The following is a 72089-nucleotide window of genomic DNA, read 5'->3' as shown; positions in this document are numbered from 1 at the left end:
TTGGGGGAGAAGGTGCAACTTTTCACTCCTACAGTATATAGGACCTAACAATCAAGGGACCAGTAGATTCAAATGTGAAAAACATCCAATTTCATCCGCACCTTGTGTTAAAACACAAGGAAAGGTAAGTCGACATAAGCTAGCTAACTGTCCTTTGCTTGCTAGCTGTCATTAGCTTGCTAGCTGTCATTAGCTTGCTAGCTGTCATTAGCTTGCTAACATTAAGTACTTCAGCAGCCTTTAAATGCTGGCCACTTCCTGCAACTGTAGTCTAGCTAGATATCGCTGCATAATGTGAACCGGTGCCCACACTGCTGCTTGCTAGTTAGCTAACTGAAGCGTTGCAGATGGGTTGTGATCTGTCTAACCTTTTGGACAGTCCTACCAAAGACTCACGTTTTTGCCACACCACACTTGTGATGAATGTCCACTGTGTGTGTCATCTGTACAACTTCCTTGTTTTACAGTGCAGCCAAACACTTCATTTGGTTCTATTTAGTTTTATCTAACATTTTGGATTTGAAATATGACAGATTAGAAATCTTACAGTACACATATTATTATGTTTTTTACACCTGTGTTCACTGTCAAAAATAGATTTTTGTAAGATTTGGGTACATCAGTCAATCCAGACAATCCAGTACATCACTCAATCCAGAAATTGGGAAATGGAGGCACTTTTGTACATGACCTCTTCCAAAGTGATCTTGCCTGCATTCCAGCCGTTTTAGATGGTGAACCAGTGCTACAGTATTTATAGTTGTATTACAGGGCTCAGCTGTAACAGAGACTGAATTTGGTCTCATTTGATTTCTCTGTACAAAGTTACATAACAAATGAAACATGTGCTTAGACTAGAAACCACAGCATTTTTGGCCATTTATTTTCACAGTTATAATATCAATTATGAAACACATTTGGTGTTTGCACCAAAGCTAGCAAAGGATTCCTGTGAATAACTGAATGGGAAGAACCTGTCATGGATATGAGATTCTAGTTTACACTGTTTCTGTGTTACAGTGCTGAACAGACAGTAGACAGGGGGACCAAGCCTCCTCTATGGCTCCAGCACACCACAAATAGCCTGCTATGATCTGGTCTCAGGAAGGTCTCTCCGTCTGACCTCAAAACTAAACGTTTCTCCCGCTGTTTTCACACTCTGGTTAGTTCTTCTGGCAGTTGCTAAAAGCCAACATGGGAGAAAATAAAATTGACATTTTCACAGCTGAAAGCTTTGGTAAATCCAACACCATTCTGTTGTTAAAAGTCTGGGAAAAACATATTCCTACTACTGAAGACCTTGGCAAAACAAGTCCATTCAGCTACTGAAAGCCTTGGTAAAAACCAGTCCATTCTGCAACTGAAAACCTTAGTAAAACCAGTCCATTCTGCTACTGAAAACCTTAGTAAAACCAGTCCCTTCTGCTACTGAAAACCTTAGTAAAACCAGTCCATTCTGTTACTGAAAACCTTAGTAAAACCAGTCCATTCTGCAACTGAAAACCTTAGTAAAACCAGTCCATTCTGCTACTGAAAACCTTAGTAAAACCAGTCCCTTCTGCTACTGAAAACCTTAGTAAAACCAGTCCATTCTGTTACTGAAAGCCTTGGTAAAACCAGTCTATTCTGCTGCTAAAAGCCTTGGTGAAACCAATGACCTTTCTACTTCTCAAAGCCTAGTTAAGTACAATTGTTTTACTAGCACATATGGACATATGATGGACATACAAGACATGCCCCCATCCAGTTACACCCACACACACACACACACACACATACGCAGACAGGTTGTTGGTAATGTACTGTAGCACATATAAAGGACACGCCACACAATCCCCCTCCTCTCCCCATTTACACACACTCAAACACACGCATGCACGCCCACACACACACATACACACATAAACACTCATAGACCACTCATAGACACACACTACTGGAGGTTGATAATGTCCTGCGGCAGACATAAAGGACAGATCGAGGGGAGATTATTTTCAGGGAAAAAGGCAATAGGCATTTACTGCTCCATCTGCATCCCAACTAACAGCCTATTGCCTTTATAGTGCACTTCTTTAGACTAGGGCCTGACAGGTAATAGGGTGCACTTCTTTAGACTATGGCCTGACAGGTAATAGGGTGCACTTCTTTAGACTAGGCCCTGACAGGTAATAGGGTGCACTTCTTTAGACTAGGGCCTGACAGGTAATAGGGTGCACTTCATTAGACTAGGGCCTGACAGGTAATAGGGTGCACTTCTTTAGACTAGGGCCTGACAGGTAATACGGTGCACTTCATTAGACTAGGGCCTGACAGGTAATAGGGTGCACTTCTTTAGACTAGGGCCTGACAGGTAATAGGGTGCACTTCTTTAGACTAGGGCCTGACAGGTAATAGGGTGCACTTCTTTAGACTAGGGCCTGACAGGTAATAGGGTGCACTTCTTTAGACTAGGGCCTGACAGGTAATATGGTGCACTTCATTAGACTAGGGCCTGACAGGTAATAGGGTGCACTTCTTTAGACTAGGGCCTGACAGGTAATAGGGTGCACACTCCTGTGATTGGTTCCTTCAGACAGAGGTGTGTGTAACAGTTTAGTGTGTAATCCTGTGATTGGTTCCTTCAGACAGAGGTGTGTGTAACAGTTTAGTGTGTAATCATGTGATTGGTTCCTTCAGACAGAGGTGTGTGTAACAGTTTAGTGTGTAATCCTGTGATTGGTTCCTTCAGACAGAGGTGTGTGTAACAGCTGAGAGTGTAATCATGTGATTGGTTCCTTCAGATAGAGGCGTGTGTAACAGCTTAGTGTGTAATCCTGTGATTGGTTCCTTCAGACAGAGGTGTGTGTAACAGCTAAGAGTGTAATCCTCTGATTGGTTCCTTCAGCTAGAGGTGTGTGTAACAGCTTAATGTGTAATCCTCTGATTGGTTCCTTCAGCTAGAGGTGTGTGTAACAGCTTAATGTGTAATCCTGTGATTGGTTCCTTCAGACAGAGGTGTGTGTAACAGTTTAGTGTGTAATCCTGTGATTGGTTCCTTCAGACAGAGGTGTGAACTCTCAAGAGGCACTCTCTCTTTTTTCCTCCTGAGTTCTTTTTGTCTGTTTTCCTCTCCCTCTAATGCCTTTCCATTCATCCACCCCTGCCATCCCAGGAGGTCTGTACTTCTGCTGATGTCCCGAATAATCCACTCTTCCCTAAGTAGTGTATGCATGGAGCATTGGTTAAAAGTAGGGCGCTATATAGGGGGTAGGGAGTGGTTTGGGCTGGTGGCACAGCCTCACAGGGAGTCTGTGTCTGATGATGAAGAGGAGGTAAAGGGCTCTTGAGGAAGTCAGACGTGTACAGAAACACACCGGGAGTCTGGGATCTGAAAAATAGCAAATTGGTTGGCTTGATTCTCTCCAGGGCCCCAATAAGATGACCCAATGTTTGGCATAGATGTTATATTTTATTGGTATCCCTGCCTGGGCCATCGCTCTCGCTTAACAGACAACCAACCCAGCCAGTTTACTTTACCATCATGTTTTATTATTCAAATATGTATGCCTTGTCATTCGGTCAACAGGGGGAGATGGAGTATGGCAAGCAGGGGGAGATGGGGTAATATTATGGTCAGCGGGGGGAGATGGGGTAATATTATGGTCAACGGGGGGAGATGGAGTAATAGTATGGTCAACAGGGGGAGATGGGGTAATAGAATGGTCAACTGGGGGAGATGGGGTAATATTATGGTCAACTGGGGGAGACGGGGTAATATTATGGTCAACAGGGGGAGATGGGGTAATAGAATGGTCAACTGGGGGAGATGGGGTAATATTATGGTCAACAGGGGGAGATGGGGTAATAGTATGGTCAACAGGGGGAGATGGGGTAATATTATGGTCAACGGGGGGAGATGGGGTAATAGTATGGTCAACGGGGGGAGATGGGGTAATATTATGGTCAACGGGGGGAGATGGGGTAATATTATGGTCAACGGGGGAGATGGGGTAATAGTATGGTCAACAGGGGGAGATGGGGTAATATTATGGTCAACGGGGGGAGATGGGGTAATATTATGGTCAACGGGGGATCCGGCCACTTGTCTCCGTCAGATGGAAAATCATTGCATACACACACACAGTCACACACACACACACACACACAGTCACACACACAGACAGAGAAACAACCAACACCCACAGTACCCGTTCACATTTAAAATACTTGAATTGATTCAACAATAAAAGGATGCACTCAAATAGACCTGAAACAACGTAAAGCTCTGCTATATGACGCTGGTGCAGCGACACTCAAGGAATCAAATGGCTGCTTTCTTTGCAAACACACACACCCAACAGCCACTCTCACTCTCTTCAAACTCCTACCTCCCTCTACCCCCCCCCCCCCCGCCTCCCTCCCTCTCCACTGTGTAAATCTGTCAGTGGTTGGTCGGTGGGTTAAGCCAGATGTCTGTGTCGGCCTGAGTCACCGGGTGTCAACAGGATGACGGGTGGCCTAATAAACACGGCCGTGTCCTGACTCACTGATGGTAATAGCTGTGTCTGGCTATGCATGTGTGACTTCCTGTTTCACCATCTTAAGAAGGACAGAGGCCTGACCACCGCAGTACCACAAGGAAAACCATGCATTTAGTCAGTCCTCACAAGACTCTTCATCAGACTTGGGATCAGGTTTAGGGTTAGGGATAGAATTAGGGTTAGGTTAGAGGGGGGTGTGAGTTAGGAGAAGAAATGGGCGAGTGAGGAAGTGGGGGTGACGGAGGGGTGTGCTAGGAGTGGAAATGGGGGGATGAGGAAGAGGAAGAGGAGGTGCGGGTCGAGACAGTGTGAGTTAGGAGAGGAAATGAGGGGATGAGGAAGAGGAGGTGCGGGTCAAGACTGTGAGTTAGGAGAGGATATGAGGGGATGAGGAAGTGGAGGTTGGGTTCGACACAGTGTGAGTTAGGAGAGGAAATGAGGGGATGAGGAAGAGGAGGTGCGGGTCAAGACTGTGAGTTAGGAGAGGAAATGAGGGGATGAGGAAGAGGAGGTGCGGGTCAAGACTGTGAGTTAGGAGAGGAAATGAGGGGATGAGGAAGAGGAGGTGCGGGTCGAGACAGTGTGAGTTAGGAGAGGAAATGAGGGGATGAGGAAGAGGAGGTGCGGGTCGAGACAGTGCGAGTTAGGAGAGGAAATGAGGCGATGAGGAAGAGGAGGTGCGGGTCAAGACTGTGAGTTAGGAGAGGAAATGAGGGGATGAGGAAGAGGAGGTGCGGGTCGAGACAGTGTGAGTTAGGAGAGGAAATGAGGGGATGAGGAAGAGGAGGTGCGGGTCGACACAGTGTGAGTTAGAAGAGGAAATGAGGGGATGAGGAAGAGGAGATGCGGGTCGACAGTGTGAGTTAGGAGAGGAAATGAGGGGATGAGGTTAGTAATGACAGGGTGTTGAAGGTGAGGAGGTTGATTGGTTAGGAGGGGTGATGGTATATGACAGACTAGGAGAGCTGCAGCTCCATCAGCATGAATGGAAGACTAATTATAACAGCCTTCCCGTGTGTGTGTGCGTGTGTGTGTGTGTGTGTGTACGTGTGTGTGTGTGTACGTGTGTGTGTGTGTACGTGTGTGTGTGTGCGTACCTGTAGTTTATTTCACAGCCCTGTTTTGTGTCTCAATACATTCCTGTACAGATTTATTTAAATATGCATGTGCTTAATGTGTTTGCCTAATACATACAGTGGGGAGAACAAGTATTTGATACACTACCGATTTTGCAGGTTTTCCTACTTACAAAGCATGTAGAGGTCTGTATTTTTTATCATAGTTTTTTTCTTTTTTAATTACAAATACAAAACATAAAATAACACAGACACACAATCTTTTAACACAGACACACAATTACTTTTTCCAAAGACCTACTACTGAACAATGACTTCAAACCTGCCTTCTGATAAAGTGATTATTCCAGACCCAGGGCTATTATCTTCAGGTTCAAAGTCCAATTGATTCATAACACTTTCGTTAATCCTGTATTCAGATGTAGAGAATAATGTTTTTTTTATTAACAAATAAGATATTGACACATGTTATGTGACCAGTTATAGTGGGGAGTATTTGATACACTGCCAGGTTTGCAGGTTTTCCTACTTAAAAAGCATGTAGAGGTCTGTATTTTTTATCATAGTTTTTTTCTTTTTTAATTACAAATACAAAACATAAAATAACACAGACACACAATCTTTTAACACAGACACACAATTACTTTTTCCAAAGACCTACTACTGAACAATGACTTCAAACCTGCCTTCTGATAAAGTGATTATTCCAGACCCAGGGCTATTATCTTCAGGTTCAAAGTCCAATTGATTCATAACACTTTCGTTAATCCTGTATTCAGATGTAGAGAATAATGTTTTTTTTATTAACAAATAAGATATTGACACATGTTATGTGACCAGTTATAGTGGGGAGTATTTGATACACTGCCAGGTTTGCAGGTTTTCCTACTTAAAAAGCATGTAGAGGTCTGTATTTTTTATCATAGTTTTTTTCTTTTTTAATTACAAATACAAAACATAAAATAACACAGACACACAATCTTTTAACACAGACACACAATTACTTTTTCCAAAGACCTACTACTGAACAATGACTTCAAACCTGCCTTCTGATAAAGTGATTATTCCAGACCCAGGGCTATTATCTTCAGGTTCAAAGTCCAATTGATTCATAACACTTTCGTTAATCCTGTATTCAGATGTAGAGAATAATGTTTTTTTTATTAACAAATAAGATATTGACACATGTTATGTGACCAGTTATAGTGGGGAGTATTTGATACACTGCCAGGTTTGCAGGTTTTCCTACTTAAAAAGCATGTAGAAGTCTGTATTTTTTATCATAGGTACACTTCAACTGAGAGAGACGGAATTTACAACAAAAATCCAGAAAATCAGATTGTATGATTTTTTTATTATTAATTTGCATTTTATTGCATGACATAAGTATTTGATCACATACCAACCAGTAAGAATTCCAGTTCCAACAGACCTGTTAGATTTTCTTTAAGAAGCCCTCCTGTTCTCCACTCATTACCTGAATTAACTGCCCCTCCATGAACTGCCACCTTAACGTGGTGGAGGGGTTTGAGTACCCGAGTGACCCCAGGAGCTATGTTGTCTGGGGCTATATGCCCCTGGTAGGGTCTCCCAAGGCAAACAGGTCCTAGGCGACGGGTCAGACGGTTCAAAATCCTTTAATGACGGAAAATATTTTGAGTACCGTGACGTCGCCCGGTGACGTCGTCCTGGAGTCAGGCCCGGGGTTGGGGCTCGTATGCGAGCGCCTGGTGGCTGGGCCTTTCCCCACAGGGTCCGGCCGGGCTCAGCCCGAAGGAGCGACGTGGGGCCGCCTTCCCGTGGGATCACCACCTGCAGGAGGGACCATAAGGGGTCGGTGCTTAGAGGATCGGGCGGCAGTCGAGGGCGGGGGCCTCGACAACCCGATCCCTGGACACTGAAACTAGTTCTAGGGACGTGGAACGTCACCTCGCTGGCGGGGAAGGAGCCTGAGATCGTGCGTGAGGTTGAAAGGTTCCGACTAGAGATAGTCGGGATCACCTCCACGCATGGCTTGGGCTCTGGAACCACACTCCTTGAGAGAGGATGGACTCTTCACCACTCTGGAGTTGCCCATGGTGAGAGGTGGCGGGCTGGTGTGGGTTTGCTTATAGCTCCCCAGCTCTGCCGCCATGTGTTGGAGTTTACCCCGGTGAACGAGAGGGTTGTTTCCCTGCGCCTACGGGTCGGGGATAGGTCTCTCACTGTTGTTTGTGCCTATGGGCCGAACGGCAGTGCAGAGTACCCGACCTTCTTGGAATCTCTGGGAGGGGTGCTGGAAAGTGCTCCGACTGGGGACTCCATCGTTCTACTGGGGGACTTCAACGCCCACGTGGGCAACGACAGTGACACCTGGGGGGGCGTGATTGGGAGGAACGCCCCCCCGATCTGAACCCGAGCGGTGTTCAGTTATTGGACTTCTATGCTAGTCACAGTTTGTCCATAACAAACACCATGTTCAACCATAAGGGTGTCCATCAGTGCACATGGCACCAGGACACCCTAGGCCGCAGGTCGATGATCGACTTTGCTGTCGTTTCATCTGACCTGCGGCCGTATGTCTTGGACACTCGGGTGAAGAGAGGGGCGGAGCTGTCAACTGATCACCACCTGGTGGTGAGTTGGATCCGATGGCGGGGGAGGAAGCTGGACAGACTCAGCAAACCCAAGCGTACTGTAAGGGTCTGCTGGGAACGTCTGGCCGAGTCTCCTGTCAGAGAGATCTTTAACACCCACCTCCGGCAGAGCTTCCACTGGAACCCAAGGGAGGCTGGAGATATTGAGTCCGAGTGGACTATGTTCTCCACCGCCATTGTCGAAGCGGGCGCTCGGAGCTGTGGCCGTAAGGTCTCTGGTGCCTGTCGAGGCGGCAATCCCCGAACCTGGTGGTGGACACCGGAAGTAAGGGATGCCGTCAAGCTGAAGAAGGAGTCCTATCAGGCCTGGTTGGCTTGTGGGACTCCTGAGGCAGCTGACGGGTACCGACAGGCCAAGCGGGCTGCAGCCCGGGTGGTTGTGGAGGCAAAAACTCGGGCCTGGGAGGAGTTCGGTGAGGCCATGGAGAAGGACTTTCGGCTGGCCTCGAAGAGATTCTGGCAAACCGCCCGGCGCCTCAGGAGAGGGAAACAGTGCCCTACCAATGCTGCACAGTAGAGGTGGGCAGCTGTTGACCTCAACTAGGGATGTCGTCGGGCGGTGGAAGTACTTCAAGGATCTCCTCAATCCCGCCGTCACGTCTTCCATTGAGGAAGCAGAGGATGAGGGCTCAGAGGTGGACTCGTCCATCACCCGGGCTGAAGTCACAGAGGTGGTCAAGAAACTCCTCGGTGGCAAGGCACCGGGGGTGGATGAGATCCGCCCTGAGTACCTCAAGTCTCTGGATGTTGTGGGGCTGTCTTTGTTGACACGCCTGTGCAACATCGCGTGGCGGTCGTGGACAGTGCTTCTGGGATGGCAGACCGGGGTGGTGGTCCCTCTTTTTAAGAAGGGGGACCGGAGGGTGTGTTCCAACTACAGGGGGATCACACTTCTCAGCCTCCCCGGGAAAATCTATGCCAGGGTACTGGAGAGGAGAATACGGCCGATAGTAGAACCTCGAATTCAGGGGGAAAAGTGTGGTTTTCGTCCGGGCCGTGGAACACTGGACCAGCTCTATACACTCTACGGGGTGCTCGAGGGTTCATGGGAGTTTGCCCAACCAATCCACATGTGTTTTGTGGATTTGGAGAAGGATTTGGATTTGGAGGGTGCTTCGGGAATATGTGGTTCTGGGTCCTTTGCTAAGGGCTGTCAGGTCCCTGTACAACCGAAGCAGGAGCTTGGTCCGCATTGCCGGTAGTAAGTCAGACTTGTTCCCAGTGCATGTTGGACTCCGGCAGGGCTGCCCTTTGTCAGGGCTCTGTTCGTAATTTTTATGGACAGAATTTCTAGGCGCAGCCAGGGGCCGGAGGGTGTCAGGTTTGGGGACCACACGATTTCGTCTCTGCTCTTTGTGGATGATGTTGTCGTGTTGGCCCCTTCAAACCAGGACCTTCAGCATGCACTGGGATGGTTTGCAACCGAGTGTGAAGCGGTGGGGATGAAAATCAGTACCTCCAAATCCGAGGCCATGGTCCTCAGTCGGAAAAGGGTGGCTTGCCCACGTCAGGTTGGTGGAGAGTGCCTACCTCAAGTGGAGGAGTGTAAGTATCTAGGGGTCCTGTTCACGAGTGAGGGAAGGATGGAAGAGGAGATTGACAGACGGATCGGTGCAGCTTCTGCAGTAATGTGGTCGATGTATCAGTCTGTTGTGGTGAAGAAAGAGCTGAGCCGCAAGGCGAAGCTCTCGATTTACCGGTCAATCTACGTTCCTACTCTTACCCATGGTCATGAGCTTTGGGTCATGACCGAAAGGACAAGATCCCGGATACAGGCGGCCAAAATGAGCTTTCTCAGCAGGGTGGCTGGGAGATCCCTTAGAGATAGGGTGAAAAGCTCGGTCACCCGGGAGGAGCTCAGAGTAGAGCCGATGCTCCTCCACATCGAGAGGGGTCAGCTGAGGTGGCTTGGGCATCTGTTTCGGATGCCTCCTGAACGCCTTCCCGGAAAGGTGTTCTGGGCCCGTCCCACCAGGAGGAGACCCCGGGGCAGACCTAGGACACGCTGGAGGGACTATGTCTCCCGGCTGGCCTGGGAACACCTCGGTGTCCCCCCGGAAGAGCTGGAGGAAGTGTCTAGGGTGAGGGAAGTCTGGGCATCTCTGCTTAGACTGCTGCCCCCGCGACCCGGCCCCGGATAAGCGGAAGAAGATGGATGGATGGATGTTTGAACTTGTTACCTGTATAAAAGACACCTGTCCACACACTCAATCAAACAGACTCCAACCTCTCCACAATGGCCAAGACCAGAGAGCTGTGTAAGGACATCAGGGATAAAATTGTAGACCTGCACAAGGCTGGGATGGGCTACAGGACAATAGGCAAGCAGCTTGGTGAGAAGGCAACAACTGTTGGTGCAATTATTAGGGAATGGAAGAAGTTCAAGATGACGGTCAATCTCCATGCAATTACAGAGATTTTATTTTTCAATTTGATATTTTTTATGTTGATCAAAAACAGTTAATTATGTGATTTCCTGTTGAAACAAAATTAAATGTTGAAAGGTCCATAGGGGATGAAACCTTCCGACAGCTACTGTAGTTAGGTTAGAAAGGTATTCCTGAAGTGTCCAGCCACACAGCCATGCCTTTTCCATTCCGGTAACAGGAATATTTTTCCAAGTTATGAGAATATAGGTTTCCTCTGTCCTCTGTAATTAGATGTTGCAGCTTGTTTAATGCAGATATAAAGTTAACTTGTCTGATCTCTCTTTCTAGCCCTGTGGCTTTGCCACAATGAAACTGTTTGCTGTTTGTCGCAACGCCTGAGGTCGAAAGTTACCTTTATGAAAACAGTGCCGGTCTTTCATTTAGACCACCCAAACCAGCCAAAGTGCTCCATTAACACTGTGTTGTAAAAGTAATGCGATGACATCCCTAGTATCTCATTGGTTCAGCCCACCCCTAGGAGTTGATATGCACTTCCAGCTCTGGTAATTGGAATTGCATTATATCAGAGCATCTCTGCAGTTCTCCAGGCCCCTATGGAAGAATGAATAGAAAGAATGAATAAACATTGAGGTGTGCAAAGCTATTCGATGCATACCCAAGGAGATTAGAAGCTGTTATTGCTGCCAAAGGCAGTTCTACAAAGTACTTAATAAAGGGTATTAATACTTATGTAAGTAACCTGTAGAAGATCTTTTTTGTTTATTTTAGTTTTGTTTAATAAATTCACCCACATTTCTCATTATGGAATATTGGGTGTAGCTTGATGCCAATTTTTTTTATCACTTATAAATTAAGTGTGTAACACAGCCAAAGGTGGAGAGTCACAAGATAAGCGGGTCCTAAATGTTAATGCAAAACAACACAGCACATCTTACAACAGTGTTTTTTTCTTTGGAAATAGATTTCTCTATGGAGGACGTTAAGTGTAAGATATGAGCTATAATGCATAGCTGAAGTTTCCAGTCTCCTATTTGTTTAAACGTTACATTCTGTTTATTCATAGTGTTTGGGTGTGTGTGTGTGTGTGTGTGAGGGGAGGGAATGTGTGTGTGTGTGTGTGTGTGTGTGTGTGTGTGTGTGTGAGGGGAGGGAATGTGTGTGTGTGTTCATTGGGTGTCAGACACTGTCAGTAATTGCTTGGTCTGACAATGTAATGGGTTTTGAAAGGCAAATTGTTCTGTCATTATCATTTCACTAGAAGTTTGTAGACAAAGAACAGATGAAGAACCCACTGAAATTGTGCTTTGTAAATCATCTAATGCCAGTGTAAATAATCTTATGACAGTGCTTCCCAACCTTTTTCGGTTAATGTTCCACCAACTGAATTTCACTCTACCCGGACATCTCCCTCACGGGCATTTCACCAGTTAGCCCATGCTGTCATGAGTCTTCTAAAGTAGCCCTGTCGATAGACCATGTACCACAAGGGGACCTAGTCCCCCAGGTTGGGAAACACTGATCTACGACAAAACAACGGTAGAAGGCCAAGCCATTCTGAATGATTAACTGACTATGCTTTTGAATGAATACAAGCTAACAAAAAGTGTTAAAAAATGTGTTTATTGTAGTAGTTTGTTTCCTAAGTTAACAAAGACTATTTTTCCATATAATTTTCCAAGGGGAAATATTTGATTTTTGATATGTGCTTTTAAACATCCTCCACAATTTGATTGTTCCTGCAAAACCCTAATTATTGAATTAAGACACAGCGTGCATTGTCGTATGTTTACATTTCTTCACTTTCTGTATTTTCAAACACATAATGGGCAATTTTTGCAAACACAGATCAGGTCTAGTCAAGGACAAAATGAAGGTCTCCGCAGAATGGACAAACCAAGAACCAAAGAGTTGTCATGTCTACAATATAAACATCCACTGTCAGACAATGAGCTCTTTATTCGCCTTCAAACCCTATAGTTGCATAGGGAGTCAAATAATAAAGAAATCTGTAGAATATAAACACACAGCCCTAGGATGTCATTTATCTTTGGAACAGCCTTTAACTATCTAGATATCTTCCAAATGCTGTTATGTTACAGCCTGAAATTAAAATGGATAAATTGAGATTTTGGGTCAATACTCATTTTTAGAACGATTTACATTTTAATGAATAATAAAAAACTGAAATGTCACGACTCAGTAAGTATACAGTCCCACTGGGCTGACAAGGGTAGATGAATACATTTAGAAACATATATGGACATTAAATATCCCTTAGAACATGGTCATGTCAATAAGCAGGCTTAGAATAGTGCATCAACGCACCCTAATATTATGAAGATAACTCCTAAATCAATTGATGAGTAGGAAGGAAGATATTCAAAGGGATTTAACTACGAGGCAAACAGTAATTCAGAAATACATTGAAATACATTTCAATAAATGTTGGTTTAGATAAACAAGTTAACTTGATCTCTAACTAAGTTTGCTAGTACACTGGCCAATGTTGGCTCATGCCATGTCTTCCCCATGTGAAGTGGAAAATTCACTTTAAATTCAGTTGTTTTCCAAATTCTAGCATTATAGTGAAGATCTCAAAACTCTGAAATAACACTTATGGAATCATGTAGCAACCAAAAAGTTGTTTAACAAATCTAAATACATTTATATTTTACATTATACTTCTATAGACCCCCTATGCCTTGATGACAGATCGCACACTCTTGGCATTCTCTCAACCACCTTCACAAGTTTTGCTGTATTTTCTGTACACCAAAATCTGAATGTTTTTCAAGGTTACAATAAAAACATATTATTGCTTAAATGGGAATTGATTTGCAAAGTACTGAAGGTGAACAGTGAATGTAGACCAGTGTCTCCCCTATATAAACATGTCTTTGAAATAAAGTCTAAAGAGAGAAGCATAAAGTAGTGTACAATATAAAAACCATAGACTGAAGTTTAGGTATTCCTGCAATTCAAGTTGAAATGAAAACCTTCAGTCAACAGACATGACTGGAACAGTGATCCCTGGCCATCCGTCTTAACACTTTGTATACTGCAATCCCACATATTTCCATTCTGGCTCATAATAGGAACACCGGTTGAACCCAGCAGTGAACCCTAACCTCATAATGACCTTTGGCACGCCATCATTGACCGCCTCACAAACCAAAGTGAGTCTAGATGTTGTGTCACCAGTACAGTTGTCTTGGGTGTGTGTGTTGGGTTTTGATATCTGCTTGTTCCTGTAGCCTTGGGTAAAGTGTTGACATTTGTGGATACGAACAAACACAACTGCTGGAACAATCACACAATGTCCCACAGTTGTAAGAAATCAATGTCGTCATTTACTAACAAGCTGCCGCCAGCAGATCAATGGAAATGACAGAAGGAAGAAAGCAAACGCTGCACTTTTGACAGTAAAAATGTAATGGCGATGGCCTCAACAGATAAATGGCACTTAGAAGTTGTGTGGAAGGAAGACCCATTGGAGCACAGTGTCCCTAACGCAATCCAGCCCACATGAAGGGCTGTGCTTTGGAAAAGACCCCATTACTCTTCACTACATTGTGTTGCGAATAGAGCACAGTATTAAACAGTTTTTACAGTTTTTACAGTTTTTGATGTTTCTTTACAAATCACTGTTTTGGAAGCAAATAAACATTAGCTACAAACCACAAGTCATAGAATGATTGCTTAGCCAGCAAGCTGGGCTTTTGCTGTGTGTGTGTGTGTGTGTGTGTATGTGTGAGCGCACACACACGCTCACTCATAAATCATTGCTTTGTAGTAGCAAGCAGCAAAGGGGGTTTCAGTGTGTCTGGGCCACTATGTGGAGTCCAACCACACTGTAATTAACAGTTAATTGTTTAAGTTGGACCAATTGGGAGGTTGTTAAACTCTGGATCAACAGACAGGCAGTTGGAAACGATCCAAAGGACCACTGTCTCATTCAGGGACATGGTGAACACATCACAGCCAGAGAGAGAACAAGACTGGACATAGGGAAGCGTGAATGTGTGTAAAAAAAAGTGTCCAGCTGAGCTTACCTTAGGCTATACTGCTACTGCTTACTGGCAGGCAGGTTTCCATGTTTTGGAATTGTAATGAGTGGTTGGTTGTCACACTGTCGCAAAGTTTGGCTAGCTGCTAGCCTGGACAATGTGGATTAGCTCCCAGTCACACGGCCAGCAGCTGATCTCACAGCAGAGAAGCAAGATGAGTCAACATTTTCAGGTTTAATATAAGCTATGACATTCTCACAAACAAATGGGCAATAAAGAGGTGTTAACTTTGTTTATACTCGCCAGAGGGACAGGTTGAGTGTTAGTAGCTTACTGAACAATTCAGACTTTATCTTGTTTCTATGCGATACAGAATTTAAGATCGCTAATTATATTTTTGTGTAGGCGACTTCATTTATGTAAGTGTTTTAAATTGAGCCTATCTGGAGTCATGAAACAAGAGGCTGCTAGAAGAATGGCGAAAGCAAAGATTTACCATGTCTGCCAATGTTGCCCTTGGCAGGTAGCCTAGAATTTAATGCATTTGACCTGTACCTGAATGGTAGCTAGGTTGAATACTTCAGCTGTGTCCTTCCTGAATCTATTTTTCTCTCTCTGTGCAAGGAAGTTAACCCTAATTTCTCCCAGGTCATTGCTGTAAACGTGAAGGTCACATACAAAAGATACTGCGTAGTATAGGGCAGAAGTTTCAAGAAACAGTTTTAGGTTTATTCACAGAGTGCAGTCACCTTTGAGTCATGTTGTTAACAAAATAAACATCTCAACCTAACATCAGCTTACTCGCTAGCTACTCTGTTTGGCTGTTGAACTGTATAACAATTTCACTACCATAATCACCATTGAAACCACTCACACAACTAGTGGCAGACTGAGATCAGAGATCTCCCAGATATCCAATCCGAAGGATCTTGAGAGGGCTTTTATTGGAGCACTAAAACTGGAAAATTAGATATATTCAGACTTATCACACTAGTTGTTGAGGACACGTCCGTTAAACTAGGTCTTTGTGTCCACATTAACAGGGCACCAGTGGGCATATTTGGGTCAGTCAGGCTGATCCCATGACTTCATGTTAACCAGAGTAGCCGTCCCAATCTTGCACTGATAACGAACAATGATATTCTGAAAACTTTCTCGCACTGCCACACTCACTAGCTCCAAACAAAGGTAACGTTACTAATTATATCAGTAACCATGGGTTACCAAGCTAGCTTGCTGGTTTTCCATTTAGCAGTGTTACATATCGCAGTGTTACAAACTGTACAGTTACATTACACAGTCACATTATCAGAGTGTTACATACAGTAAAATTATACTGCATCTAAAGTCAATTTTGCAGCATCAAAACGATAATAATCAGGTTAAATATAAGTGGTGGTATCGTGTTCAAGCCTTAGCATTGCACTTTAAATGAAGTTTTCATTAGCTCCCACTGAGGAAGTATTGAGTATAATTCCAGCCCCAAAAGGAACATACAAAACAGTATTTTGACATAATGTCCAATCGATTAATAAAAGAGATTACAGGTTCAATGTTCAAAACCAAAGCCCAGCCTGATACCTTCAGAGACACGTTGAGGGCAAAAAAAATGGCAACATGGCTCAAGGTTCAAGGGAACCCTGTTTATTTCATGAATCGGTTCAAGGCCTAGTCCTGTATCATCAATTGTCTCAGTAGAGCAATAGTCATAGTCTGTTTACCATCTTCTGCAAGGATGTTATCATTGTACTCTGGGAGATAGTGTGATTCAATGCCTTTTGTAATGTATTTTGCTGTGTTCACTAGACATATAAGACAAAGATTTACAAGGCCACGCCGGGAAAGCAATAGGGAGACATCGGCTTTGCTTCTGTGCAGCGGTTGTCTGCTGATTCAACCTGAAACTTGTAAACCAGCCTAATTAAATCATCTACTATAGTATGCATGTGACTAATATATCTTTTAACTTTAACTAAATATATAACAAATATATGTGGAGCCCATAAAAAAAGGCTTAAAAACAGGACACACTGATTTGGGGTTCTTCTCCATTTCAATAAATGTAGTTGCTTTGAAAGTGTTCACAACTAATTGGCTTCAAATGTTCATACAAAAATAATACACAAAAAGATGGTCATTCAAAAACAATAGGGCAAAAAACAACACAGCAGTGGGCCCTATCTCACACTCTGCATTTCTCTAACAATAGAACCACTAAAATCTCTGTTTCTTATTAAAACAAATACAATGACATCTGTAAATTACGGTTGTAGAACGGAAAGGAAGGAAGGAATTAGACTTATCATAATTGTTACCGCAAAAGTACCGCAATGTCATTTTGATATTAACAAACAGTTAACCCTTTCATTGCTAACGCCTGAAAAATTCAACATTGTAACTGTATTGGGTTTTATACAGCAATGTATACATCTAGAGGTATTACTTTCCTTAACGGAAATTCCAGTTACCACTAGATCCTAGTTCACCATATGACTGCTTAAGTGTCCTTCCTGAACATCCTTGTGTCCTTCCTGAACATCCTTGTGTCCTTCCTGAACAGCCCTGTGTCCTTCCTGAACATCCTTGTGTCCTTCCTGAACATCCTTGTGTCCTTCCTGAACAGCCCTGTGTCCTTCCTGAACATCCTTGTGTCCTTCCTGAACATCCTTGTGTCCTTCCTGAACATCCTTGTGTCCTTCCTGAGCAGTCCGGTGTCCTTCCTTAACATCCTTGTGTCCTTCCTGAACAGCCCTATGTCCTTCCTGAACATCTTTGTGTCCTTCCTAAACAGCCCTGTGTCCTTCCTGAACAGCCTTGTGTCCTTCGTGAACATCCTTGTGTCCTTCCTAAACATCCTTGTGTCCTTCCTGAACAGCCTTGTGTCCCCACAAGGATTGAAAAGAAAATGTGTATGTGTGTGGTGTGTGTGTGTGTCATTGTATTTGAGTGATTGTGTGATCGTGTACGTGTGTGTGTGTGTGTGTGTGATGAGCTTATCGATGAGCAAAGACGCAGTGAAGAGTGTTGAGTAACTTGCACGCGGAGCTGGGGAGGCAGAGAGGCAGCGGAGCAGAGGGCAGGGAAAGGAGGTGTTTAAATATGAATGACCACCTCAATGTGCCCGGGGCAGCATTCTGGGAGCGCGACTGGGGTCTTCTGGTGTGTTACTGGAGCCCAGCACTGTAGAAATCATCCCATCCTTCTTTTAACCTTGTCAAACCTTCTGTCTGTCTCCCTACAACCACCCTGCCTCCTTCTCTTCCTGCCTCCTTCTCTGCATCCTTGCCTCTTTCCCTTCCTGTCTCCTTCTCTGCCTCCTTCTCTCCATCCCAGCCTCCTTCCCATCCTGCCTCCTTCTCTCCATTCCTGCCTCTCTTCCTCCCTTCCTGTCTGCCTGCCTTCCAGTCTCCTTGGTAGCTGAAACCCTTGGATCCTTCCACCAGCAGGTAATTGTGTATATTTGTGTGTGTGTGTGTGTGTGTGTGTGTATATTTGTGTGTGTGTGTGTGTGTGCGTGTGTGTGTGTGAGATAGAGAATGCCTGTGTGTGCACGTCTAAAGCCCTTGGATCCAATCATGTCTCTGTGGTCGGGAGCCCTTGACAGTCCTGACAGCCGCAGACTGATCTGTAATGTAACTAGCTACTCTGCCATACTGAACATGCCCCTGTTCGCCCCTGCTGGCCACAAGATGGATGGAGAGATTTAGGAACAGGGTGAGAAAGGGGAGGTGGGTGAGAAAGGGGAGGTGGGTGAAAAGGGGGAGGTGGGTGAAAAAGGGGAGGTGGGTGAAAAAGGGGAGGTGGGTGAGAAAGGGGAGGTGGGTGAGAAAGGGGGAGGTGGGTGAGAAAGGGGAGGTGGGTGAGAAAGGGGAGGTGGGTGAAAAAGGGGAGGTGGGTAAGAAAGGGGAGGTGGGTGGGGGATAGGGTGGTGGGAGAAAATGAAAGGGGAAATAATGATTAAGATTGAAACAGAGACAGAAAGAAATCCCAAAAGGAGAGGGAGAGGGTGAGGCAGAGGGAAGTAAAAATATATTGCGAGAGAAAGAGAGACAGAGAGAGAGAGAGAGAGAGAGAGAGAGAGGCAATAGAGAGACAGAGTGAGAGATAAAAAGAGAAAGTTGGCTTTGGCAATGTCAGCAAATGTTTCCCATGCCAATAAATTTGAATTTAATTGAGAGAGAGGGAGGGAGAAAGGGAGAAAGGGAGAGGGAGGGAGCAATAAGGAGGGTGGGGAGGCTCACAGTAAGGTGTTTGTTTTCATTGTCAGTCATTCATTTAACTGCAGCAACTAAACCTATATGTTTTTGAAGGACTGTGTTTACACTGGCTGTATTGAATTTCTGATGAACTTTGGACTGAATACAACTGTTCTAGGTGTCTTTCAGAATGCCATTTGGCTTTCTTGGTACATCGTTAATATTGGGGTTATAGTCAGACTGAAGGAAATGCAAAGTATGTAATTCCTTCTTTAATATCACTGACCTTATTTGCGCTAACTAGACATGTATCCCAAAACAATCTCAAACAATTCACATTTCCTGTTGATGCAGGATAGCGTTCCTGCTGTGCGAAACTCTAATTAAATGATGAATTAGCCATTTGACAACTTCCTCACCCTAAAAATCACAGCCAATTATTAACTTTCAGGGTTTGAAACCATCTAACATAAAAAAGTGAAATAGAAAAATAGTAAAAGGGAAATTACAGTAATCTGATCCGGAGGTCACATAGACAAGGTCCATAATCCCACCAATGCGGTTGAGGTTTTACAGTAATTCATCCTACCAAATTGTTCTAGTGTTACAGTAAATCATTGCACTGAAGGTTTAGAGTATTACAGTCAATCATCCCACTGAAGCTTTCAGGAGTTACAGTAAATCATCCCATCAAAGTGTTCAGGTGTTACAGTGAACAATACCGCCAAAATGTTCAGGTGTTACAGTCATTTACCCCACTGAAGCTTTCAGGCGTTACAGTCAAGCATCCCGACTCTGACATTCCATGTACCAACCTTCTGCTTGCCAAGCTGCTCAACAGTTCAGCAAGTGCACTAATGCACCCCCATACCATCACGGATGCTGGCTTTTGAACAGGGCGCTGATAAGATTCCGGATGGTCCCTCTCCTCTTACGCCTAGAGGATGCAGTGTCCATGAATCCCAAAAGTAATTTTGATTTGTCAGACCACATGACAGTTTTCCACTTCACCTCAATCCATCGTAAATGAGCTGGGGCCCAGAGAAGGCGGCTTTGTTTCTGGATCTTGTTTATATATGTATGTATGGTTTCTTCTTTCTTCTTTGGAGTTTTAACTTGCATTTGTGGATGCAGTGATGTACTGTGTTCACAGACTATGGTATCCGGAAGTGTTCCTGAGTCCATGCAGTGATTTCCATTACAGAATTGTGTCTGTTTTTAATGCAGTGTCGTCTGATGGCCTGAAGATCACAGCCATCTAATATTGGTTTTCGGCCTTGTCAGTTATGTACAGAGATTTCTCCAGATTCTCTGAATCTTTTAATGGTATTATGTACCAAAGATGGTGAGATCCCCAAACATTTTGAGAAACGTTATTCGTAAACTGTTGCACTATTTGCTGTGCAGTCTTTCACAGAGTGGTGAACCACTCCCCATCCTCACTTCTGAAAGACTCATCCTCTCTGGGATGCTCTTTTTATACCCAATCATGTTACTGACCTGTAGCCAATTAATCTAATTAGTTGTGCGATATTCCACCTGGTTCATTACTCAACCTTTCCAGTCTTTGGTTGCCCCTGTCCCAGCTTTCCTGAAACGTGTTGCTGGCATCAAATTCAAAGTGCGTGCATATTTTTCAAGAAATCATAATACTTCCCAATTTGAACATTTGATATGTTGTCTTTGTACTATTTTCTAATGAATATAGGTTTTAAATGATTTGCACATCCCTGCATTCTGTTTTTCTTTACATTTTTCTTAAAATCTTTCTTTACAGTGTCCCAACTTTTCTGGAAACGAGATTGTATTAAATATTATAGCGCTCTGCGCTTGGATTCACTTCCTTTGTCCATGTATTCATGATAATAAAGAAATGTATGTCTTCCTCCCTGGTTATAACAAAATGTATGTCTTCCTCCCTGGTTATAACAAAATGTATGTCTTCCTCCCTGGTTATAATGAAATGTATGTCTACCTCCCTGGTTATAACAAAATGTATGTCTTCCTCCCTGGTTATAACAAAATGTATGTCTTCCTCCCTGGTTATAACAAAATGTATGTCTTCCTCCCTGGTTATAATGAAATGTATGTCTACCTCCCTGGTTATAACAACATGCATATCTGCCTCCCTGTTTACAACAACATATATCTGCCCCCTAGATATATGAACATGTACAGTATCTCACAAAAGTGAGTACCCCCCTCACATTTGTAAATATTTGATTATATCATTTCATGTGACAACACTGAAGAAATGACACTTTGCTACAATGTAAAGTAGTGAGTGTACAGCTTGTATAACAGTGTAAATTTGCTGTCCCCTCAAAATAACACAACATGCATCCATTAATGTGTAAACCGCTGGCAACAAAAGTGAGTACACCTCTAAGTGAAAATGTCCAAATTGGGCCCAATTAGCCATTTTCCCTCCCCGGTGTCATGTGACTTCTTAGTGTAACAAGGTCTCAGGTGTGAATGGAGAGCAGATGTGTTAGATTTGGTGTCATCGCTGTCATACTCCCTCATACTGGCCACTGGAAGTTCAACATGGCACCTCATCGCAAAGAACTCTGAAAAAAAGAGGTGTTGCTCTACATAAAGATGGCCTAGACTATAAGAAGTGAAATAGTAAAATAGTAAAAGGGAAATCTGCCTCCCTGGTTATAACAAAATGTATGTCTACCTCCCTGGCTGAAACAACATGTATCTTCCTCCCAGGTTATTAAAACATGTATGTCTTCCTCCCTGGTTATAACAAAATGCATATCTTCCTCCCTGGTTATAACGAAAATGTATATTTACCCTTCCTGGTTATAACAACATGTGTCTGCCTCCCTGGTAATAACAACATGTGTCTGCCTCCCTGGTAATAACAACATGTATCTACCTCCCTGGTTATAACAACATGTGTCTGTCTACCTGGTTATAACAACATGTTTCTGCCTCCCTGGTAATAACAACATGTATCTAGCTCCTTGGTTATAAAAACATGTATTTCGACCTCCCTGGTTATAACAACATGTATCTACCTCCCTGCTCATAACAACAAGCATATCCACCTCCCTGGTTATAACAACATGTATCTGCTTCCCTGCTCATAACAACAAGCATATCCACCTCCCTGGTAATAACAACATGTATCTACCTACCTGGTAATAACAACATGTATCTACCTCCCTGCTCATAACAACAAGCATATCCACCTCCCTGGTAATAACAACATGTATCTACCTACCTGGTAATAACAACATGTATCTACCTCCCTGCTCATAACAACAAGCATATCCACCTCCCGGGTTATAACAAAATGTATCTGCTTCCCTGGTTATAACAATGTACATCTACCTCCTTGGCTATAACAACATGTATATACCTCCCTATTTTTAACACCATATACCTGCTACCTCCCTGGTTATAACAACATGTATGTCCACCTCCCTGTTTATACAACATGCATCAGCCGACCTGTTTATAACAACCTCCTTGGTTATAATTATATTTAAGTCTACCTCACTAGTTATAACGAAATGTATGTCTACCTTCCTGGTTATAACAACATATAGGTCTACCTCCCTGGTTATAACAACATGTATCTTCCCCTGGCTATTACAACATGTATCTTCCCCCCTGGTTATGAAATCATGAATATACCTCCCTGGTTATAACAACATTTAAATCTACCTCCTTGATTATAAAAACATACATATCTACCTTCCTGGTTATAACAAAAATGTACGTCTACCTCCCTGGTTATAATAACATATAGGTCTACCTCCCTGGTTATAACAACATGTATCTGCCTCTTTGGTTATAACAACATGTATCTGCATCTCTGGTTATAACAACATTTACGTCTAATCCCCTGGTTATACCATTACAACAACAGCATGTATCTTCTCCAGGTTATAACAACATGTATCTTCCCCCCGGTAATAAGATCATGAATATACCTCCCTGGTTATAACAACATTTAAATCTACCTCCTTGATTATAAAAACATATATATTTACGTTCCTGGTTATAACGAAATGTTTGTCTACCTCCCTGGTTATAACAACATGCATTTCTACTTCCCTGATTTGTTTGGTTATCTTTGGAAGTTATAGGCACACCAGGAAGAAGAGAAGTAAGGAGAAGTCAATGGCATTGATGCCTGGAGAGATGGAGGGGAGGAGGGAGGTAGGGAGGGGAGGAGGACATCGGGTGATGGAGGGCCCTGATTGGATTGCTGCCCGTGCCTGTGTCTGGTTGCAGATGAGGGCAACATACCGCTTAATCAGAAGCTTTACCACTGACTAAAGGAAATGCGTTCATTAACAGTGTTTGATTTGAGTATTGCAATTGTCCCTTATATTTCTAATCACCTGAAATGGAATACAATGTGCCACTGTGCCGTAACACAATCAGAAGGTGTTGCGGTTGTATTTTAGTCACAAAACAGAAATTCTGTGTTACTTAACATCTATTTTAGTCTATTAAATTGCAACATGTTCAGTCCATCATTCAGAACACTTGTAGGACAGGCGGAGACAAGACGGAGCGTTAACGTGCACATTCTGGAAGGCTGTCGCATCGAGTTCTCAATAGATTTGTCCATGTCCATGTTCGCAGTGGTATTATGTTGCAGCGGGAATTAGGAATGGTTGGGTGACACCTTCCTCGCTTAAGCAGAGACCTTTACTGACATCCAGTGGCAAACAGACGATCTTAAGAAATAAAACAACGTGAATAATAAAAAAGTGGAAATATCATTTTTGATAGGAACACACTTGGACCCAAGAGCTGTAAAGCAACTACAAATCTAAATGACTATAGCTAGCTAACGATCATTATAAACACGAATCACACATGCATAGGTCCAGCGTTTTTTTTTTTTTTTTTAAAGTAGGCCTGTAGATATTAATTTAAGACAATTCTTGATCGTTTCAATTTTATTGGCATGAAATGCTGCGACAAACGATACCTAATAACGTTGACCCTCCGTTATCTTCGCAAATCTAATGTTGGTGTCTGGCGCCGCTTGCTGGACTGAAACACTGGAGATGGTCTGCAAAGGGTTTATAGGGACAAGACGTACAAACATGGACACAAGGCACCCTACGGTATAGTCCTTGCGTAATATAACAGATATCAGCAGTAGTGATACAGCGGGACTTAGATCTACCACACAATCAAAAATGGAAGAGGGCGTGACTTTCTTGAATTGTGTGAGGAGAGGTAACTTGTTATTGAAGTTGTGTGACTGTTTCATGTGTTCTTTATGTTGCTTTAAACATTTTTTTAAACGAGGTGGTGAGGCTCATTGTGAGCAAATGATCCAGTCAGAGCAGGTATTTAAAACTGTTGTAGACCATGCTATAATACCAGGCTCACTTTATATTAATAAAAATGACAATTATGACGAATACAATAATTATTAGTACTGTGCTGTCAAACGTTACAATGTCATAACACCGTAATTGCCGTGGTGATTTTAACTGGTTTACTTGATGATGATGTAGAAGATGAAGATGATGAGGAGCGGAAAATGAGGAGCGCATGATGATGTTGGTGCAGGTTTTTAGTACCTAGGCTACTTAATCAACAGTTTAGTTAATATAAGCTATTAACGTGGGCCAGCTGTAGCCTATACACTAGAATTACTTATGGTGGCACAGTGAAATTACTTTCATGACAAATGCCAGCTATGTTGAGGAAGTACCTTTTCTTTCCTTTCGTGAATCGCGTCCCCTGCCTGTTTAGACAGACCCGTCCGGGTCCACGCATGCGCTGTGCAGCCTCCGTTCGCTTCGTTAAGGGTGTCGATCCTAGCTCGCGCTGGAACACGGGAACAGCGAATAGATACAGTATTCTTACATATAAAAAATAAACATAAAAGGAAACGGATGTGCCTCCGAAAACGGAACGGATACCGTCCTCCTGATCATTTTAATGCAAAAATTGTAAGTATTATTAAATAATACCCATATCAAGAAAAATGGTTTAGTTTGCCAGCCAATGGTGTCTTTTCCCGTTTTGAAAAAGGTCCGTGATTCCCAGGCTACTGCTGAAGAGAACAGGGTTGTCTTGAAGAAACAGCCCCTGTTCGTTTTCCCCCAAAACCTGTAAAACAACATTTAGTATTTTGATAATGTTTTGACAACACATTCATATCATTCTACTGAGAATCATGCTTTCATGGAAATAGACTGACGATTTTTCTTTCGATACATTAACCACTGTGCTTCTCATTCGAAACTGACTGAGGAAGAGGGGACTACTGCTACTGCCGCTTATTTTTGGGGGGTTGTTTCACTGCTCAATGTCTATTAGTGAAATAGTCTGCTGTGCTGTGTAGCCGTGTTAGTAGGCTACAATAGAGATGTCAGTGGTTCCATTTTGGTCGGCGATTATGTAGGCTATAGGAGAGCTCTGTCGGTATATGATACGATGTATTTGTCTGGATTGTGACTAGCGCGAACATGTTCACTATTAGCTTGCTAACTGTAATATTGAATGTCGATCATTTGATCGCCCAAGTTAAGAGTTCTGAGTAGTTAAATTGTGGTTTTGTAGCATCATTATTCCTCCTCTAAATAAGGTATGTCAAGGATACGTAAGACTGGGTTTGGGGTTTCCTACACCAAATCGTGATGCGGTCTTTACCTTACGCTTATTGCCTAATAAGTTATTATATGTTATATAGATCATCTGAATGGTAATTTAACGAATTGTGTGCGTTTTGAACGAATATCCTCGTACGCTATGTGCTGAAAACGTGATTGTGGGAGGGAAAAATCGTTTGTGTTTTCTCAAGTCCAACATCTAGGAAGTGTAAAAGAAAAATCATTAGCCTATTATTAACTCGTGGTCGTGGCAAGTTTGTACTGTCAAACATGCCATCGATAGGCCTGTACAAATCCTCATTCTTGTTGCTGATAACTGCCTATGTCGTTATGCTCCTCCTGTTTTGTCATTCAGCGTTTGAACCATTCTCAGGATATGTTGTGTCGCTGCCTGCCTACTCCTTTTACCCCATTCTCGTTGTGTAGTAAAGCGCGTTCGTGACTCATGCGCGAGGCGTTTAGGTGAATGAATTTCATGTGCGCGGCACTGGTTGGCGCGTCCTCGTAGCGCGGAGGAAGGTGAGGGGGCGTGGCCATTGGTGTCGCGTGGCGGCTGAGCGCTTTTGAGAATAATTCGCGCGTGCCATCCTCTTGGGCACGAGCTTCACAATGTGAGGGGTGCGCGAAGCAAACTTTGCCGACTGCGGTTGGGTGACAGGGTTACAGTCTCACAGATTACACCCAACGAAGGGAATCAATGAAAACGTCTCATGTCATTTCTCAAAATAGTTATTTCTCTATTTCATTTCTGTCTCTCAATTTCAATTGGAAGGGCTTTAATGTAATCGGAAACATGTTTACACTGCCAATATTCCCGGAAAAAAGGCATGTTGATAAATAACAGTGAAAACTATAATGTTAACTATAAAAGTAAATACTAGCTAAACATTAAACAAAGGGCATTTTCACTGATATTAAAAGCTATGTAGAGTATGGTAAACATATGCAAAGAGCTATTATTAAGACTGACAAGGGAAAACAAATAAATAGATTAACACTGGTCATATTCACAATGTCTGTGCTTCACTGGTTGCCCTTTTTCCATGGCAACGGTCACAAATCTTGCTGCTGTGATTGCGCATTGTGGTATTTCGCCCAGCTGATACTGGAGTTTGTTGATTTCAAATTCGTTGCGTGTCTGTATGATCTGAGGGAAATATATGTCTCTACTCCTATCTGTAGTATCACCCTCGCACTCTTACTTTCTCCTACATTTGAGGAACAAGCAACATGGCTGTAGACCTGGTACAGATTATTCACACTGCTGAAACGAAAGACACCGGGGATACCATGCAGGCTTCACACTTGCAGCAGGATGTGTGTGTGTGTGCAGATGTTTTCATGAAACACTTGAGAGAGTGGTCTGGTTTGAAATAGCACACTACTCCCCTTGTAGTGCACTCCTGTCAACAGGGACCATAGGGCGACATGCAGGGAGTGGAGTTGAATGGACCACTTGCAAAATGGAAACCCCCTCAGCAGCACAGAGTAATGAATGGCTAGACTTGAGGCTCTGCAGGATAAGTCAGGTGCATAGTTTCTACAGCGCTGCCGCCCCAACCCCCAGGACCCACACAAAGAGAATGGAAGGAGGGAAGATACATACCAAGGGCAGATAAAATAGGATATAACCAATTCGCTCTGCTCTACCCTTGACTGTCAGCCTCGGGACAGGGGGAGGAGTCCATTGGAGGAGGAGTTGTCTAGCCTGGAGTACACAGTGAATTGTGTTGAAATGCCAAATGATTCCCTTAGTGTGCACAAGTGCCCCAAAGCTGAGGTGGTAAATAGGGATTGAGAATGAGAATGTACATGAGAATTAACTGTAATTTGGGTTAATGTCTCGTAAAACATCAGGAGGGATTTGTACATATTAATTGCATGCTCGTTGTCCCGATGTTGTCCCGATGTTGATGGGTTTTTGGATCCCCTACCCATGGTCTTTAAGTCAGGCTCAGGCTTATGTTAGTTTGCATAATCATCTCCATAGTGTTTGAATTTACACAGGCGTGTTGGAGGTGTGTCACACAGGACTGGGGCCGTCAGTCTCCGGAAAATCAAATGATATGCACATGAAACTTGCTCTTTCATAAATGTCGCACACGCAACCTCAGAAGGTGGCATCTCGCGCGTTCGATGTCTGCAAGTTTACACAGAAATATAAATTTCTCAATTTAGCGTAATATAATCAAGCCCTTACTTAACTTTCACTTGTATTCAAGAAGTTGCACTTTTTCCTAGTAGAACTGACTTGGTCTTAAGTCAGCTAAACATTCGACGTGTGTGCCGTGGCTATCACCACCTAGCAATGTTAAGATGAATGTGACAACTGTAAGTCCCTCTGGATAAGAGCGTCTGCTGAATGACTTAAATGATAAATGTAATTATCATTTAATCTGTACATACAGTGTGGCCCCAGGGGGGAAACCAGACATCCTCTAGAGAAAGGATGTGACTAATTCATGGTCTTCTGCATGTGTAGCTCGCCTTGTTTCTCCGTGGTGAAGCCACATCCTCTGTCTCAGTCATAATGTAGAGATTATATGGTTCTAGATTGTCTCAGTTTTACAGTAGATATGGTTTATGTGTCTCTCCGTCTTACCGTAGAATACGCAGGGTTTCCAGTGAGCTCAGTCTTACTGTAGAATACACAGTGTTTCCAGTGAGCTCTGTGTTACTGTAGAATTCACAGTGTTTCCAGTGAGCTCTGTGTTACTGTAGAATACACAGGGTTTCCAGTGAGCTCTGTGTTACTGTAGAATACACAGGGTTTCCAGTGAGCTCTGTTACTGTAGAATACACAGGGTTTCCAGTGAGCTCTGTGTTACTGTAGAATACACAGGGTTTCCAGTGAGCTCTGTTACTGTAGAATACACAGGCTTCCAGTGAGCTCTGTTACTGTAGACTGGATATGGCTTTCAGTGCGCCTCAGCTGATTGGGCCATGGCACTGTTCACACCAAAAGTCTGCGGACATCTTGCCCTGTCATATCCATTTTAGAAATGGAAGTAGCAACTTGAGGCCATTAAAACAAAGCAGTGCACTCGCCTCCCAATTCAATACACTTCACACACAAAGCCTGTGGGATTAGAAGCGTTTTTTCGGAGATGTGCGTGAGTGTGACATTGCTCGTCGACTTGGCCATCAGAACTGGCCGTTGGTGTGACCAGAGTGGCCCTTGGACGTGCCGTGGTCTAGCAGCTTCAGCTGGCGATGGCTGTGGGGTTAGCTTCTGGCTCTGAAGCTCCGATGCAAGGAAGCATCCAGCATCCACGTTACCGTCGGCGAGCAGTGAACATTGTAGATTGTTACGTGACGTCCGGAGGCCAGAACAAACATCTCATTCTGCATTCTGAGCATGTCCTCCCCGCAGTTAGAAACAACTCTGCATTTTTGGTTTCTTTAACTAAAAAAAAGGAGCTTAGGTAAACATTTTTGACTATGCCACACATTTCTGTGTAGACTCACACACACACCATCAAACACTCATCTATTTGCTGTGTAATCTATTTGCTGTATATTTTCTCTGTTGTGGTGGTTCCTCCTGGCTGGCCTCGGTTATTTGTTGGTTTGGTTACCTGTAGTGTGAAAACACTAAACACTTTACGCAGAGCTGTGGGGCAGTTATTGCACGTGGACTGCAGCCCAGACAGATCGGTCTCTTGTGGATTTCCGTCCATAGCAGCTTAGTGGGTTTGTTCTGGTTGTGGCTTTGTGTTGGTGTGATGTAGAGTGGGTTTCAGTGGTCTGTCCTTTACAGGGCGTTTGTATGCTGTCTGTGGTTTTTGGGTTTAAATGCTATAGATCTATGTAAGTTATTTATTCAGGGCCTTCATCAACCCCCAACTCCCCCTCGAGGGGATCTATGATTGGTTGCTCTTTACTTTGGCCCAACTAAAAGCATTGATTGAAAGGGCTGTAACAGTGATCAAAGGTTGGTCTGACAAATGCAAAATGTTTATAGTGTAGTTAAAGCGCATTCATGTCATGCTATGCAAGAGGTCCTATTTAGGTATCTTAATAGATGAATCCTGACTATGACATTCACAGTGCCATGATTATTGAAAATAGAATCGACTTGACAAAGCGTAATGTGCATAGACCATCCATGATGAGCATGACAAACCCAATTGTGTTCTGGAGTCATGAAAGTTATGAAAGTTACGAAACCTGCCACGCCGAGGACGATGGACAGAATCACACAATCCAGACATTAAAATGGAATTCGACAATACTAGCCCAACTCGGTGGATAACAAACTAAATGTAGTGAGTTTACCCTACAGTTATGAAGTGAGTATATATTAATATCGAACACATACATACATATTAGAGTAAACCGGGTGCACTATTGAAACCTGATGTCCACAGTATGTGTGGATACTATTGGATTCATGGTCCAGGTCTCTGCATCACTGTACTTCTACTCATCTGTTCATAAGGATTGGCAGATGCAAGATAATACAGAGATGTAACTGATGCACTTTATCTTACAGTACTTTTCTTCCTCTCTCCCTCTTTCTACATGTGTGTGTGTGTGTCTGCGTGTGTGTGTGTGTGCGTGTGTGTGTCTGCGTGTGTGTGTGTGTGTGTGCGCATGTGTCCGTGAAGGAGAGGTCCGCGGCCAAAGGGGGGATGACATGCATGTGCCCAGGCTGTTAACATCGTTGAGGACTATAAGACTAATAGGCTGCCAAGAGCTGTCAAGTCATGATGGACATACTGGTAACAAAACCTGTCTGTCTCTCTGTCTGTCTCTGTCTGTCTCTGATGGAAACACTGGTAACAAAACCTGTCTGTCTCTCTGTGTGTCTCTGTATCTGTCTGTCTCTGATGGATACACTGGTAACAAAACCTGTCTGTCTCTCTGTCTGTATCTGTCTGTCTAACTCTGTATCTGTCTGTCTCGGAGGGACATACTGGTAACAAAACCTGTCTGTCTCTCTGTCTCTGATGGACATAATGGTAATAAAACCTGACACCTGTCTGTCTGTCTCTGATGGACACCCTGGTAACAAAACCTGACACCTGTCTGTCTGTCTGTCTGTCTCTGTATCTGTCTCTGTCTGTCACTCTCTGTCTCTCTCTCTCTCTTTGAGACTTACAGTCTTTGTCCCTCTTTCTTTGCATGTCTCTCTCTCCTGCTTACAGTCTCTGACGTTATCGTGTGGTTCCGTGAATGTTGTTCTGTGTCACTGTGCTTGACTAACCAAACTAACACAACAAGCAGACTTGAATTTCTGGATGGTGTAACTGCAGCCCACACGCATGGATGTGTGTATTTGGTTTTCACTTCAGTTGGTATGACTAATGATCGCCCTGTGTGTTATAGCCTAGTCCTACAGGGTCTCAGCCCTGTTTGGTTATGCAGTTGTGTGTTTAATGACATTAGGGGGCGAGGACATCTGTGTGAGTGTGTGAGCGTGTGTGTGTGTGTGCGAGCGCTCGTGCAGCGTGACAGACATGTTCGAAGTGGGTTGTGAAGTGGGGGTCTTCGACACCTCAAAAAGCAACAGTCTTGAACTGTGAAGTGTTGTTGTTGACATGACGGTTCTGCTACGGTTAACCCCGGTAAAACCTCTCCAAGCAAGGGCACCAGGCTGTGGTTCTAGACCGGTGTGTTGCCCACCCTGTGGCACAACACTGGTTGCTTTACACTGCCTAAAGGCCCGGTTCTATACGTTAGGTGGAGCTACAATGCTTACAGACACAGGAAATCATCTGTATGCATGGAGCACCATGTCACAGTTTTTAGTCCCGGATTTAGTTTATCATCAAATGAAAATACAGTATTAGTTTGTTGACTTGAAACCAAAATGCTTTCTCTTTAAGATAGAACAACATTAGTTCCATCTTAAAGCCAAGCAAGTTTGCACACGTTTATTGAGATCTCTGTGTCAATCAGAATACATTCGGCAGAAAGGCAGCTTGTCCAAAATGGTCCCAATATCACTGAGTATGGTCATATTTACTAGAGTGTTATGAGAATGGGGAATTCTCATAGAAAGTCTGTTCTTAGGAATGTTATTGTTGTTAACATCTTTAGAGAACATTTCAGTCATCTCATTTTCCCCACTTGTGTTGAAGAAATGGAAATTCACATTTTCTTAATTGCATTTGTGTAATGTTATTGAGATTTTAGTAATATGTGTGGCAAAAAAAATACTTCAGTGAATGTATTTTTAGGCATATGTTTACATTGTGTATTACATTTGAGAAGTGTTAGTGTTACAGCAGAGTTTCTATTAACATGGAACATAAAGGTGGAGGTCACAGTTGAAATGTGTCTTTAGTTGCTCTGAGATGTCTAATTTGTGCTGTATGGTATCGTAAAAACACCGTATACCCATCTAGTAGCCCTGAGAGCCTCAGTCACCAGCTTTCTTTCTATCCCCGTGTCTCAGCAGTTCTATGATGCAAGTCACTGTGAACAACAGTGTGGCATCTGGAGAAAGTTAGAGCAGAGAGACAAAGGAGAGAAAGAGAGATTGGAAGATCTGCAAACAGGAAACAGGGCTAGGGTCACAGAGGATGCATCTGAAATGTCATTGTGTTGATTATTTAGGGAATACAGCCTGCCGTTACGATAGACAAAAGTATCTTGAACAACACAATGTCAACTTGATGCCATTGGTGTGAGTTTGACCGTGATATGAATCTTCTTGTTCTCCCAGTGGAGGAAAGACACACAGACTGAGTCATGTATTTATAGATAAACCTCTACATTAAGGTGTGTCTTTCCTCTAATGTCTCACTCACTCTTTATCTCTCTCTATTACTCACTTCCTATCTCTTTCTTTCTTTCTCTCTTTATCTTTCTCTTTCTCTATTTAATTACTCTGTCTCTCTATAGCCCTCTATCTCACTCTTTCTTTTTGTTTAAATGTCCATCTTAATCCGTAATACCTTAATCTTGTCTGTGCATGTTTGTAGGCGTGTGTAGGACTGCATGCTTCCAAGTGTGTATCTGTGTGTGTGTGTGAGAGAGAGAGAGAGACCTAACCCTCTTGTCAGTTTGCCCAGTTTCCTCTGAGGTGCTGGGTGAGGCTGGTTAGGTGAGGTAAGGTGAGGTTGAGGTTAATGTCACTGTGACTGAGTTCTTGAGGTGGATGAGTGATAACAGTCTCTCTGTCTTTCCTCAGTTACACACGCGCACACGCACGCGAACACACACACACCCTGCAGTACAGGAAGCAGGAGGGTTTGTTGTGACAGACACACACACACACACACACACACAGATGTCAGTAGACATTTGCGTTCTAGTGATGTTAGGTTATATGGTCCTCTCCTGTAGTCTCCCATCCCCTCCCCTCTCCTCTCTCAGGGCAGTGTCTCCTGTAGTCTCCCCTCTCCTCTCTCAGGGCAGTGTCTCCTGTAGTCTCCCCTCCCCTCTCCTCTCTCAGGGCAGTGTCTCCTGTAGTCTCCCATCCCCTCCCCTCTCCTCTCTCAGGGCAGTGTCTCCTGTAGTCTCCCCTCCCCTCTCCTCTCTCAGGGCAGTGTCTCCTGTAGTCTCCCCTCCCCTCTCCTCTCTCAGGGCAGTGTCTCCTGTAGTCTCCCCTCCCCTCTCCTCTCTCAGGGCAGTGTCTCCTGTAGTCTCCCCTCCCCTCTCCTCTCTCAGGGCAGTGTCTCCCGTAGTCTCCCCTCCCCTCTCCTCTCTCAGGGCAGTGTCTCCTGTAGTCTCCCCTCCCCTCTCCTCTCTCAGGACAGTGTTATGAGTGTAAGCGGGCTGCACTATTTCAGTCCCAAGATTACATTTCTATTATTTCCACATGTCTGTCACTATATTTAGCTTGTGCTGTCACTGTTCCTCTGTCAGCAGATGTGTAACAGTGCTGGATATTTAATGTTACCGTGCAGTATTACCGCAGACATGTAACGTTAGCATAAAGTAGGTAGCATCGCTATAGAGGTTAAACTGACATATAGTTGGTAGTGTAGCTGGCCTTTGTGGTCCAGTTGTATACATACAAATATAAGAAGAATCTGAAAGGAGACATTCCTTCAGGAACACATGGCGTTCCCTTTATTTCTCACTTCCTTAAACTGTCCCTCCTACGGAAATCCCCCAGGGACATTTCAAACCACCCTCGTTAGAATATACAGTATATAAAACCACCAGAGTGGGCTGTAACAACAACCCCATACATGTACTCAACATACAGTATAGGCTACTTTTCTTTGCTACAGTAGCATTTCGACAAAGGTTTGACGTTGAACGCTTCGTTTTCGAAATTATTGTTTCCGTATTTGACCATCTTAATGCCCAAAGTAATTTTCTGACAGTCAGAAATACATTTGAATTGCTTCATAATAAATAAAGCATTACATTTGTTGTCACTGATCTGCTCGAGATGTCTGACACGAGCCGGGCTCTGCGTGTGCGTGCGTCGGTGTATAGAACCGTCAAGTACCAGTCTTGTGGTTTTTATTGCGAAGCAGAGGCTGATTCGGTGAATGTGTACATCGGTTTTTCTGGGTATTTATATTAGTATCATTAAATCTATACATTGATATTTGTTAGGTTAGTAGGCTAAGTATGAACGAAAGAGTCGCTTGCAGAATATTTAGCACTTATAAGTATATTAATTGAAAGTAGCATTTATATGGCATGATCTGCGTTTATGGCAGTGCTTGTTATTGCGCTGCGCGGTTTGAATTAAATCGCCGAGATTAGGCTGGCACCTTGAGAAGTGTGAAAAATTTACACACTAATATTATTACATATCTGAATTATAGCTGTAATTTTCTGCTTTGTTATGGGAACATTTTACAAATTGCTCATTTAACTCAAACCCAAATAATGCTGATGTACCATATATGCCCTCACGACAGTAAATCTCTCGGGATTAGTGACAGCTACGTTACTTCAATGTAAAAGAAATTATAATGTCTATATCTTGACATGGATAAAATGTGCTCCAGTAATTTGCAAATGCAGTTAGGTCCGGAAATAATTAGACACTGACACAAGTTTAGTTATTTTGGCTGTTTACCAAAATATATTCAAGGTACAGTTAAATAATGAATGTGGGCTTAAAGTGCAGTCTCTCAGCTTTAATTACAGGGTATTCACATCCAAATTGGAGGAAGGGTTTAGGAATGACAGCCCTTTAATAGGTAGCCCCCTCTTTTTCAAGGGACCAAAAGTAATTGGACAATTGACTCAAAAGCTGTTTCATGGACAGGTGTGGGCTATTCCTTCATTATTTCTTCATCAATTAAGCAGGTAAAAGGTCTAGAGTTGATTCCTGATGTGGCATTCACATTTGGAAGCTGTTGCTGTGAACCCACAATATGCGGTCAAATGAGCTCTCAATGCAAGTGAAACAGGCCATCATTAGGCTGCAAAAGAAAATCCATCAGAGAGATAGCAGGAACATTAGGAGTGGCCAAATCAACAGTTTGGTATATTCAGAGATAAACCGAACAGACTGGTGAATGCCACACAAAAAGGCCTGAACGTCCACGGAAGCCAACAGTGGTGGATGATCATAGGATCCTTTCCATGGTACAGAAAAACCACTTCACAACATCCAGCCAAGTGAAGAACACTCTCCAGGAGGTAGACATATCATTATCCAAGTCTACCATGAAGAGATGAATTCACAGGCGTAAATACAGAGGGTTCAACACAAGGTGCAAACCATTCATAAGCCTCAAGAATAGAAAGGCCAGATTAGATTTAGCCAAAAAACATCTAAAAAATACAGCCCAGTTCTGAAGAAGCATTCTTTGGACAGATTAAACTAAGATCAACCTGTACCAGAACGATGGGAAGAAAAAAGTATGGAGGAGGCTTGGAACAGCTCATGACCCAAAGCCTACCACATCTGTAAAACACAGTGGAGGCAGGCTAATGGCATGGGCATGCATGGATTCCAATGGCACTGGGTCACTAGTGTTTATTGATGATGTGACAGAAAACAGAAGCAGCCAAATTAATTCTGAAGTGTATAGGGATATATTGTCAGCTCAGATTCAGCCAAATTCAGTTGTTTGGACGGCGCTTCACTTATACAGATGGACAATGACCAAAAACATACTGTGGAAGCAACCCAGGAGTTTTTTAAGGCAAAGAAGTGGATTATTCTGCAATGGCTGAGTTAATCACCTGATCTCAACCTGATCAAGCATGAATTTCACTTGCTGAAGACAAAACCTAAGGCAGAAAGACCCACGAACAAACAACAACTGAAGACAGCTGCAGTAAAGAACTAGAAAAGCATCACAAAGGAGGAAACCCAGTGTTTGGTGATGTCCATGCATTCCAGACTTCAAGCAGTCATTGCCTGCAAAGAATTCTCGAAAAAGTATAAAAAATGAACATTTTATTTATGATTTTGTGAATTTTCCAATTACATTTGAGCCCCTGAAATAAGGGGACTGTGTATGAAAATGGTTGCAATTCCTAAACATTTCATACAATATTTTTCTTCAACTCCTTGAATTAAGGCTGAAAGTTAGCACTTCAATTGCATCTTGCTTGTTTCATTTCAGTTCCATTGTGGTGGCGTACAAAGATGAAATTAGGAAAATAGTGACAGTGTCCAAATATTTCCAGACTTAACTGTATGTATTTCATGAGGATTTACATTTGTATTTCATGAGGATTTACATGACATTTTTTTTGATTAGACAAATCAACACAAAGCAAGGTAACACTGCGTAATACAGCAAACATTACATATACATTTACACATACCCAAAACATACACATGTAACCCTTTCCCCTCCACACCCTTACAAATGTATTTTATGAGGATTTACACGTCTTTCAAGAGGATTTACTATGTATTTTATGAGGAATTTCATATGTATTTCATGAGGAGTTACACGTCTTTCAAGAGGATTTACTATGTATTTTATGAGGAATTTCATATGTATTTCATGAGGATTTACACGTCTTTCAAGAGGGTTTACTATGTATTTTATGAGGAATTTCATATGTATTTCATGAGGATTTCACTCTTATTAGAAAAATACAGTGCCCTCCATTAGTATTGGCTCCTCCATAAGTGATGTTATTTTTCTGCTTTAGGCTCTACGCTTGAATAGTTTGGATTGGAAAAATCAAACAACTACTATGAGGATGTCTAGATTTGCAGCTTTTATTTGAGGGTATTTGTGTACATCTTGGCTTGGTTTAGTATTTGGTTGCATATAGTTTACATTTAATAACTGCCTGAAGTCTGCAATACATTGTTTCCACCAGCTGGCTATTGTCTCTGCCAGTCCTTGGAAATACTTTGTTTAGGTGGCACGACTGTATGGTCACAAATGACATTTTCTGCCAATCTGTCCTGCCTTTTGGAACAGTGGCTGATTGAGTAGCGTCTCGGCCCGGCTCGTGGGCAGCAACAAAAATGGGAAACCACACTTCAGGAAAAGCAATTACAAAGGATATTTATTAAATAACTCAGGAAAAACACAGACTGCCACCATAAATCAAAACAAGAAGTGTCCGTGTGGAAAGAAACCTCCCAGAAGACTGGCAAACCAGAGCTTTCCCCCTCTTGGCCCAGGTGTGCTCAATCACCCCTGATGACCCTCCCATGTCCACCCACTGGCACTCTGATTGGCAGAGCATGGGAGGGTCATCAAAGGTTCAAGGGTCGTCACGTGGTATCACAATCCAGTAAGCCACTGCAAGTGGCACCAACGCTGTAACTTCGTCCACCTGAGACTGGAATTTGATGGTGTCTGGGAATTTGAATGAATTAGCTAAAATAACAGATGAGCCCTTAAACTCAAGAGGGAGAGCTGGGGGTCGTTTCCTGAAGTCCACCACCATCTCCCCTGTAGCATGGTTGTATAAAAGTCTCTTGCCACAGATTAATGTGTTTACGACTCAAAAGGTATGCTGCTGGCTTGCTGCCTGACTGACTATGTGACTTGCTGATTGGTTGACTGGCTGTCTGACTTGCTGTTTGGTTGGCTGGCTGGTTTACTGATTGTCTGATTGACTGATTGAATGGCTGGCCAATTAATTGATCAGCTGACTGATTGGCTGGCTGACTGTGTGGCTGTCTGGCTCCCTGACTAGCTTGCTGTCTTCTAACTTGCTTGCTGGATGGGTGTATGTCTGGTTTAATTACTGTTTGTCTGACTTTCTGTCTGACTAACTTTCTACCTGGCTTTCTGTCTGACTTTCTACCTGGCTTTCTGCTTAATATTCTACCTGGCTGTCTGCCTGACTTTTCATCTGGCTGTCTGGCTGACTTTCTAACTGTCTGATTGATTTTCCAACTGGAGGGCTAAGTAGTTGTCTGACTAGATTGGTGATTGATTGGCTGACTGACCGACTTTCTACTGGTTTACTTCCAGACAGGTTAACATGGTGATTGGCTGGCTGTCTGACAGGCTGGCTAACTGGCTGATTGACTAGCTGATTGGCTAACTGGCTGATTGACTAGCTGATTGGCTGGCTGTCTAACTGGCTCGCTGACAGGCTGGTTAACTGGCTGATTGACTCGCTGATTGGCTGGCTGTCTAACTGGCTCGCTGACAGACTGATTAACTGGCTGATTGACTAGCTGATTGCCTGGCTGTCTAACTGGCTGGCTGACATGCAGACTGAGTCATCAGGTCTCACACAGAACCTCATGTCACAACATTTTCAAGAGTGGTTTCAACACTTCCTTTTCATTTAGCTTGCATGCCCTCTCTCTACTCTCTACACGCCCTCCCTATCTCTCGTCTCTCTCTTACCCCCCCCCCCCCCCCCACACACACACACACACACACTCCTGTTAGTCTCTACCTCCTTTGGTGTGTCTTCTCTCCTCCCTCTATTTTTCTCCTAACATTTGGGCTGTCGTGTCGTTGCGACTTCTCTGCTATCCTTTTTGGACTGTCATTTTAATGGTTGATGGAGGGATCTGGGAAAAATAACAAGAAGAAGAGGGAAATATTATTTCAGGGACTGAAAGGAGCATTAATTGATCCTCTTTGACTCGGCTTGTCCATGGTGAGCATCATCTTACAGACTTTGCTGTCACACACATTTATTCTGTGCAGTGTATACGCCTCGGTCACCAGCTAGTCTGTTTGGACTAGGATTCCCTTAAAAGGGCAACAGGAGACAACATGAAGTTAGAGCAAAACGTTCCTCTGTGAAGCATTCTCTTAGAAAACATAAATCTCATGGCATGATGCTCTGTTTTGGCGGATTCATGGTGTCGAGAGAAAGAGAGGGAGATATGTGTTGAGGTGATTTGTCCTTAGTGGCTCTAATTTTGAAATTGGTCTGTGGAGATTCCTCCGCTGCTGTACGTTGAAACAGCATTTTCTTTCCTTTTCTTTTTTTATAGATATTTTCTGCATACAAAACGTGAGAGGCAGGGCAGAGACATCTTGCTGGTCATTAGTTGATGGCAACCACCACTTCTGTGGTCCTCGTAGGTGAACAGAAGAAAAACAAATGGTGGGCGTGTGCACGTGTGCCGTCTTCTTGTGTTGTGGCTGTTGGGGAAACTTTGGTTTGTAGCAGTGACTAATGCCATGCGTGCCAGAGAGGAGGTCGGTGTTTAGAAATGGAGGCAGAAGCCCACACTTTTTAAGCATGTGGCTAGCCCACACTTTCACCCCTCAAAGTCCTCTGGAGCTCTGTACTGGAGCTAGAAACAGTATTGACCCCATCATGGGGAGAGAGAAGTCGGAGGGAGGGGTGTGGATGTTGGGTTGGTCTCCCTTTGGGGGGCTAGTGGGGGGAGGGGCTTTCGCTTAGTGTGCTGAGACAGGGTTCTGTACACTAGGCTCCATCGAGGAACTCAAGCCGCCACACTGCTGAAGCATTGTCACTTTCCAAATGTGTTTCTAGTGTTGTATGTGCATGCTATCTGACGTTAGCGTTGGAAGGATGTGATGACAGTTTTGTAACAATTTATATGGTATGTGTTGCAAGCATTGTGAGGATGTGTATAGTATATGATGTTAGCATTGTGAGGATGTGTATAGTATATGATGTTAGCATTGTGAGGATGTGTATAGTATATGATATTAGCATTGTGATGATGTGTATAGTATATTATTTTATCATTGTAAGGATGTGTATAGTATATGATGTTAGCATTGTGAGGATGTGTATAGTATATTATTTTATCATTGTTAGGATGCGTATAGTATATGATGTTAGCATTGTTAGGATGTGTATAGTATGTGACGTTAGCATTGTAAGGATGTGTATGGCATGTGATCTTAACATTGTAGGGATGTGCATGCTATCTGACATTAGCATTGTAGGGATGTGTATGGTATGTGACATCTGCCTTGTGATGATGTGTATGGTATGTGACATAAGCCTTGTAAGGATGTGTATGGTATGTGACATTAGCCTTGGAAGGATGTGTATGGTATGTGACATTAGCCTTGGAAGGATGTGTATGGTATGTGACATTAGCCTTGGAAGGATGTGTATGGTATGTGACATTAGCCTTGGAAGGATGTGTATGGTATGTGACATTAGCCTTGGAAGGATGTGTATGGTATGTGACGTTAGCTTTGTAAGGATGTGTGTGGTATGTGACGTCAGCATTGTGAGGATGTGTATGGTATGTGACGTCTGCCATGTGAGGATGTGTATGGTATGTGACGTCTGCCTTGTGAGGATGTGTATGGTATGTGACGTTAGCCATGTAAAGTGTGTAAGGTCAGTCAGATTTATTTATTTTTGTTAAATGTATTAATTTGGGTTCACGGGCGCTGTTACAGTCCTAATAATTAGGCCCTAACCTTAAAGAGACAGCGTACCGTACTGTTAGTAATATATGTACCATTACAGACCTAATAACTAGGTCCTTATCTATTTCACAAGATAAATAAGAATTTTCTGTGGTCCATTATTTCAACTCAAACATAGGACCAACACATTACATGAGGAGTTCATATTTTGTGTTTGGTGTATTGTAATTACAAAGATATATGTGCATGTGTTTTCCCAGTTATTTTCAGCAGCTGAGGGACAGTTAAAAACAAAACACAAAAATGTAAAAAAAAATTACAGAAAATGCGCCTTCAATATTTAGATTATGGAGACATCCATCAACCACAACTAAATAATTCCAGGCCTTTAGCAACTGCAGTATATAGCAATATTCTTCCAAATGTCTTTTTGCGAGAGTTAAAGGTATGCCGTTCAATGAGAGAAGTTATTTTATCAAAAATTATTTGAATTTGAAGCAATAAGTCCTCAATGACTATTAAACCACATTATGTTATGCAAATAAGTCCTTAGATTTGTGGTTATGGTCAGGTAAAATAATAATAATCTTCAAGATCAAGGGGTATTTAGTCAAAAACACATAACCCCTGAGGTAAAATCCAACATCTATTTATGAGCAGACACGTTAGCTTTCTATATTTACAGTATATTTAATCTATCTGTTATCATGTGGGCATTATTGAATTTGTTCATGTCATTATGTGTCACCTGGTTCCTGCTGTGTTTTTAGCTGACTATTTATTTACTGTGTTCGGCAGAATTTTGTGAACCAAGCAATATAAGCCATTATGGTATACGCGTGACCAGAATGCACTTACAAATTAAGCTTTGTCCAGGACAAAAAGAAATCCCGCTCAATGGAGAACTACACTCCAAATATTACCCTGGTAGTTTTCAAGGTGCATTTTGATCATGGAAATGCAGTCAAAACAAGTGCGCTATTTTTTTTACAGGTAAGCATAACAAAAAACGCTCCCATTTTCGGCAACAACCTGGCAGAAGCAAGTGTCTGCCTCCTACTGGGCCAGAACCACTGAGACCTTTTCACTTTCCCCACTCAGGGATTTGATCTAGCAACCTTTGGGTTACTGGTGAGATGCTGTGACCTCCGGGCTACCTGCTGCCTCATTGGTCCCTTAAGCATCTGCCTGTGTCTTAAATAGCGCCCTAACCCTACTCATAGTCCACCACTTACGCCCCAATGTCTTAAGCACAGGGAATAAGGTGCCATTTGGGACTCTGTCTGTAGCTGGGAGGACTTAATTTGAGGCCTAGATAATGAGCATGTGTGTCTGTCTGTCTCCCTCAGAGCTCGGGAAAGCACTGCGCTGTCAGACACACGCGCGCATGCACGCAATCACATATGCACGCATGCACACAATCACAAAAAAGTGCACAGAGGTGCTCTGATCAGAGTATGTTCTGTGCTGGTGATCTGAGAGTGAGATTATGGGAGAAAGATCGCCTGGATTAATAATCAAACGAGCGCTTAACTGCTTAAAGCCCTGTGGCTGCGGGCTGGCAGGGCGCTGGCTCCCAGGCTCTGGATACTTCAGCTGTAGTGTACTCCACCCAACTATTCAGTTACAGCCTTTAGCTAGCAATAACCTTACCCTAGCCATTAATTTAGTCTCAAACTTTAGCCAGGATAGGCCTAACCCCAGCCAGATGCTCAGGCAGGACCATTAGCTAGCATTAGCCTTACCCTAGCCATTCGCTCAGTTACAGTATCTGGCCTAGTTATAGTATAGTAGTATCATACAGTAAGGCCACGGCACAGCCAGTCAGGTCCACAAAGTCTAGCTACCTTAGCATTTAAGCGCTATGCTGTGGTGAGTCCTATCCTGACCCCAGTCAATGCAGTGTATTTTTCTCCATGTTCCAGAGACAGAGTCATGCTGCAGCCTGCCTGTCTGCCTCCGGCTGGGTTTGTAATCCCTGGATTCACGGCTCAAGTTCTTATATTTGCTGTGGTGAAACTATAGCCGAGTCGGTTTCCTCTATGTGTGTGCTAGCTATCAGCTAGGCCTGTTGCCGCGCTTCACTGTGACATGTCATAAGGTCACAAGTGTCAGCGGGCTTGGTTGCCAAATCAGGATATAGTACTTCCCCTTTAACGTGACAAAGTCTTGCCTCTTAACATAGGCTGTGTTGCCAAATCCAGACCCTAGTATTTCCCTTTTAACAGGATTCCTGGTGATAATGAGATTAAAGCAGATCAACTGCATCTCTGTTTTCATTAAATCGACTTAGGAGACATGATACACACAAGCACATCCACACAAGCACATAAACACAAGCACATACACACCACACACACACACACACACATCCACACCACACACACACACACACACCACACACACACACACACACACATCCACACCACACACACACACACACACACACACACACACACACACACTTATTTTAGAGAGACTTAAGAGATTTGATTCTGTCCTTGGCTTGGCCCTCAAAAACCTCACACTCTGTTAACACTGTGCCAGGGGGGAAAGCATATCCATACTCACACATATACACACACCCTCACACACACACAACCTCACACACACACACACACACACACAAAAGTGCCTGTGATACACGTGGTCCTGTTCTAGAACAAGATGTCCATTGTAGTTGTAAAGTGAGGTAACACGGCTTCGCTACAATGTAGGTAGAGCTGGGGTGTTGGCAGCAACTCTCACCAGACACACACACACACACACACTGTTGAAAGGTACAAGCATGTGGTGTGAAAGAGGAAGTACGGAGAACAACTGCTTGTCTTCTCTCCCCCACTCCTCTCTCCCTCTTTCAGTCTCTCTCTGTCTCCTTCTCTCCCTTACTCTGTCCCTCTCTCTCCTTCTGTTACTCCTTCTTTCTTTCTCTCTCATTCTGTGACTCCTTTCTTTCTCTCTCGTTCGCTTAGTCCTTTCTTTCTTTCTCCTTCTGTAACTCTTTCTCTCTCCTTCTGTTACTCTGTCTCTCTCTGTGTCTCTCTGTCCCTCTTTCTTACCTAACATGAAATTAAAATAATTTTCTCCCCCTCTGTCTCTCAGTCTTTCTCCTTCTATCGCTCTCTCTTAGTCATTTTCTCCTTCTTTTATGTGTCTCCCTTTCAATTTCAATGTAAAGGTCTTCATTGCACAGAAAACATTTGTTACATTGCCAAAGCAATTGGAAAATATGAAAAGCACACACATTTAAAAAAAGATAAAGGCATTTTAAATGTTATAGGCTATGTACATTGTTGTATTAATACAGTGGCTTTTTTAATGCAGTGGTATTCACCCTTATTCAACCCATTTTATTGTGTATTAACATGAAATCAGAATTGAGTTTTTGCCACTGACCAACAAAAAACATCCATTATGTCAAAGTGAAAAATACCATCTACAAATTATTCTACACGAATGACAAATACAAAACAGGGAGCAATTGATTGCATAAGTATTCACACCTTTTAGTCAATATTTGGTAAACGCACCTTTGGCAGCAATTACAGCCAGTCTGTTTGGAGTCTTCACCAGCTCATTTTTGCGCATAATTCTTTGCAAAATTGCTCAAACTGCATCAAGTTGGATGGCGACCTCTGGAACAGTATTTTTTTGCACATATGCTCAATTGGATTAAGGTCCAGATTTAGAATGAGCCACTCCAGGACATTAACCTCTTTTGTTTTAAAGCTACTCCAGTGCGGCTTTGGTTGTATGTTTTGGGTCATAGTCCCACTGGCAGATAGGTCTCTCGACTTTCTCCTATGTCCTAGGTCTCTTGGACATTCTCCTATGTCCTAGGTCTCTTGGACATTCTCCTATGTCCTAGGTCTCTTGGACATTCTCCTATGTCCTAGGTCTCTTGGACATTCTCCTATGTCCTAGGTCTCTTGGACATTCTCCTATGTCCTAGGTCTCTTGGACATTCTCCTATGTCCTAGGTCTCTTGGACATTCTCCTATGTCCTAGGTCTCTTGGACATTCTCCTATGTCCTAGGTCTCTTGGACATTCTCCTATGTCCTAGGTCTCTTGGACATTCTCCTATGTCCTAGGTCTCTTGGACATTCTCCTATGTCCTAGGTCTCTTGGACATTCTCCTATGTCCTAGGTCTCTTGGACATTCTCCTATGTCCTAGGTCTCTTGGACATTCTCCTATGTCCTAGGTCTCTTGGACATTCTCCTATGTCCTAGGTCTCTTGGACATTCTCCTATGTCCTAGGTCTCTTGGACATTCTCCTATGTCCTAGGTCTCTTGGACATTCTCCTATGTCCTAGGTCTCTTGGACATTCTCCTATGTCCTAGGTCTCTTGGACATTCTCCTATGTCCTAGGTCTCTTGGACATTCTCCTATGTCCTAGGTCTCTTGGACATTCTCCTATGTCCTAGGTCTCTTGGACATTCTCCTATGTCCTAGGTCTCTTGGACATTCTCCTATGTCCTAGGTCTCTTGGACATTCTCCTATGTCCTAGGTCTCTTGGACATTCTCCTATGTCCTAGGTCTATTGCAGGTGGTTTTCTTCCAGGATTTCTCCATACTCTGTTGCATCCATTTGCTCTTTATCTTCAGAGGCTTCGCCTAACATAGGTCTATCCCATGTTCCCCCGTTTGGTCTCAGAGTGTCCAACATGCCTTCAGGCAAAATCTAGCCCGGGATTTAATCTGAGCTTTGTTTCAACAATGGCTTTCTTTTTGCCACTCCCCTATGACTGCTACTTTTCTGAATCACCCAGGCTGTAGCTGCGGTGTGCGCACTGTCTCCCGGCTCGGCGGCGGTAGTGTCCCACTCCTTTAGAGTTGCCACTGGCCTCTTGGTGGCCTTACTGACCAGTGCCCCTCTTGACCGGACACTCCGTTCTTGAGGACGTCTTGTTCTAGACCTCCCGAAGGCAGGTGGATTTGATCTCTGTCATGTAAGGTGCGAAGCGCCTCAATTGCACACAGATGAACTCCATTCAACTAATTGCATGACTTGTAAAGACAACTGGTGGCATGAAAGCTCGTTAAGGTGCGTTATAGGTTTGGTCATACACTTGTACATCTTGTACATTATCTTGTACACTATCAAGTTCACTATCTAGTACACTATGTGCCATTTAGGAGTCTGTGGATCTCTGTCCTGACTGAGCGGAGTAGGTTTGGTCATCAGAAATATTCCAATATATATTTTATTGTAATTGCTCGACTTTAGAACACATTCCATTCACAATGTGATGGTAGACTCTGTGACTGGATGTGTCGGCTAACTGCTCCTCATCCAACCCCCCTGACTTCTGACTGCAGCTCATCGGACTGAACAGGGATTCCTGGTGCACAGCCAGATACCACTTATGGAAATGAAGAGAAAAGGAGTGAGGCAGGGAGGGGAGGACGAACTCTCTCTGTGTGTCTGTTTGTTTTGTCAGTGTGTGTAAAACGTGCGGTCACTGAGTTGGACAGCTTGGCCGGATCTGTGAGGTCCTCCCTCTATTTTTATCTCTCTCTCTCTCTGGTCAGGCAGATAAACTAGCCTTCCTCTCTCCGTATCTGTTTCTCCTCTTTATCGAGGTGTCTCCCCTCCGTTCTCTCTCTTTCACCCTCTCCACTCCCTTTCCCCCCTCTCCCTCTCACCCCCCCCCCCCCCCCCCCCCTCCACTACACTTCCCAGAGCAGGGGAAAAAGAGCAGCCTTGGGCCCCCGCTCAGACAATTGACCCCTGTAGCTGAAAATAGATTGGCCCAGACAGACGTGAAAGAGAGAGGTGAATACACAGGCCTGTCAGGCTGATGAACGGGGCGCTGCTGACCCAAGAAGTCTGAGGAACACCTCCGGCCGTGGCTGAAGGGGAGGCGGCGGCACACATCTTGTAAGGGTTATCTAATGGGAGGTGCGTCCCAAACCCCCTCATAGAGGGCACTCTGTTTAAACCAGGAGCCCTCGTGGATAGTGTGCCGTTTGGGCTGACTGGACGTGGGTCATGGGAGGCAGGATTTGTTTGAAAAAAACTGAAGAGATTAAAAAGGCACCCAGTATTAGGCCATGTCCCCCTGAACAGCTGCTGGGCAAAGCTCCTGGTACAGGGAGGGAGGGAGACATACTGGGGAGGGGGACAGAGAGGGGGGCAGTTGGGGAATCTGGATCCAGACGGACGGGCCTGCAGGTCAGAGAGGGTCTCTGGTTCCGGATGGACGGGCCTGCAGGTCAGAGTGGGTCTCTGGTTCCGGATGGACGGGCCTGCAGGTCAGAGTGGGTCTCTAGATCCAGACGGGCCGGCAGGTCAGAGTGGGTCTCTGGACCGACTACCCAGCACCAGCTTGATAGCGAGAACCAAAGGCCTCAGGACCTTTAGCGCCCCCTAAGTGGGGTTTAGGGTTGCTGAGGATGTGTCCTGGTCCTAGAAAAATGCCCAAAACTCTCCCACATTCTCCTTTTAGGAGATGGTTTTACAGCAGCGTATGGATAGTGACACTTCCTCTGAAACAGGACCTTTGCCTCAGAAAAACTTCCTCTTTTAAATAATGGTCTCACGCACTTCCCTTTAACGTTACATTAAGACACACAACACAGACACTCAACACAGGCACACAACACAGACACACAACATAGACACACAACATAGACACACAACATAGACACACAACACAGGCACACAACACAGACACACAACACATACACAACATAGACACACAACACAGACACACAACACAGGCACACAACACAGACACAACATAGACACACAACACAGACACACAACACATACACAACATAGACACACAACACAGACACACAACACAGGCACACAACACAGACACATAACATAGACACACAACATAAACACAACACAGACACAACATAGACACACAACACTGACACACAACATAGACACACAACATAGACACACAACACAGACACACAACTTAAACACAACACAGACACAACATAGACACACAACATAGACACACAACATAGGCACACAACATAGACACACAACACAGACACACAACACGATTCCATCTCTCACAGTTGAGGAGTACCTATGATAAAAATTACAGACTTCTACATGCTTTGTAAGTAGGAAAACCTGCAAAATCGGCCGTGTATCAAATACTTGTCCTCCCCACTGTAGTTCTGCTCTGTTCTGTTCTATATAGTTGTGCCCTGTCCTATATAGTTCTGTTCTGCTCTTTTCTGTTCTATGTAGTTCTGCTCTGTTTTGTTCTATATAGTTCTGTTATCCTCTATATCATTCTGTTCTATATCGTTCTGTTCTGCTCTGCTCTGTTCTATATAGTTTTGATCTGCTCTATATAGTTCTGTTCTTTTCTATGTAGTTGTGTTCTGCTCTGTTCTGTTCTATATAGTTCTGTTCTATGTAGTTCTGTTCTATATAATGTTGTTCTGCTCTGTTCATTACTAGCACTTATCAATATACATCTTCTTGTCTTGTCATTCTTTCCTCTACTCAGTTCAGGTCATTAGGCAACAGAATACCTTACAATACCTTTCTCTCTGTCTCTCTCTCCATCCCATTTCCTCCTCTTTATCTCTCTCTGTCTCTGTCTGTCTCTCTCTCCATCCCATTTCCTCCTCTTTCTCTCTCTGTCTCTGTCCCCTTTCCTCTTCTTTGTCTCTGTCTCTCGTCCCTTTTTCCTCCTCTCTGTCTCTCTATGTTTCTTTCCCTTTGTCCATGTCTTCCTCTCTATCCCTAGGATTCATAAACCACCACCGAAACAACATATAAAAACATGCACACTACGAGAAAGGTGGGGATGGCTGCTGCTCTCTGTCCCGCCAGCCTGACCAGCTGGGACAAATTGAATTGTATAAGAATCAAGGCCCCAGCGTTAAATGTGATTGGTTTGGCAGGCAGACATTATGTGAGGACATGTGGTCACTCTGACTCCAGTTGGAGTAGATGATAGAAAAGGAAGCCAGGCTATGTTGGAATGGACGGTGGTGGCTACAAAGAGAAGCCAGGCTATGTTGGAATGGACGGTGGTGGTTACAAAGAGAAGCCAGGCTATGTTGGAATGGATGGTGGTGGTTACCTAGGGCAACCAGGCTATGTTGGAATGGACGAGATGGTTACATATGGCAACCAGGCTATGTTGGAATGGACGGTAGTGGTTACATTGGGCAACCAGGCTATGTTGGAATGGACAGTGGTGGTTACAAAGGGCAACCAGGCTATGTTGGAATGGACGGTGTTTCTACAAACTGCAGCCAGGCTTGTTGTCCTTGTGGATGTGCATGTGTAGTGGGCTTGAATTGTGTGCATGTGCACGTATGTTTGTGTTTGTGTGAGATCACAGCACAATCACATGACACATCACATTGCTCAGCATCATTCCCCTCTCCTTCTTTCACTTCCTCCCTCAAGGGTATCTAGTCAATCTTTCCTCCCCCTCTCCCTTTGTATCCTCCTCTCCATCCCTCTCTCCAAGTTTCTCTCTCTCTTTCAATCCTCTTGTTTGTCACTCCTTTCTCTCTCTCTCTCCCTCTACTCTATATCCTCTATAACTATCGCTCTTTCATTTGAATTATTTTGTCAAAGTTCATCATCCAGGACATGTCTTAACATACCAGCAGGATGTGTTTATATGTGATGTCTGGACGTGTCTTTATGTAACGTCAGGACGTGTCTTTATGTAACGACAGGACTTGTCTTTATGTAATGACAGGACGTGTCTTTATCTAACGTCAGGACGTGTCTTTATGTAACGACAGGACGTGTCTTTATGTAATGACTGGACGTGTCTTTATGTAATGACAGGACGTGTCTTTATGTAACGTAAGGACGTGTCTTTATGTAACGTAAGGACGTGTCTTTATGTAATGACAGGACGTCTCTTTATGTAACGTCAGGACGTGTCTACATGTAATGTCAGGATGTGCTATTTATGTGACGTCAGGACTTTTCTTTATGTAACGATAGGACGTGTCTTAACATGATGTCAGGATGCTTGTTAGCGTAAGGCCAGCCAGTTAGTCAGTCTGCCAGTTAACCAGCTAACCAGACAGCCAGTCAGTCAGGCAGTGAGAGCTGAGGTTTGAATGTACTGACATTGTTTGCGCTCTGCCTCCATGTACCAATGACCTCTATCTGTACCATGCGTGTTCATATCCACACACATGCCTGTGTGTCTGTGTGTGTGTGTGTGTGTGTGTGTGTGTGTGTGTAAGTGTGTGTACGCTTCTGTGTGTGTCTGTGTGTATGCATGTGGGTGTACATGTGTATACTTGTGTGTGTGCTAGTGTGTGCGTGTCGTCCCACGTCCACTCATGTCTATTGTAATCTCCGTCTCCCCCAGTACACAGGGCCCGTCCCAGCAGGCGGCGAGTCTCCGATGGCGGTCAGCGAGGTGTCGCCGGGGCGACCCGGGTCGACCCAGCCCACCTCACAGAGACCTAACACATGCTGCTTCTGCTGGTGCTGCTGCTGTAGCTGCTCATGGTATGCCCCCCCCCCCTCCCCCCCCTCGCTATCACAGAACACATTGTACATCCCAGTTGTTTTTACTCCGTTGTTTTTTGTCAGGTAGCATGACAAGTCCACACTGATCTTTATCGTAGTGAGCGTAGGGTGATGGGATAGTTTCAGGATATTACATTTATTCTGACCCTGATGCGCACGCGTGACATGTGAACAGCTACAGCATGCATGCTGGTACAGCAACCAATCAAAGGCGGTTGGGCATGTCGTGTTTTGATTTTACATAATTAAAGAGCTGCAAGACGTGGAACAGCACTTCTGAAATGTTATGAAGCGGACTTAAACATTGGCGGGTCCCCGCGTTGACCATAAGATTTATCTGACTTGGGGTTAAGTTTAGAGTTAGGTTTAGATTTAGGTGTAGAATTTAGAATTAAGGTTATTATTAAGTTTAGGCATTTAAGGTTTTGGGTCCTCACTTCAGTAGTAAAACCAACTGGTGTGTTTGTGTGTGTGTATATACACTTACCTAAAGGATTATTAGGAACACCTGTTCAATTTCTCATTAATGCAATCTAATCAACCAATCACATGGCAGTTGCTTCAATACATTTAGGGGTGTGGTCCTGGTCAAGACAATCTCCTGAACTCCAAACTGAATGTCAGAATGGGAAAGAAAGGTGATTTAAGCATTTTTGAGCGTGGCATGGTTGTTGGTGCCAGACGGGCCAGTCTGAGTATTTCACAATCTACTCAGTTACTGGGATTTTCACGCACAACCATTTCTAGGGTTTACAAAGAATGGTGTGAAAAGGGAAAAACATCCAGTATGCGGCAGTCCTGTGGGCGAAAATGCCTTGTTGATGCTAGAGGTCAGAGGAGAATGGGCCGACTGATTCAAGCTGATAGAAAGCAACTTTGACTGAAATAACCACTCGTTACAACCGAGGTATGCAGCAAAGCATTTGTGAAGGCACAACACGCACAACCTTGAGGCGGATGAGCTACAACAGCAGAAGACCCCACCGGGTACCACTCATCTCTACTACAAATAGGAAAAAGAGTCTACAATTGGCACAAGCTCACCAAAATTGGACAGTAGAAGACTGGAAGAATGTTGCCTGGTCTGATGAGTCTCGATTTCTGTTGAGATATTCAGATGGTAGAGTCAGAATTTGGCGTAAACAGAATGAGAACATGGATCCATCATGCTTTGTTACCACTGTGCAGGCTGGTGGTGGTGGTGTAATGGTGTGGGGGATGTTTTCTTGGCACACTTTAGGCCCCTTAGTGCCAATTGGGCATCGTTTAAATGTCACGGCCTACCTGAGCATTGTTTCTGACCATGTCCATCCCTTTATGACCACCATGTACCCATCCTCTGATGGCTACTTCCAGCAGGATAATGCACCATGTCACAAAGCTCGAATCATTTCAAACTGGTTTGTTGAACATAACAATGAGTTCACTGTACTGAAATGGACCCCACAGTCACCAGATCTCAACCCAATAGAGCATCTTTGGGATGTGGTGGAACGGGAGCTTTGTGCCCTGGATGTGCATCCCACAAATCTCCATCAACTGCAAGATGCTATCCTATCAATATGGGCCAACATTTCTAAAGAATGCTTTCAGCACCTTGTTGAATCAATGCCACGTAGAATTAAGGCAGTTCTGAAGGCGAAAGGGGGTCAAACACAGTATTAGTATGGTGTTCCTAATAATCCTTTAGGTGAGTGTATATATAAGTACTGTGTGTGTATATAATTATTGTGTGTGTGTGTGTGTGTGTATATATATAAGTACTGTGTTTGTGTGTGTGTGTATATATAAGTATTGTGTGTGTGTATATATATATAAGTACTGTGTGTGTGTGTGTGTGTGTGTGTGTGTGTATATATATATAAGTACTGTGTATGTGTGTGTATATATATAAGTATTGTGTGTGTGTGTGTGTGTATATATAAGTACTGTGATGTAGTTTCACCACCTTGCAGTCTCACTGTTAGGAATGAAGAGGACCGAAGCAGAAAGTCTCTGGAGACACGGATGGAGACCATACCAAACTGTGAAGCTTGGTGAGGCCACACACACTCTCTCACACACACAGTCACAAACACACGCTCACACACAACACAACCACCGTTCAAAAGTTTGGGGTCACCTAGCAATGTCCTTGTTTTTGAAAGAAAAGCACATTTTCTGTCCATGAAATAACATCAGAAATACAGTGTAAACACTGTTAATGTTACTGTAAATTACTAATGTTAATTTACACTGTTAATGTTACTGTAAATTATTTTTCATGCAATGTCTACATTGGTGTACAGAGGCTCATTATCAGCAACCATCACTCCTGTGTTCCAGTGGCACGTTGTGTTTGCAGTCCAAGTTTATCATTTTAAAAGGGTAATTGATCATTAGAAAACCATTTTGCGGTTATGTTAGCACAACTGAAAACTGTTATTCCATGCGAGAAATTGCCAAGAAACTGAAGATCTCGCACAACGATGTGTAGTACTCCTTTCAGAGAACAGCACAAACTGGCCCTAATCAGAACAGAAAGAGGAGTGGGAGGCCCTGGTGCACAACTGAGCAAGACCACAACTGAGCACAGGTCCTCAACTGGCAGCTCCATTACATAGTACTGGTTAAACATCAGTCACAAAGGCAACTCTGGGATGCTGGGCTTCTAGGCAGAGTGTGTCCTCTGTCCAGTGTCAGGGTTCTTTTGGCCAACCCTACAAGGCCAGCATCTCTGTGTTGCCCCTTCACTGCTGAAGTTGAGACTGGTGTTTTGGTGTTTTAAACTACGACTGCATGTAGTTAAAGTGTTTCATCTGAATGGAGGTAGCTAAAGTGTTTCATCTGAATGGAGGTAGCTAAAGTGTTTCATCTGAATGGAGGTAGCTAAAGTGTTTCATCTGAATGGAGGTAACTAAAGTGTTTTATCTGAATGGAGGTAGCTAAAGTGTATCATCTAATTCAGAAAGTTGTTGAAGTATTTAATCTGTCTCAGGAAGGAGTGGAAGTATTTAATCTGTCTCAGGAAGGAGTGGAAGTATTTAATCTGTCTCAGGAAGGAGTGGAAGTATTTCATCTGTCTCAGGAAGGAGTTGAAGTATTTAATCTGACTCAGGAAGTAGTTGAAGTATTTAATCTGTCTCAGGAAGGAGTGGAAGTATTTAATCTGACTCAGGAAGTAGTTGAAGTATTTCATCTGTCTCAGGAAGGAGTTTAAAGTGTTTCATCTGACTTAGGAAGTAGTTTGTGTTTCCTCTGAGTGTTAAAGTGGCAGGGCCACTTTTGTAGACAGAGAAGTCTCTTGAAAATGTCCATTGAGCTTGATTTTTGAGTACACGACTAGGCATCATCTGTTAGTTTCTGACCCTGGAACTAGATTGAGTTTCATCTTTATTTCTGGAAATAGTTGAAGGGTTTTATTGTCTCTTACTACTCTGTCAACCCAGCCACCTTCCTGTCAACCTCTCTTTCTCAGAACCCAATCAACAATAGGATGTGGGCGCATTTGTTGATCCTCCATCTCTCTCACCCCCTCTTTGTCCTTCTCTTCTTTCTGTCTTTTCCCTCTCACTCCTTTTTCTCTCCATCTCTCAGCACCAAACCAACATTGGAGGAAATGAAGATGTGGGGTCAGTCGTTCGACAAGCTGATGAAGAACCCCGCGGGTCGGAATGTGTTCAGGGAGTTCCTCAGGACAGAATACAGCGAGGAGAACATGTTGTTCTGGCTGGCCTGTGAAGACCTCAAACAGGAGATGAACAAGACCACCGTGGAGGAGAAGGCACGCATGATCTATGAGGACTACATCTCCATACTCTCCCCCAAAGAGGTATGAGTACATTCCTCTACTGTCCAAGGTCGTTGCAGGTCATGTCATTGGGTGTCATTTTAATATGATTGCCCCACTTCAGATGTTTCCGTGAACATTTTGTCTTTTTTTTTTCCTATGGGGTGCACATTTCAGAATGGAACCACCAGGCTGGTATTTCAGAAACACCTGATCTTCTTCCTCGTCTGACTTTTGACTGTCTGTTGTCCATTCAATAATTTCTTTTTTCAGATATACCTATATGAAAGGGGCACTGTGTAGAGTTCTGCCTTGAATGTTTACAAGACTGAATTCAAACACCAACACTACTTTTCTCCTCATCTATGCTTGTAGTGAGCTAGTATGTCAAGTGTACTGTACAGTACAGTAGATTAGCTGTTTAATCTGACATATGGACACTTGAAATATGACTGGAATCCTACAGTTTCAGTTACAGATGTTATCCGTCAATGACAAACAACAGGTAGTTCTGTTTGTTGTTGTTGACTCTCCACTCCACCTCAGTGTTCCCTCACAGACTTTGTTCTGTTTGTTGTTGTTGACTCTCCACTCCACCTCAGTGTTCCCTCACAGACTTTGTTCTGTTTGTTGTTGTTGACTTTCCACTCCACCTCAGTGTTCCCTCACAGACTTTGTTCTGTTTGTTGTTGTTGACTCTCCACTCCACCTCAGTGTTCCAACACAGACTTTGTTCTGTTTGTTGTTGTTGACTTTCCACTCCACCTCAGTGTTCCCTCACAGACTTTGTTCTGTTTGTTGTTGTTGACTTTCCACTCCACCTCAGTGTTCCCTCACAGACTTTGTTCTGTTTGTTGTTGTTGACTTTCCACTCCACCTCAGTGTTCCCTCACAGACTTTGTTCTGTTTGTTGTTGTTGACTCTCCACTCCACCTCAGTGTTCCCTCACAGACTTTGTTCTGTTTGTTGTTGTTGACTCTCCACTCCACCTCAGTGTTCCCTCACAGACTTTGTTCTGTTGCTCTGCTCAGCTCAGCTCCTCTTCAGAGCCCCTGACAGTTCATAAGCAAGACAGGGCAATCCTAACCTTAAACCCATTAACCTAACATTCACACCTTAACTTAACCTAGCCTTGGTGCCTAACCCAATTTTAACACTTTGTCCAATTGTAAGTTTTAACCAAAACTAGAAATCAGTTTTTCTTCAAAGTATATTAAGTATATACATATTTCATTGTACAATTCTTGAGAGGATTTATTTGGTCTGTGAAACAAACACAGGCACACACACACACACACACACACGCACACACACTCGTTTTACTGTAACTAACTAACGTGGCATTGCATCCTTCTTCCTGTCTTCTTCTCTGACAAGGGAAACACTGTGCCCACATAGCTCTAATCACACAGACACACGGATGTCCTGTACAAACACACACACACACACACACGTGGTGAGGATGTCTGCTGACCCACTGATAGAGGTGTTAACGCCCCCCCCCCCCACACTGTCTGGTTGGATTTGAGTTTGGTTATTTTCTGTCTTTGTGTTAGTGGAAGCTTGGATGTAGTGTGTGTGTGTGTGTGTGTGTGTGTGTGAAAGGGTAGCTGCTTTTTTTAGATTGAGTGCCTTAGGCTGTGTGGATCCAGAGATAGTTAGAGAGAGAGAGACATAGAGAAAAAGAAAGAGGGAGAGAGGAAGAGAGAGAAAGAAAGAAAGAAAGAAAGAAAGGAAGAGATTGAGGGAGAAAGGAGAGAAGAAAGAAAGAAAGAAAGGAGAGGGAAAGAGAGAAAGAAAGAAAAGACAGGGAAAGAGACAACAGGCCGCTGGCCCCACTCAGGGTTTGTCCCCTCTCTCTGCACATTTTCTTTCTCCAACATCAAACTCTACTTTCTCTCCTTTGTCCCCTGACATCCCTCTGTCTTTCTTCCCCTTCGATTCGATCCCCCCCTCCCATAGCCCCAGTCTCTTTAAGAGGGTTTACTTCAGAATCCTAAATCAACCTTTTCGCCTCCTGGATATAAAGGGAAATACTCTGTTCCTTTTTTCTTAACTTGACCCCTCTCTTCTCTCCTTCTCATGGAACACTAGTTTTTCATGTCCTTTTTAATTCAAACATTTTCACCTCCCACATCTTTTCTGAAGAGTTGGACTCTGTTTTACACACACACACACACACACACACACAGCCCCCTGGCGTCCCTCCAATCCAGCAGATATAAATACACCATGGCACCAGCACTTCAATGTGTGTGTGTCTGTGTGTGTGTGTGTGCGTGTGTGAGAGAGGGAGGGTGATGTTGTGGATGAGAAAGACCAGGGACAAGCCTTTTCCCACGACTCAGGACATAGTTAGATACTGTCACCCCTAATATCTGTCCGTCTGTCTGTCCGTCTGCCACCCTGCCCGTCTGTCTGTCACCCTGCCCAAATGTATCTCTGTCACCCAGGCTGTCTGTCTGTCTCTCTGTCAACCTGGCCATCTGTCTGTATCTCTGTCACCCAGGCTGTCTGTCTGTCTCTCTGTCAACCTGGCCGTCTGTCTGTATCTCTGTCACCCAGGCTGTCTGTCTGTCTCTCTGTCAACCTGGCCGTCTGTCTGTATCTCTGTCACCCAGGCTGTCTGTCTGTCTCTCTGTCATCCTATCTGTCTGTTTCCATCAGTCCGTCACCCTGACAATCTTTCTGTCACTCTGTCTGTAAATCTGTCTGTCCCCCTGGCCGTCTTTCTGTCCGCCTCTCCTCTCTATCATTTGGTTTGTCTGTCTGTTTGTCTTGAAAATGGCATAGAAGTGAATGTATTGCCTGTTCTACTGTATTCCGGTTCTAATCATTTAATTACATCCTGTGGTTGACATCCAGAGGCTCAGGGTTCTGTACAGTCATAATTATTTTACAACCTGGTTCAGCCTTCTATCATGGAAATCCACTGGGTTGAAAATCAATGACTTGTTTGGTGGGATTTATGAGGTGTTTTCAATGCTGGTCTTCCAAGTGTTCCGGCATGTTGATCATTGACCTCTGCCTTCTTGTACCTCCCCCCCCCCCCCCCCCGCCAGGTAAGTTTAGACTCACGGGTTCGAGAGGTGATTAACCGGAAGATGCAGGATCCAAGCCCCCACACGTTTGAGGACGCCCAGCTCCAGATCTACACGCTGATGCACAGAGACTCCTACCCTCGCTTCCTCAACTCCTCAATATACAGATCTCTCGTCCACCCGGGTTCACGCACCTCCTCCGAGTCATAGGTTCTCCTCATTTCACACACTTATGTACAGTACATACACACATACAAACACTCCACTTTGTCACATTCTCCACATCTGACTGTGCCATGCTTTCTCCCCCCTCGTCACCCCTATATCTCCCCCCTCTCTCTCCCTCTCCTCCCCCCTCTCGTCTCCCTCAATCTGCTTCCTTTCCTTCCCATCTCTCCCCTCTCTTGTTTCTATCAGTCCAACCACCTCCTCTCTGGAGTCTCCATTGCACAACCACTAAAGGAGAAAAATATTCGTCCTTTTTGGGATTTTTACGATCGCTGTCAGATTTTTCAGTTAGATTTATTTTCTTTTTGCTTCACTGTTTGTTTGTTTTTTCAAACGATGAACTTCGTCATGCCACATATATGGATTTCCTGACTGCACAGATACAGACGTCGTCACAAACAGGCACCCTATCTCCTGGGCAGTGCACCCTTTTGACCAGGGCCCACAGGGAACTGTTTAGGGAATAGGGGGCCAGTTGATGAGCCAAGTTAACTGGAAGACACAGGGTCGTTGACAGAAGGAGACGTGTTATTGGATGAGAGACGTATCTCCTGGATGTCACTCACTCTCATGGCTGTGGTGGCAGCCACCTCAGCACTGACTACTGATCGTTCTGATTTCACATCAACACTTTTTTGTTGTATATAACATGTGTCCATGTTTTTTCTTTCTCCTGACAAACATCCTGGTTTTTGAAGACAGCCCAGATAAGAGGTACTCTGCAATAAGATCCTGGAGTTCAAAATAATCACACAATGGTCCCGTGTCCTTCCTGACCCCTCGGCCCGGAAAGACCACCTGGACATTGCTGCTCTACTCCGCTTCTGACCTACGGACTCTCACCTTTGACCTGTCCACTGTCTCCCTCACCTCACTGCTGCGATTGGCTATGAGAGGCATGGGGCTGAGCCGTGGTTGGTCAGTCGATCAGGGAGGGGCTAAGTGATTTCCCACCCAGGTGCAAAAACAGAGACTCTAAAAAATATGACGACAAAAAAATGCAAATGCTATTGTATGGTTAACTGCTTGATGGGAAATGGAGTTTTATTACAACAGATGTCTGTAGTTATAAAGAAGACAAAAGATTATGCCTAGGTCTTAACTAGACTTATTCTCACTCCAAATGCATTTAACTTAGTATTATTAATGTTATTTATTTTATATTTTGTTAAACTGTGATGATAATTTTATTGTACATACATAAACAGAAACTCTTTAAAACGTGACACTAACCGGACACGTTTTCAATCCAATCCTCATGCTAAGAGTGGTATCTTATTCCATATGCAGTCCGATACTCTTTTTAATAATGAAATGAGTTCCATTGGTGCAGAAACCATTTGGTTGTGGCTTTTCCAGACCTGTTGGTCTGGCTCCACCTGCTGGAGATGAACGGTAATATCTGTAATCTCTATATTGTTTCAAACAATTCCACTTAAACACACAATCTCAATAAGGAACACTCAGACACATTTTAAATACTTTATGTGTGCTCTCAAATGAAATGCATGAATCAAAAATGAGAACATCGGCGTTACACCAGCAATTCCTACAGAGCAGTCAGCCAGAAGACATGCGCCGCTTGAGAACGCATCACCTCAGTGAATGAGTGTGACAAGTTGCTCATGTCCACAGATGTACTGGATAGACCAGGTACTCTTCACAACGTGGCCAATGGGCTTGCTGACATTTGACAGAGGCAGAACACTAAATCAGTCGTGGTTTGCCAGGCACCAGAGTGCTAGATTTAATGTTTTTGGGGGGTAGAACCTGTTACACTAAAGACGAGTATGCTCACCAGTTGGCCTTCTCAGGGAGTTTGCCCTGCTCCCTGAAGCCAGTTCAGTGTGGCTGAAGCTGCAACCGTTTGGTATAGAGGAGCATCTTCCTCAATGCTGGATGAGATGTTCCATCATGGGTGACAGAGGCCTCCACAATTAGACAGTCATTGGTTCATTTAGTGTCACTGTTTCAGTCCTTGTGTCACTGGTTCAATCTCTGTGTCCATCTGAGCTCCACTCCAGTCCTCCTGCACAGCTCACTAAGGTCTGACCCGACTCCCAAGCTGGCGACATGAGATTCCAGTTTTTCCACTGGTCTTTCTCCTCAAGCCCAGGATGTTGTCCTCAGCGTCAGTACCCGTTCGCAGCATTTCCCCTCCGTAAATCCAGTCGGCCGACCAACCGCTGCATCATCTCCGTTTAGCATGTTCAACAGGTGGTAGCAGCGTAAACCCACTCAAGAATGTGTGTCTAAAGTGTGTCTGTGTGAGATTGTGTTTGTTTCTGTGTGTGTGCCTTGTGTCTGTGTATGTTTCCAGAAGGTTTCCAGGTGTGTTGAGCTGGTGAATTTAAGATATTGTAGAGGTTTTGCCAACATCATGTCAACATTGCTCTGCTCTGGATCACCTCAGGACACAGATGGCCCTCTGACCACGTCCCTGGTGCTTCTGTGTAACAGACAATTTAGTGCTGCCATCTGCTGGACCCATGGGCTCCATCAATCTGTAACTTTGGGAATTTTCCCAAAATTCCCTGGTTTTCCCAAAACACTGGTTAAAGGGTTTTTGAATGAACTTGGAATCCTGTATTATACAACCAGGATTTATGAAATAACAGAGAAGTTCCTTAAGTTTTGAAAAGATTACAAGAATATTAGCTCTCCGACCGTGTGTGAAGATTCCAAGGGATCTTCAAATGTAATCTACTGCATGTGTCACTGGCACAAAAAGGCTGGTTTCTCAGGTAACTTTTTTTCATGGCTCTAGCCCCGGATATATTGTTTTGCAAGTGGATATTAACACCACTGGAATTATGTTATGAAATGTGCGCAATGGGAGACACCCCCTCCCTCACTTATCCCAAGACGATCAGCCGAAGCCCCAGGTGTTCTCCAAGTCTGGTGAAACGCCTGGATTCACAGATTGCACAGTTAAAGTTAATTATGGCAATAAAACAAAGAAGTAAAGAAATTGTCATTTATTTTTGGCCAAAAAACTTTTGGGAGCAGGAATGACGGTTTTTCTTTTTTTATGTACAACCCTGTTTCCAAAAAAGTTGGGACACTGCCTAAAATGCAAATAAAAACAGAATGCAATGATGTGCAAATCCTTTATCCCTATATTTAATTTCAAATAGTACAAAGAGAACATATCAAATGTTGAAAGTGAGAAATATTTATTTATTTTTTTAAAATACGTGGCCATTTTGAATTTGATGCCAGCAACACGTTTAATAAAAACTTGTGACAGGGGCATGTTTACCACTGTGTTGCATCACCTCTTCTTTTAAAAACACTGTAAGGGTTTGGGAACTGAGGAGACCAATTGCTGTAGTTGTGAAAGTGAAATGTTTTCCCATTCTTGCTTGATATAGGATTTCAGCTGCTCAGCAGTTCGGGGTCTTCTTTGTCATAGTTTTTGTTTCATAATGCACCAAATGTTTTCAATGGGTGACAGGTTTGGACTGCAAGCAGACAATTTTAGCACCCGGACTCCTTTACTGTGGAGCCATGCTGCTGTAATACATGCAGAATGTGGTTTGATATTGTCTTGCTGAAATAAGCAAGTCGTTCCCTGAAAAAGACATTGTATGGATGGCAGCATATGTTGCTCCAAAACCTCTATATATTGTTCAGCATTAATGGTGCCTTCACAGACGTGTCAGTCAATGCCATGTGCACTAATGCACCCCCATACCATTGCATTCTATTTTTCTTTACATTTTACAGTGTCCCAACTTTTTTTCAAAACAGTGTTGTACATCAGCGTTATGAAATGCATTGTGGGTAGCCTTGGCAGATATTTGAACAATGCAATATACTCCCACACACACAAACTATAGGTACTGTCACCTCAACTTGATGTGTGCTCTCAAATTATCATTTTCAGGGCAGGTTTGTGCTTAACCGCGAATATCACAGTTCAGGTTTTTATTTGCCCGTTTGCCCCTGGCCCACTTGGAACCAGGACCTGTCAGGATATCTCGGAGTCGTTTGATACCTGGTGCTGGCTAAGGGGTGGGCTTACAACTGAACAAACTCACTTTTCCAAGTAACTCTATGGTTTTACACCAGCACGTGGCCACAAAGTAGTTTTATCTCAAGTTATAGTTTTTTTTTGTTATCTAATGACAACCAAGACCCAAAACAAAACCAAATATATATTCAATATTCAAGTGAATGGGTTTCCAAACTTTTGACTTGTACTGTATATACATAAAAATACATAAAAACTCAGTTGATTTAAGTTGTGGGATGAAGCTAGTCAATTGACCAACCCAAAATTCACAAAGATGGATAAACATCCAGTGTAGACTGCATTCAAAATTATGCCAGCGTCTCTCCAGACTAAAAAACCTGAACCTATAATAGATGTGGAGCAGAATTGAGACTATAACCAGTCCCAAATACAGGAAAGCAATCCTCAAACCTTGAAAAACAAAGCCGTCATTCACAGAGATATTAATCATAGTATAGCAGCTATGTTCACAACCACAAACAGACCCCACAGAGTCCCTGAACAGCTATGGAATTAGACCCAACAAAATCATGAGAAAACATAAATTATGACACAGTGGAAAGTAGGCATAGCCGTGATATTGAGAGGCCGTCAGAGCCAGAACTGGCTCTCGAAAAATACGTTGAAAACAGAATTGCACTTCCTAACCTTGTTCTGAATGTATGATTACATTAGACACATATTTCCCATGCCTCTGTCGCGCTGCCAGGCCGAGGGATTTCACGGGCTGGTCCCACTCTTGATCCGCCTGTGTAGAGATTACCTGCTATTGCCAAAACAAACAAGACAGTCCACGAACCATAACTACATATGTGGGATCTCAATTTCAGGACGATAAATCCTGCAGTGACACAATTATAGTAACATATTGTTTTTTTTGTAGGGGTTGATAGTGTAAATTATAAACATTATTATATTATATTCAAACCTTGCATACATAGTTGCAAAAAAAAATTATGTAACATTTCTGGATTTTACCTCCACTTAACCAACTTTTTTAAATTACTTCACTGAAATGGCTCCAAAGCGGTTTCTCTCATCCCCTCGTCTTCCTTCCGCAGTGACCCAGAAACCCTTTTATCGAACGAATGTTCGAGATGTTAATTTGTTAACAGGCCTACAGTGATGGAAGTGTCCTCTCAGTGTCACAAATGAACATCCTAACACGGGGTTCGCTTTTATAAAAAGCGAAATCATGCAAACTAAAAAAAATATGGTGTCAACAAAATGAATAATCACAGCTTATTTCACACATTTATTGAGTTATCTACCAGTGAGCTTTATATGAATAAAACTGACTTATTTCAGAGAAGGACACTTTCCTTGACACCATTTCAAAATTACCAATGAAATTCAACAAAAAGGAGGGATGACACACTCGGGCACAGCGGAAGATGGACATTTGTTAAATTCTCTAACGCAAACCCTTATAGACGCTTGATTTGCGATCACGTTCACATGGATTTTACTGTGTAGACGACCAATCCTGCAAACACGCAAGAAATGCACACTTCGCACTTGCTGTTTTTTACTTGAAATGTATTCTCCTCTTTTCGGATTAGATCGGCTCTGGCATCTAGCGACTCAACAATATGAAACGCTAATCACTAGAGGAGAGACGTGGGAGGTCATCAAAACACAGCTTGAGGTAAATTAGCGATACGAGGTCAAATCAGCGCCAAGTGGTCACGAGGTCTACATTTACCACAATCCAGCCAACCACGTCAGTTGACGGCAGGGCACGTGTCAACCAGCTGATGCACGTCCAAGCGCGGGAACGCAGACCGTCATTTAGGGGTTGAGCTTTTTTTTTTTTTTTTTTTTACAGTCTATGGTTGAGCTCCGATTCTATTTAGCGGTCAGTTGGACCGGCTGGAGGTCCATTTTCCCTCTAGTGAAGGATAGGAAATTCACAGCACTTTTTATCAAATTTTCGATAGTGAGATGTGCAGTTGATGTGCAGTTCCCAAACGACTCGTTCGTTTCGAACGAATCTTTTTAGTGACTCGGGACTCGAGACCTTTTTTCTAGTGACTCGTTCAATTGTGTCGTTCATTCGAACGTTTGACAGCGGACTACAACGGTTGCTTCATACCCGGTCCTCCAGTTGTTTTCCGATCAACGTCTATGCACATTCGCAGGGGAAAATAGCTCAAGACAGGAACATCATAAAGACGTTGTTTATAACTGATAATTCAATGCAGACTACAATAAATAATAATTAGTCGATTAATAATGTCATGAAAAAAAAAAAGAAAGAAAAACCAGATAACAAGCACGGAGCCGCTGCCTTTGCCTAAGTAAAAAAAGACGTGAACGACTCACTCGTTCAGTTTTATCTTTCAATTGTACGGTTGTTTCGAAATGACTCGAAAGATTTGAACTTTTTACTGAACGACTCGACAAGATCCGTGTCAATAGAAAAAATCGAATTTCCCATCACTACTCTCCAGGACAAAAACATACCCTGATCCCAGTCTCATTCCACTCTCCTCACACACATTTTAAAAACCAAACAGGACCGACTCTTTTTCCACACCTCTTACATTTTTAATTAAATTGCAACAAGTTCCCACAGGGAGGACAAATGTATACGTACAAAAAAAATCACTTGCATGACATAACTTTTCAATCCAGTAGATAGATTTTGTCAGGATGCACTCTTCTCTTCCAGGAGCGTGGAATCCAAACAGATTTTACTTTTACCACGTTGTAAACTCTGTTTGGATGACAGGCTATTTATTCAGTAGCACACAAAACCCTTGTTAACAAACGAACAGAGAAAGAAACAGGAGAGCCAGGCGACTCTCCCTCCCTCCTCGATAACGCCACATCTTACCTAATCCTCCGCTTCTCGTTAATTTCTGGAAGAATTCAAACCTAAATGGAACTCGTTGTGGACCTGTGTATCGTGTAAGACTGTGTAGATTCAGAATAAGGACAAGCGCATTTTCAAACAACGGCCTGTTCTATATACAGCAAGTATATGTCCCAGATAGCATCCTATTCCCCACTTAGTGCACTACTTTTAACCAGAGAATATGGGCCTAGTGCACTATAAAGGGAATAGGGTGCCATTTGATATGTTGCCAGAGTGTATCTCTCTATGAAGCAAGAGTGTATAAAACTAACAGCAAAATAGTTTGTGGCACAGAGGGGCAGTCCAGACAAGAAAGGCAGAACTATGCGCCTATTGCCAAAAATAAGCTTTTTAGTAGGCTATAGCTTCAACACACATCAAACCAAAGGTTTTTCCTTTTATATATATATTTAAGTGCAGCCTGGTCCCAGATAAGCTTGTACTCTTGCCAACTTATTGTCAAGCCAAGCACAACAAATCCCTAAGGAGTTGAGGCATGGGAGCAAAGCTTTACTCGGGCTATCATAATATAATAGCAACAAGAAAAAATATGCTACTAAATGTCAAAGATTTTCAAATTTGAGTAAAAAAACAAAAAAAAGGTATAAAAACCAAAAGAAATTGAATCTACAGTTGTAACAAAATAGGTCCCGGTTTTCTTCTTTATCCACATCTGCTCGTCCTGTAGCAAATCCAAAATCTATACCTTAACAAAACTGGGGAGAGAGAGATTTTATTTAAGTTTCACTTGCATTAATGATCAGACTTCAGCTAACAGATCTAAAATTACTCTTGATGAGAAGGTTGACTGAAAGACAAATCTGTGTATTACAGGTGTCTGTAACAGATCACTGCAGTAGTGGTGGTGATCAGCAATGCTTGACAGTCTGCTGCCACCTTGTGGTAAAACAAATTAACTAAAACAGGGTTGATAAGCCAGGCCCTGACCAGGGGTTTCGCAAAAGGAAGTCTCGGATCATTCCAGGGCTGAAGGTTTAGTGGTTGGCATTATAACTGCACAGAGAATTAAGTGTTTATGTTGTAGTGCTAGGATGAAAACAGAAAGCGCACACCTACGAGCCCCCAAGACACAAGTTTGTTAGGGTTTGACTCTATCAATGTTTTTCTACTACATAAAACCTGAGGATCAAGGGAATGGGTCCAGGGATCCAGAGTAAATCAAGGGAATGGGTCCAGGGATCCAGACTAGATCAAGGGAACGGGTCCAGGGATCCAGACTAGATCAAGGGAATGGGTCCAGGGATCCAGACTAGATCAAGGGAATGGGGCCAGGGATCCAGACTAGATCAAGGGAATGGGGCCAGGGATCCAGACTAGATCAAGGGAATGGGGCCAGGGATCCAGACTAGATCAAGGGAATGGGGCCAGGGATCCAGATTAGATCAAGGGAATGGGGCCAGGGATCCATACCAACTACATTCAAAATAGGAGGGAACGCCCTAGAGCGAGAACCCCTCCACCCCTTTGTATCCCTAGGGTGTATACACACAATATTAGGGGCAGGTTAATAAGGCTATGTAAAGGCTGTCCCTGTTTTGTGTAAAGGCTGTCAGGAGTAAAGGGGCCTACCTTCCAGCGGTTACCACAGCCGTTACACAGCACGAAGGTGGTCATTGGTTCATCTGCGCTGCGGGTCTGGACCTGGGAACCACAGAAACAGTGTCATGTGAGGAGCAGAAACCCACTGAGCCACGTATGAGAACCAGCAGAAACCAACTCTACACCGACTTAAAACTTCAACGCCAAATTCTAAAATAGACAGTTTTGGAGGACCAGACAATAGTCTTCAAGTAGCCTTTTAGTGGACAAAAACGTATTCTGACACAAACCCCCAAACTAAAAATATCTTATTGTTACTTTGTTGTTTTCCATGGATTACTATTACATTACATTACTACCACCACTATTACATTACTACTACTACCACCACCACCACCACTATTACATTACCACCACTACCACATTACCACAGTTACATTACTACTACCACCACCACTATTACATTACTACTACCACCACCACTATTACATTACTACTACTACCACCACCACCACCACTATTACATTACTACTATTGCCACTACAACGACTACCACCATTACATTACTACAACGACTACCACCATTACATTACATTACTACTACCACCACTATTACATTACTACTACCACCACTATTACATTACCACCACCACTATTACATTACTACTACCACCACCACCACTATTACATTACTACTACCACCACCACCACCATTACATTACTACTACCACCACCACCACCACCACCACCATTACATTACTACTACCACCACCACCACTATTACATTACTACTACCACTATTACATTACTACCACCACCACCACCACCACCACCACCACCACCACCACCACCACCACCACCACCACCACCACCACCACCACCACTATTACATTACTACTACCACTATTACATTACTACTACCACCACCACCATTACATTACTACTACCACTATTACATTACTACTATTGCCACTACCACTACTGGTCCTTACAGGTATTGTAATATGGGTAAATTTTTCTGTGTTCAGGGGCAGTTCTCTCAATAGAGAATCAATCCCAAGGCAGTTTCATGGTTTTAAAGTGCACTCATTTCACTCACAGTGAACTCCAAATGTATTTGAAAAGTACCAACTTAGTTCCCACACACCTGGTATGCTGTCACCTACAGGGCTACAGCACAGACTGTCAGCCTTGAGGGTATTCATTCATATTGGATAAACCAGCCCAGGTTCTGCTGCTCACAGTGATGTTGACAGTCTGCACTTTAACCCCATAGCCATTGTGTCATTTAAAAAGCTAAGTGCTGGAATACATGCCACCAAAAAAATACTCTAATGCCTCTTTCCACTGGTGTTTTACCCTAAAGAATAGTTTCTGTTTCCACTGACAGGGGCCATGGCCGAGTAGCCCGGCTCTCACCTGGTGCCAAGCCACGGACTTTAGGACTTAGGGCGGGGTTTAGGACTTAGGGCGGGGTTTGCGGGTTGACACGTTACGTGCTGTGAAAACATGGTGTGTTGTACTATTCAAATAGCCATGTGTATTGTTTGCTTTAGGCTTCCCATAATGGTTTTCATCCGATCTAACAAACAGATCCCTGATAAAATAAAGAAAAGTAAGCAACAGTACAGGGCAGCAAAGCCTCACAATGGAAAGAGTTGGAACGACCGAAAGTGAAACGATGCCATTGATTCAATAGATTAACGGAGCGCGGAGACTGAGACGTAGCCTGCAGAACCTATAACAGCGCAACATTACCTCAGAATTCTCCCAAATCCTTCTATAAAAGGTAGATAGTTAATATACAAAATACTTATCAAACTAAATTATGAATACACGCTTATAGTTGCAGTGTTACGTGTGTAGGTGAAGGAGCCGGTCGCAGGAGTTTGAGGAAGAAATGTGTTTTATTACTCAAGTTCAAACGCCCATCCTCTCTCAAGGAGTGTGGAGAGTGCCTGCCTCAATTGGAGGAGTTTAAGTATCTAGGGGTCCTGTTCACGAGTGAGGGAAGGATGGAACGGGAGATTGACAGACGGATCGGTGCAGCTTCTGCAGTAATGCGGTCGATGTATCGGTCTGTTGTGGTGAAGAAAGAGCTGAGCCGCAAGGCGAAGCTCTCGATTTACCGGTCAATCTACGTTCCTACTCTCACCTATGGTCATGAGCTTTGGGTCATGACCGAAAGGACAAGATCCCGGATACAGGCGGCCGAAATGAGCTTTCTCCGCAGGGTGGCTGGGCGATCCCTTAGAGATAGGGTGAGAAGCTTGGTCACCCGGGAGGAGCTCAGAGTAGAGCCGCTGCTCCTCCACATCGAGAGGGGTCAGCTGAGGTGGCTTGGGCATCTGTTTCGGATGCCTCCGGAACGCCTTCCTGGGAAGGTGTTCCGGTCCCGTCCCACCGGAAGGAGACCCCGGGGAAGACCTAGGACACGCTGGAGGGACTATGTCTCCCGGCTGGCCTGGGAACGCCTCGGTGTCCCCCCGGAAGAGCTGGAGGAAGTGTCTGGGGAGAGGGAAGTCTGGGCATCTCTGCTTAGACTGCTGCCCCCGCGACCCGGCCCCGGATAAGCGGAAGATTATGCTATGCTATGCTAAGTTCAAACGCGGTATCGTGAACAAACTGAGCATGGCGTTATATTGTTCATTTTATTTTAGTACCAAAACAATATTGCCTTTTATTTTTCATAACCGGAAAACCAAATCGTAGATAGTTTACTCCTCCTTCCCCACCCAAGCCCCTCCTTAAGTCCTTGTTACTAAACATATAGTGGAAACAGGTCTGGAGCCAACATTAGCAGAAATCACCCGTGTAGCCCCAGTACTGCGGTAAAGCACCAGGGGGAATGCGGCACGGGTACCTGAGTATAGGTGCAGTTCTTGCCCCTGCACTTCCCACACTGGAACATGTCCGTCTCAGTCCCGCCCACTTTCGATAGCTGGTGCTCTCTGATGGCGTCTTTAGTCAAAGCCTTCCTCATCTCTTTCAACTCTGCGCTCGCCATCTCCTGCTCACACACACACACACACACACACACACATAAGAACTGCCCTTACAGAGAAGAGAGAGAACATTTCTAGAAAAGACAATCGGACAAACACATCTGAACTTACTTCTGCGGCCATGTTAGCTATGCGCTCGGCAGATATGTTCCCAGCGAGCACGTTGCGTCGGAGGTCCGGGTTCTTCGGGTCTTTCAGGTTGGAGATTCGGCTCCTTAGCCGAGACTTATACTTCTGATCTGTTGACCTGAACTCCTGGTAGATGCGTGGAGGAGCAGAGTCAAGGAGACCTGGACCTTAAAGAAGTTGAAAGTACCTCGAAATCTAACCCTTAAGCCTAAAATGTACTTTGTCAACATGGGGGCTGGCTAAACAACCCTACCAAGGGCTGTGTTTGTTTCACGTTTTACTAACCTCATGAGGACTTCCGGTCCTAATTCGATCTGTCGACCCAAAACACGCGCACACACACCTACCCACACCTGGATCAGAGATGAAGCATAACTCCGCTTCCACCATTTAAACAGATAACACCATTTGGTTCGTTCATAATGGGAAACAGAGGTCAAAGGATATTGTCCTCAATCTGAGCAGCGAGATGTTCAGTATCGGCTCCAATGGTTATGTGGTCACCTGAAATATCAAGACGCAGAACGGATTGATGCCAAACCACACAGGACATTCACAGGAGGTCAGCGCTCCCAACGACAACCCCGGTCTTGGTTTTCGGAGTCTCACCGTCAGTCTGCAGCGCCGCCTCCAGTAGCTCCCTGCATTTGGTGCGCACGGTGTCCGTGGTGACCGGAGCGGGGGGAAAGGAGGTGAACTTGGGAGTAGTTGGGGTGGTAGGGGTTTTGGGGGTCTCAGGCAAGGGCTGCTTCTTGCTGGGGTCGACAAGGGTTTGGACAGACAGAAGGGAGGCGTTACATTGTGAACAGCCAGACATCATTCGCCGTAATCATCGTATTCCTCAGGTACACGGCTTACAATTGTTGTATATAAAAACGGATATACTTGCGTGCTAGCTTCAACATTAGGAAAATCAACTATCTATTAATTTTTTTTCATTCGATATCAAAGTTGCGATTGTCCAAACCTGCCTCACTGAACCTGCCACTTTGAGAAGCACAAGCCCTGCTTTTTGCATTTTAGCTTTGTTTTGACATGTTATCAGATATTAGATGAGAGGGAACTTGAGTGAACATAAAAACAAAATGTCGATACTCATTTCATTTATTCAGTGAAGAAAGTTATGCAGCCAAATCTGCAGTGTGAAAAAGTAAAGAAAACTGGATGGACTGCTTTAATTCTGTGACATTTGTGGGTTTTTGGAGCTTGAATGGCTTAAGGTTCTGCCACAACATCTTAATGGGGTCTTGGTCTGGACTTTGACCAGGCCATACCAAAACGTGCCTTGTTCTGCCATGAGCCTTTTTTTTGCCCAGTGTCTTTCATGTGGTGGTTAGGAACCCTTCAGCAGATACCAGGGAGGACATCAGATGACTAGATGTCGTCCGAGGGTTTCTGGTGACTTCCTGGAGTAGATGATTATATGACTTGCGATTTTTGTCACCAGACCCTGATTAGCCCTTCGATTGGGTTGAAAGCCCCCAACCAAAGTCAACGGGCAAATACTTCTAAAGGCACTGTAGGTGCATCTGGGACACAAGGCTCAGGTCGTTTACAGAACTACCTCTGCTACGTGCTAACAGTGTGTTTGCACGCACATGGGTGGGTGTGTGTGTGTGTGTGTGTGTCACCTCCTGTCGCTGGACCCAGGGCTGTCTGTAGACATTGAAGACCTCAGAGGGGAAACCTCTTTCTTCTTCTCCTCCGCGGCCTTCCCCTCTGCGCCGTCTGTGGATCAGCCAAACAATTTTGTTATTGGACCATTCAAACGGTTCCTATCGCTCCTGTGTTTTTTTGTCTGACCCGCTTAGAGAATGTGTTTTATGAATCTGGTTAACGGGCCATCCATCTACACAGGCGGTTAAAGGCAGAGCTGCACGCACCAAGTAGTTTCTTCCAGGACTTGATGAGGGTCTTGGCCAGGGTCTGGACCTCCTCCTCTGAACTCTGCTTCCTCACGGCGTTCACAGACATCCCAATCCTGGTGGACTGACGTTATACAAAACCAAAGGAACATGAGCTTGCATATTCACAGTCAATGAGTACACTTTCATTACTGACTATCTATACATCTAATTCTATATATCTATATGTATGTGTGTGTGTGTGTGTGATAGATAGATAAATAAATATATATATTTTTTCCAACACTAGAAGAAATTAAAAAGTTAAAATTGTCTGTATTGTAAATAATAATAATGAACTTTAAACGTCTCAATTCTGTGTCTGGCTTTGCAATGTAGTACGGTTACGTTTGGAGAGTAATAGTTTGGGCTGACAACTACAACCACAGAATGACGGTTCTGTCCCTTAAATTGCTATGGATGGCCCTACCTGCAGAGTCTCCAGGGACATCTTCATATTCTTCAGCTCCCTCAGAAGGTCTATAGCACCATCCTTTGAACAACAGAGAAAATTGTCGACCGTGGTCAAATTGAATCCGTCGAACAACCATATCCTACCACTTTTTGAGATACAAATAATAATAATAATAATAAAATAATTCCGACACAATATTTAGGCTAAATGATAAGGGGGAAAAATGGGATATTAGACGAACGTCAGGTGGACAAAGTACATGGACCTTGTGTGTTTCATATACAGATAATATTTTTCTGTCGCTTCCAGGCAAAGGTCCACTGAAGAGGTGGTTTCATGTTTGAAAAAAAATGTCACGGCCTAAATCAATAAAAACATTCCCAATGCGTACACTGACAAATAATACAGTAAGTCCGTCTAACTTGGAAAACGCGAGGTTCCGTGTGTATGTGTGTGTGTGTGTGTGTGTGTGTGTGTGTGAGAAACTGTAAGGCCCATTCACAATAAACAAATCTACCGCGTGATATTAAAATGTTTTCAATATGTTGCTAGTATAACAACCTACGTAGCGCTACCCCATTGCAGCGAAGTGCCACTTTCATTTCACCTCGGCGCGGTAACCCAGCAGTTTCAGAACACATAAAATGACAAACTGAAAGGCAAAATGCTACCACCTTTCTGCTTTTTCCAGAATTTTCCACCGCTACAAATGTGCAGTATGCATCGCTCATCACACAACTACACCACAACAGTGCCTAGCTAGCATACCTGTTTCCCGATACTGTAAGCGTTGGGCGACTGCCGCGCCACTTAGCTAGCCATCAAACTGAACTTACCGTGTTTTTCTTGTGCACCATTTTGTCCAGCTTTTTAGCAATGCGCTCGACCTCCTGGTCTTTCGCCATTTTGCTTGTATTTTTGCAGCTCTAATTCTCCCCCACTATCGATGAACCTCCATTTATGTTGAAACCCTCTCGTCTCTTTCCCCTTCTCACTGTCTCCGGAGCATCCAGTTCTCTCCCCACAGCGCTGTGCTGTCTGTCACATTGGTGGGTGGGTGGGATTTGTAGTTCGTGGACTACAAAATCTCCTATTTTGACACTTGTTGATTTGTCTATTCTCTTCACCTTTAGCCTGCTAAATGCGAGTCAAAAGTAACAATATGCAGTTTATCTGTTGACATTAAAAGCTATAGCATAAGCAGACAAGACTATATCACATAAATCATTCCACAATTCCGAGTATTATATATAAAGTTTACACATTGCTTCTTGCGGAACTCATCTCCCCGCCAGTTTCGGCAAGTAACACCTCTCTTCATCAGCCGTTAGGCGTCGCTGTTTTGCCTATTTAGGGTTGAGTAGATCCAGGTGCGTTCCTTCTCATTCCAGATAAAAGACCACAAAGTAGCTGCCATCTACCGTGTAGGAGTATATGACAGCGCTCTGTCACGGTAAATACGGCTTCCAGGGAATTCCCATCACAGCGCATTGACTATGATAGCTTGTAGTGTTGCTGGTGGGGGATTAGAAGACAATTAAGTGAATTTTTGTG

The 72089-nt window shown here is 43.7% G+C and overlaps 2 protein-coding genes and 1 long non-coding RNA gene across 7 annotated transcripts; 1 reads left to right on the top strand and 2 right to left on the bottom strand.

The window, feature by feature from the left end:
• Window positions 1–23748: 23748 nt before the first annotated feature.
• On the bottom strand, window positions 23749–42450 carry LOC109616448. Its single transcript, XR_002197595.2, has 5 exons — window positions 41959–42450; window positions 38193–38310; window positions 24789–24927; window positions 24527–24642; window positions 23749–23872 (listed from the first exon to the last, which is right to left on the bottom strand). It is a non-coding gene; the product is annotated as an uncharacterized LOC109616448 (long non-coding RNA).
• Window positions 24610–57732, top strand: rgs19 (regulator of G protein signaling 19). Of its 5 annotated transcripts, none has more exons than XM_020052052.2 (6): window positions 24610–24767; window positions 49443–49585; window positions 51562–51642; window positions 53183–53417; window positions 56438–56626; window positions 57343–57732. In XM_020052052.2, the coding sequence occupies exons 1-5, from the start codon at window positions 24711–24713 to the stop codon at window positions 56624–56626; spliced, it is 705 nt and encodes a 234-aa protein (XP_019907611.1). In that variant the 5' UTR covers window positions 24610–24710; the 3' UTR covers window positions 57343–57732. The 5 variants fall into 5 exon arrangements, with proteins under 5 accessions (XP_019907611.1, XP_010895453.1, XP_010895454.1 ...); XM_010897151.3 differs by having other exon boundaries at window positions 56834–57732; XM_010897154.4 differs by adding an exon at window positions 30041–30154 and having other exon boundaries at window positions 24639–24767; window positions 56438–57732.
• A 5456-nt stretch (window positions 57733–63188) lies between these two features.
• Window positions 63189–71812, bottom strand: tcea2 (transcription elongation factor A (SII), 2). Its single transcript, XM_010897150.4, has 11 exons — window positions 71797–71812; window positions 71372–71672; window positions 70551–70613; window positions 70100–70205; window positions 69848–69944; window positions 68826–68971; window positions 68664–68720; window positions 68199–68353; window positions 67946–68092; window positions 65113–65184; window positions 63189–64238 (listed from the first exon to the last, which is right to left on the bottom strand). Exons 2-11 carry the CDS (start codon window positions 71438–71440, stop codon window positions 64230–64232), a joined length of 921 nt encoding a protein of 306 aa, XP_010895452.1. The 5' UTR covers window positions 71441–71672; window positions 71797–71812; the 3' UTR covers window positions 63189–64229.
• Between the last annotated feature and the right edge of the window lie 277 nt (window positions 71813–72089).

Source organism: Esox lucius, chromosome 12 (genome assembly GCF_011004845.1).
Source record: "Esox lucius isolate fEsoLuc1 chromosome 12, fEsoLuc1.pri, whole genome shotgun sequence".
Lineage (NCBI taxonomy): Eukaryota > Metazoa > Chordata > Actinopteri > Esociformes > Esocidae > Esox > Esox lucius.
This window is presented reverse-complemented; position numbering and strand designations above follow the sequence as displayed.

Bases quoted from the DNA above. Each gene is read 5' to 3' on its own strand.
- rgs19 (XM_020052052.2), top strand. From the start codon at position 24,711: ATGTGCCTCCGAAAACGGAACGGATACCGTCCTCCTGATCATTTTAAT. The intron at 49,586-51,561 runs GTATGCCCCCCC...ACCACCTTGCAG, and splicing joins TGCTGCTGTAGCTGCTCATG to TCTCACTGTTAGGAATGAAG. The intron at 51,643-53,182 runs GTGAGGCCACAC...TCCATCTCTCAG, and splicing joins ATACCAAACTGTGAAGCTTG to CACCAAACCAACATTGGAGG.
- tcea2 (XM_010897150.4), bottom strand. From the start codon at position 71,440: ATGGCGAAAGACCAGGAGGTCGAGCGCATTGCTAAAAAGCTGGACAAA. The intron at 70,614-71,371 runs GTAAGTTCAGTT...TGTTGTTCAAAG, and splicing joins TGGTGCACAAGAAAAACACG to GATGGTGCTATAGACCTTCT. The intron at 68,721-68,825 runs GTGAGACTCCGA...TTGATATTTCAG, and splicing joins GGCGGCGCTGCAGACTGACG to GTGACCACATAACCATTGGA.